Consider the following 52,397-nt stretch of genomic DNA (forward strand, 5'->3'; position numbering starts at 1 on the left):
TGATCATGCCCCAATTTCATGAGCATGTCCCACAAGCCAACTCAAGGCATTGAGCAAGAATGCCAAATGTTTTCTCATTACTCAACTAATGCTTCTGTACCTCCTTGGGGAAAACAGAAATGTTACAAAGGTGTGCAGTACCACACCTCTCCCGTCAAACCCAAAACTCTGTGTCAAGTAAGAGACATCCCTCTGTACCTCACCAGTGGTGCCTAATACAGACTGCAAAGCAGGTTGGAATAACTCCCAGCTTCACTTTCCAAGGGGCTGAAAGGTGCAAGGCACTCTCTAATGAGGAGAAATGTGGGTCCCACATAGCTCACTGTGCAATACTAGAAACACAAGTTGAGGGGTTATCATTATTAAAGCAAAAAGCAACACCTCTATCTTTAAATGGACTGCTTTACAGATGGAATGCTTACCAGGCTAGCTCTGGTGATGGACAACTCAATGGGAGTGGATGCAGGGATGGGGGCAAGACACAGGCAGCAGCAGGAGAGACCCTACAGATGAGCAGAGCTTCCCTCAAGGAAAGGGGAAGAAAGCACAGAGTTTGCAGAAGGATCTTTTTCTAACACTTTGGGAATTTTTACCACAGAGCCATGTGAAGCTCACTTCCATATTTCCTGACTAAAGCGTCCTCCATTTGTGCTGTTAGATAGGGAGAAACTCAACATGTTGTACAAGCTGGTAATACCTGTGCTTAGCCTCTAGCATCCTCCTTGCACATGGACAAGTCTCTGGGCATTTCCTCACCTCCTCTAGTCTTTTATAACACTTCTCTCTCAATCTTCATTTCTGCTACAGGAATTTCCATGCCCATGGAAGGGGCATCCTTGCCCTGTTATCATTACTCTTATTAACCTGTTTATTTTGCAAAAGGACATCAAAAGTTGACATGAAGATGGCATTATTTTGAACAACCGATAGTTGGATGAGATCAGCAAAACCTATCCAAAATGTTGATATTTACCTCTTTGCAAAAGCCACTCAGGTAGCAGTGGAGACCACCCTGCCATAACACTGCCAGAATCATGGGTTTCCTCTTATTTCTGTGAAAACCTTTCACAGAAACCCAAGTAGTTCAAGCAGCAGGGGAGGTCACTGGAAGTGACTTTCTGTCACTCATGTATTAATGGAGTGATAAGACAAATGTAACATCTTGACACACCAACCATTTTTTTCTGCTGGTGCTGAAGTGGCTGCTCTTCAATGGGGCTCAGCTTGCACAGGGATGCCTTCTGTGCTGTGTTTCTGCCCCCATGCCTCGCCCCCTCCCTAGGTAGTTATCCAGCCCCCCTAGCAGGTTCATTAGTACCCGGCATTTAGTAAGACCCTCGGTCACACCTCAAGCATATTTATACTGACAAAAAAAATAATTGCAAATAGATGTGGCGGATTGGGAAAAAGCTGGGAAGAACTTCAGATGGACTCCAAAACACCAGTATGGAGCTGCACAGCAGGGAAGCTGCTTTCCCCAAGATGCTTGAGAGCAGACCAGGACTGATGCACTGCCCAGAGAGCACCAATTTCTGCCCTGGATGTACCCCGTGATGGATGGGACATAATTCTGGTCAACCCTGACATCATTTGCAGTGCACACAAGAGACTCCTCTCTATACTCAGTGTCCTTCCATGAGGAGTAGGCCCTATGCTGTGATTTTTCCTTTTTTTTTTTTTTTATCAGGCTAAAGAGAATATATTTTATCATAATGGTTTCAAATCCAATGTGTACAGGCCAACACAAATAGGGTATTACAAGTTGAAGAACTGTACCTCAGGCACCATTTTATTAGAACTAGTGTTTACATCAAACAATACATCCTAAGTACTTCATATTAAGCTTGGACAAATCATTTGCCTGAGGATTAGGGTGTTGTGCCATTGAAATGTAATCCTTCTGTTGATTTCCTTTTTTTTTTTAACTGCCAAACCAAACATGGTAAAATCAGTAACTGCTTAAAAAGAAAAAAAAAAACAACAACAGAAGGGTGAAAACCTGAGCTTCAATTTGATGTGTTAAATAAAACAAAAGAAAAAAATACCTAGGTGGGTTTGCAGGCAAGTATCTGAACAGCACATTGGATTTTCCCCTGCAAAGATCAGCAAAACTCTGCGGGGTAACAAAAGAACATAACAGTGGGTTTCATTGTCCCACCAAGGAGGGTAAGGAGGGAGGAAAGGGTCGCTTTGGTTGCTCCTTGTAACTTAGGTGACCCTAGCAAATGGGAATTTCTGCTGAGCAGATTTGGGGAGCAGAGCCAGGGGCAGAAGAAGTGGTCAGAGCAGGCTGTCCCCCAGAAGGTGATGCCCCATGCCCCATCACAGCCCAGGCAGCACCCTCCCCCCCAGGAGAAGGGTGAGATGGCATGAGGAGAGGCCTTGCTCTTCAGGGGAAAGGATGTGCCCCACATACACACCTCTTCCCTTTCCACTGTACAGGACAGCGTGTTTTTCCCTGTGTCTTACACACCCATGGTATTTGCTTTTACATGCATGCACTGCTTGGGCCCCCTTTTAAAAAAAGGCAAGCCCAAACAATGAGATCTCAGGCACACAGGATACCCCAGATGGGAGCTGCTGTTGTGTACTGGAAGGCAAAGCTCGACAACAAGGTAATCACAAAATACCTTCCTTCTCCTCATACGGATTTAAGCTCAAGTCAGAGGCAATGGGAGTATTACAGAGATAAAGTTTCTGAACCAAAACCCACAGTAATGACATAGAGACTGTTCTCAATAGAAGCCCCATAGTTTCTTTACAGAATCAAATAGATGGAATGGATGTAATCTCAGAAATCAACATCTTGGTTTGGGTATAAATGTGCCAATAATGACTTTAGGTAATATTTCCAGGAGAATCTGTATTTGGGGAAATTTTGCAGTCAGAATTCTCCAACAAATTACATTTGTATGCTTTGGTTTTATATGTGTGTCTATGCCTATTCATTTATCTATTTGTGTATAATACTGCATTTTTGGAATGATACACTGAATAGATCTAAATCTTGATAGAGATACAGATAAGAGACATCTATGAAGAGGTGACTGACAAGTGATGGCATGTGTGCACATCCAGAATCCATGGGGCTGATCCCACAGTCAAAGAGATAACTCCCAAGTTTAAAGCTAAGGGCAAATTTGTTTCTGCCTACAGAATTCACCCATCATTGAGGCAATCATCTCCATCTCTTTGGAAATAGAGTCACTGCAGATGATAAGAAAAGCAATCAAGCAAACAAAGACTTGCACTCTTGCATCATTGGGAAGAAAACTAAGGCTTATATCTAAGAAACTAACCAGCAATTTGCTAACATGCTCCCATACATGTTTGCACACTCCAAACTCATTGCTTGCTTTACCATAGTTAAAAAAATAATGTTCTTTTACCAGCCACAAGGTACAGGCTTTGTTAACTAAACTCAGCAGCAGCTCTTTGCCTCCTGAACTCTGTGGCTGCTGAGTCATGTCACAGACTTGTGAGGGCTCAGCAGCTCAAGGCAGGTGTGAGAGCCACAGAGGTGTATCACACCCTGCAGCCCACTACCACGGATCACATTCCTATGCTTCTGTCTAGGACTTTTGAATTCACCAGATTTTGCACAGGGACAAAAAGCTGACAGTTTCACTGAAAATCAAAAAAGTTCTCCTCAGATGACGCTCCCATGGGACATCTAGATGCTCAGGTATTTGAAAGTCTTGTGGCTGGGATCATGTTTGCAGGGTGTCCGTCAATACATCTGGTTTGAGGAGGATCCACAAGACATAGCATAGATGTTGCCCAGCTCCTGCCTATAAACAAAAATTCATTGGTGAGCATCAGGACATAAAAGAATTGAAGCAGTGGCAAGTATTAAGCTTTCTTGCAAGCAGCACAGTTAATACTTTCAAAACCAAATCTCAGGATCAAAATTATGCTCTCAGACTCAGAACCTTTCTTCTGTCGAGTTGGAGCTGCTGTGCACAGCTCAGCATTTTGTTAATCCAAGTCACATACTGAGAAGTGCCTTGATATCTCCTCTCCTTATGGGACCATTCTAGAAAGCCATGATTCCCAAAACAGCAGAGAAGGGAACCGTTGACTCGTTGAAGCAAGGATCGTAATAATTGCACCCACCAGTAGGTCCCACCCTGTCTGCAGTGTCAGTGTAGTACCTCTGAACAAGGCACTGCTTTAGGAGCCCTGCTCTGCTGAGGTGCTAAGTAGCACTGGAGCTAACTTTCCTTTAAACAGAAATTTTTCAGAGATCACATGTGGATGAACAGGTTCAAAAAAACCCAACAAACCAAACCAAAAAAAACCCAAACATCCAAAACCAGAAGGTAGAACATGAAAAATTAGGAAATTATAAGCAAATAGGGAAAACAGGCACAAGCATTGCACACAAAAGGCAACAAACATATGGAATAAATTAGGGGAGTAGGCAATGGAAGCAAAGCATGTAAATGAGTTCCACAGACACCTAGGTTTGTCGATGGAGAAGGAGAGGATGGGGGAGGAGGGTGGAAAAGCAGGAAGGTGGAATTAAAAGGACCTTTTCCTGTTCCCATGGCCTTTTCTTATGGTTTTTATACTCTGTATGCTTAGGTATTGTTGAGACCCCAGATCAATAAGCCTGTGGTTATCTGTAAGTACCATATGTACAAGCATACCCAGGCACACAGTTTCTCTTGGTTTACATCAAACACCCAGTCTGCCCTCAAAGAATAGTAGTATGGTCTTTATTGTGAATTAAAATAGAAGTGTTTTAATTTCCCTGAAACCTCAAACTCTCGATTTTACTGTCCTCCTGAGAAGACAAGGAAGAGTATCGAGCTAAGAAAGCAGAAGAGAAAGAAACTCACAACAGCATGTTCTGACTTGAAAGAGCAAAATACAGTATGCTTATTCATGGGAGGGGAGAAACAGATTTTGTTATATTAAAAATAGCTTGGTCACAAGCTGGAGCTGCCAGAGGTAATCTTATAGCACTGATTTTACTGGCATTTTGATGTCTTACCCAGAATTTAACACTACATTATTCACTAAGAGGTTTGTTCCCACCGCGGGACATACAAACATCACTGCTATTAGCACGAACAGGAGAGCCACATAAACACAGTGGAGAGAATAGCCCCTTGTGCAAGTACACTTTTTATAATAATGCTGTGGAGTTAAGTCTTGGACTCTTTTTTTTCCCCTTGAGCCCTACCAGGTTCACTTGTAGTGATGGGGTCGTAGCTTTGGCCAGGTTTGGCTCCAAGCCCTGGGCTCCTGCACTGGGACAGAGGGGATGTCACCCCATTAGCAGGGCAGAGAAGAGGAGAGGCTAAATATATGTAGGCTTTCTGCTGGGTTCTGACTGCATTTTAATTTATCCCGAAGCTAATAAAGCATTTACTGTAGGCCAGGCAACAGACAGGGCTGGGGACAGCTGTAGACAGAAAGAGCTGGCCCAGGCTGTGTAAATTGAAGGTTTCATGTGCTCTGCAAAGAGTTTAATTTGAGCGACATAGAGATGTAGGAGGCCATCACAGACAACCTAATCCGTGGCTTGCAGAAGGAGGCTGAGGCTGCCCAACACCATGCCATCCCTTTGCAAAGGGAGCAGCACTTTGGCATGCAGGGGTGCAGGGCTGGACCTGTGGCCTTCTGCAACATGGGTGACCAGCACTTCATACTCTTCAGGTAATGCAAGCCTCGCAGGTGATACCTGTTTCCATGCACATTCTTACTTTCTTTTGCTGCTAAGTGAATTTGTGATAAAACATGGGAGATTTTATGATACCATTTCAATTGCAACTTTGAAAAGCAAACAGTGCTAAAGAAACACCCACCACCACCATTTAGGCACTACAAATTGACACATCAAGCAGGAATTAAAGTTGAATGGGAAACCTCTAGTCTTACATTTCGCATTTGCAATACCCCTATATTTAACTTCTGCATGTCATGAGCAGTGAGTGTACAACTATAGTGTACCTCCTGATACCAGTATTACAAGCACAAAAGACTGGCATGTTAGTGGGATTTAAATAAAGCCAATTTTATTCATGATTCCACCCAAATCCTTCTTCTCACCCAATAATATTAAATAAATAAATAAATTACAAGGCTCTTGTAGTTTGCTTCCTGAAAATTCATACCATGCTTATTTCCCCCAGTGCATTGGAGATCCAACGCCACTCTACTGGGGGATGTGCAGAGAAAAGAGGTTTATACTAGAGTTTGAAAGGCAAGAGGCTGGCATTTCTTTTCAGCTCTGTGTGGGACGGGATGTTTGGCCTTGAATACCACCTTCAACAACTCAGTGCTCCTATTCCCCTCTCGCTAAAGGACTACCACCAGCACTATCTATAAGCCTGAAACAGAAGTGTCATGCACTGTAAATGCATAGTGCTCATATGCAAGACTTTTGTTTCTCCTGGAACTGCTCCACTGATGAACGAAACAGCAAAAGCTCCTGCTTCCTCCGTTCAAGGCTGTTCCTCAACCCTGATCCCAGGCGGCCTGATCCTAAGGCCTTTTCCTGCTAACAACTGCCCAAATAAGGGGTAATATAGGTGCAAGCTGTCTGAGTGGGGTCTGCAGGCCATACATTTCCCAAGGAAATTGCTTCTGTCTTTGTAAGCCCCAGCACTGGTAAAGTTTATCAGCTCTTCTGTCTGAGATGTATTATTATAATGGGAGAAGGAGGAAGAGAAGTAGCATACTCAGCTGTGGTTGAAGTTAATCAAGTATCTTGGTGGAAACTTGACCACTTAGAACGTCTGGCCAATCACTCTACACAAAATGCCTAGCTAAAGGATCTTTTTTTTTTTTTTTTTTTTTAGGAGAAGATATGTGTGCTTTCTGCTGTCTTAAAAGTAAAGAATAATGAAAAGAAAAACATCCTTTTGTCCCTGTCTTCATTTCTTGCACTATCCTGTCCAGTGCTTAACAGTGGATAAGTAAAGCCCAATCTTAGCAAGATTCCTGTTGAAAAATGAATGGATTGACTGAAACACCAAGTAACAACGGAAGAGAAAATACTTTTTTATTTTTAGAATAAAAATTCCTTCCTACCTTGGAGGCCACTTCATGATAATTGCCAGAGGAGCCACTTCTGGATTTTATCATATGGCTGCATGTCCAGATATCAACACTGTTGCAGAAGGTACATATAGATGCAAGGACAGCTCTATTTTTATAGTCAAGGGACCCAGGAAAATCACTAATTCAAAGCCTGCCAATCTTCTAGCCCCAAGATGTCAAAAGTCCTAGGGCCAGGAACACCAGAATATAACCCTACACAAAGAGATATAGATAGATACATTTAGAAGAGGACAGATACTTGTATCACCCACTCTACAACTAGTTTTAGGTAAAACCAAACAATAGCAAAGTCTACTGGTAGCAAGACTGCCCTGACATTAGTGGGGGCCTTCCAGCTGATTTCCTTCCTGGTAGACATACTAGAAAGGAAACACGTGCAATTATGGAGCTTGGTCACCATATGCTCCACAAGTTATGGCCTCTGGTGCCAGGGTGTTGGCAATACCCTCCTGCACTCCAGCAGCACAGAGACTCCTGGGCGCATGGCTCCAGAAGCAATTTTCTCTCTCCAAGCAGGGCTGTGGGAGGCACATAAACACTGCAAGCCACTGCTGTCCCCTGACTTGCACAGCCTCTCCTTGCTTAGCTGACTTCTCTGACTCACTCAGAACAAAATTTGGAGAAGAAGGACTGATCATGCCCTCACTTGCCTGGGAGGCATTGCTGAACCATCATCAGAAATGGCCTGATTGCTATGAACAAGGGGAAGCACATTTTGAAGAGGCCTAGGCAGGGATGCCAAGACACATCACGCTTCTCAGCTCTGTTTAGAGTCCTTTTGTGGAAGTTCACAGGAGGCACTTAGGGACAGGATGAAGGGCAATGGTGGAGGAGCCACAGGTCTGTCCATCACGCAGAGGACCCTACAGAAAAGGCCACCAGGATATGCTCTGCCATCAAGATTCATGTTGAATATCAGAGACTGGGTATGGGGGAGGCCATTGAGTTTAGGGACAGACAACCCCTTTGAGAAGCAGCCAGGGAAATGTGACACAGCCACGGAAGTAACACAGCAGCAGATGTGTGTAACCATTTCTACCGTGGACACTGCCAGGGCAACAGCAAGGAGGGAATATGAAGTGACAGTACTACTTTCTTGCTCAATCAGGTCAGTCCAGGACATAAGCACAGCTTAAAATGTGACTTCCTCATCACTGTGTGTTCAGACCTTGGCACTATTTATAAACATGGATTTGGGGTTTTCTTCCTTCCCTTGAGAATTTTTCCTTCTCATGAATTCTGTCAATAAAACCAGAAGAGAAGGATCTGTAGGTAAGGGTATGAGGGATGACACAATGCCTCAGCAGCTCAACCTCTTTGTCCAGATCTCCAAATGCCAAGGCCTGAGAGCAGCTTTCCTAAAGTAAGGAGTCCCCCCCAAACTCAGCAAGTGCAGACTGTCCCATCTATCATCACCTGTAGGATCCGGCTCTCCATCTGGCATTATTAGATGCTTCCTTGACAAATACAAGCTTGAATAACAACAACTCAAAGTACCCTTTTTTAATTTTCCATCTTAGAAACAGGGCACACAGTGTTTTTGGTGAAAGTTTCCCCTGCCTGTAAGTCAGCCAGGCTGAACTTCAGATCTTAGACACACAGGAATCAGATTTTTAAAGCACTGAAGTACCTGAGAGTGCAGAGAGACACCTAGCTGTTTCCCATGGCTCTCAGTGTGAAGAAACTGGGCACAGACTAGTGATTTTAATCCCAGTACCTGTATATTGGAAAAATGTGGAGAACAAACTGCAGATTACAGGAAGGACATGGTGCCTTTCATTTCTCTGAAGTGTCAACATCTTGTAAGTCATGTTTTGCAATGTAATCTACATCAGCCAGTCATGTGTGTTTGGGGCAATCTTAGTACAGCAGCCTATGTTAATTGGTTATAAAAAATCATATTCTTTAAACAGACAACAAAAGCGTGGCACTTCTGTACCGTGTTATGATCCCATCACATCTGACCTATTCTTTATGATGGAAGTAACAGACGACAGCGCAGGTCTCCCAGGTCCTGGTCTGGTTCCCAGTCTCGCCACAGCCATCACCTCCATCCCCATCCCAGAACAAAATAAGCCAGCAAGCTGGACAAGAGGTGAAAGAGCATTCTTACTAAAACTGTACCCATGTAGAAGATGGTGTGAGTGTTCATACTAATAAAAGTGAAATGTTGACAAGTTTGGTCCCTAAACATGTCAGCATTTATTCTTATTGCTTAACTAATACTGAGTACAAAGTTGGTTGAGAAAATTTCCACTTCCAAGACTCACATGAGGGCATTTAAAAAAAAAAAACAAAACAACAAAAACAACCAACCACAACAGTAAAATTCTTCAAAATTATACTGGCAATGGAAGTGCAACCAGAATGGCAATTAGACACAATGTTAATCAGATATAAGGAAAATGAACCAGAAGATTATTTTATTAGCCTGGAAAATATAGTCAAGCTCTTTCCATTGTCATTTACTGTTTCCTTTAAGGAAATGACTTTAATTTTGTTACTAGAATCAAATTCCTCCCATTGTTTTTATCTCAAGAGTCCAGCTGGCTTTACAATAGGGTAGTTACTTAAGTCACTCTCTCAAAGAATTAATTGTGCTGCACTGATGCTGCTGATGCTGCACTGGATCACTTTTATTTTCAAATCCACCTCTCCATTGACATTTTTGTTGTACTCATCCTGATGAGAACTGCACACACATCACAATACCATGTCTCATGCAAAAGGAAACACAACTCAGCTTCTCCAAAATCAGTGTTCTAGGCTGTGAGCTTCACTTAAAGCCTGTTCTTCAGGAGACAGGCAGGGCATTGTTGGCACCCTCATACTTTCCCACTCAGCTCCTAAATTTCTTGGGCACCCTACCACAAAGCACATGGGATGTTTGAAGCCCTGTCTGAAGTAGGGCTTCTCCCCTTGTGAGCCCTGATAGCAGAACTTCAGTCAGCCCAGTGTGTGAGCCCGCATGACCTGGAGAGATGCAGAGCAGCATTCATTCCAGGGAGTGTGTGTTGAGCATCCTTGTAATACGAAATACTGGGGTTCGGCTCCCCTGGGTGCACTAGCCAAAGACTACTGTTGGATTGAGTAGTGTAAACCTACACCTGCAAGCAGGAAAATTACCAACAGCATCCCTCCCTCCCCAGTCCTGCCAGCACTCCCTGCAAAGGGCACTGGGATCACTCTGCAGGTGTTCGCTGAAAACAGCACATAAATGTTTCAAACGCTGCTGCATAGGTGTCACTCCAAAGCCATAAAGAAAATGGAAGGTGGACAGCCCCAGCTCAAGCCCTCAAATATCAGATATTCTTCTCCCCCCATATGATTTTACAGGCTGAGGAGTGATGCTAGCTGAAACCTCTGTTTGACAACCTTTCCTCAGAAACTCAGCATGAAACCAGCCTCAGAAGCGTTAGTGATGTTGCCTGGAGAAGACCTCTTGGATTTATGGGCAGTAATTAATTCCTAACTTTTAGCACCAGTGAGGCAGCTGTGCTGCAGTGTTAGTAGGAGTCACCATGTTAGTAAATGATAATTGTACTGTACTCACAGCCCTGAGCTCAGCACCCTACAATTATGGGGGAAGGTTTCCTGGACCTCTTGCAAAAGGCCCTCCAGTCAGGAAGGTCTCACCAGACAAGCTGGAAAGACCCTTCTCCCTGCAAGACAAACTCTAAGGTCAGGGTGGCCTGAACAGCTGAAGCCTCTGAGGACAAGGCTCAGACAGGACTTAAGAAAGAAGCATCCGCCAAGCCATCCTGCTGGTAGCAAGAGTGGGGGGTACTCTCTACTATGTCTTTATACACTGAAGCATATATTCAACACCTTGAGGTACTCTGTGTTGGTCCCTCAGACCAGTTGAGGGGGGATAAGTGGAACACTGAGTTCAGGTGTACTTTGCTCCCTCTGATTGCCGTGGTATGAGAGAATCACAGCTCGCTTTTCTCTCTGATTTGACTTCCACCATAAGTATGACCCTTCTCTGGAGTGGGAGTACCATCCATAGGTCTTCTCAACTGCTTTGACTAAGGAGCTCCTTCCCATTTCTTGCCATGCTGGTGGATGGGAATACCTTGGGTACAGTCCAAGATGCCTTAGAAAGTCTCCTGCAGAGATAGAAAAGGGTCTACGGAGAGCAGCAATGCTGGTGACTCTTTACAGAAGACCCATCTTCTTGGCCAAGTCTTGCTCGTCTAGAAATAAAATAAACAAGCATCAAAAGATTCTGTCTTCCATATGAGCCAAAGAAAAGGCAGTTCGCCTACAGTTAAACATAAGTTACACCAGCCAAACACCAACACCAGCAAAACACCACTGTGCATATATAAGGACATAAATCACAGTCTTGAAGTCCTTCTTTAGTCATGGCTGCAAGGGCTTCATCTGAACACTCTCATACCACAATCTGTCGTGTTTTATCACATTAACTATATTAAGCCTAGTCATTTGGATTAGACACATCTTCTGTGTGGAAATCCATACCTCTGCCAAAATACAGCAAGGAAGGGGACCACTACTGCCCTCAGCAGCTTATTTAAGTGATTAATGGCTTGCATGTACCTTATCTTGTGTTTGAATTTGTCTGGGTCCAGGTTCAGGCCTCCAGTTTTGGAGAAGGTCCCTTCTGTGTGAAATAATTTTTCCCTGGGGAGATATTGTCATGTAGGGCACCTGTTGCTCACCACAGGTTTTGTCCCAGCCAGCAGCAGCATCAGCCCCAAAGGCAGAAGCCCAGTAGCAAGCCGACACTAAGTAAACATCCCAGCCTCCATCTGAACAGGAAGGTTGTTCAAATGGCCTCCAAAGGAAAGAAAAAGGGGCGAAAAAAAAGGAAAAGGAGACTTGCAGGGCTCTGCTGTATTTGTTTTGGTCTCCCTTTGCAGTCTTGAGGAAGAGAACAGGAGTGGACAAGGCCTTTCAGCCCCCTTCTCCCAACCTGGGCCAGGAGCATATGCATCCCACCCTCACTCCTGCACCAGCTTTTGGCTCCCCTGGAGCTGAAGAGTGAAGAAGACCTCTCAAATCTGGCTGCTAAGCTGATAATTGCAGCCCCTTCACTGGCACAAGGAGGCTCTCATGCCATTTTGACCCAAACTATGTCTTTTTTCTGTATATTTTTAATTAGACTCAAGAATGCAGAAAAACCAGCGTGAGATCCTTTCATTCCCCTTTGTTTAATATCTGTTATTATGACATTAAGTGTAGGGTTTTGTTGTGGTAGGGAGTTCAAAATCCCCCTCAGTTCTGCTGCTGTAGCCATGGGTTTGAGTACATTAAAGTGGTCATTTTCGGATTAGCTCTTGCTTTCCCTTTGATGCATATGAAATGCTGAGCCAGTTAGTTGGAGAAGGCATTTTACCTCTTTTGTTGCCCTTCCTCACAACCAACGGCAGGGAGAGAACGAAAGCCCCCTGGCTCTCTTAAATCAGAAAGGAATTTCCAAAGGCTTTAAAGCTTTAGTTGCCACTTCTGTCTGGGGTTGCCTGAAAAAATTGATCAGGTTTGTTTTCAAAGGAGTCTCTTATTTGTTGCTGTTGTTGTAGTGGTGGTCCCTCCTGTGCCTGTTCCCTGGCAATTCAGGAGTCCCGACAGCAGAACAAATACTGAGCGGTGGCACAGCCCAAAACTTTTCTCTGAGATACGCATGGTTTAATGGTGGGAATCAGGATTTTGGGGCAATCAAAGCCTTTTTTTTTAAAAAAAAAAAATTCTTTCTGGTCTTGCCCTTTTTTGTCTCTCTCCCCCCCCCCCCTTTTCTTTTTGATTTGGCAGTTAATGGGAAGCAAAACAGAGGTTTGATTGAAGAAATCATATATTTCTCATATGCCTCATGTGACACCAACAGCCCTGTGATTTCTTTCCATTTACATAAGAACCACGCTCTGCATGGTTGTTACTTAGGGATGTCTGATAGTCTTTTATTTTCTCTGTTGGAAGAGAGAATTTTCCAGCCTTGAGCCCTTCCTACCTTAACTGTTCATATCATTACAGTGAATCCTAAGGGCTCTTGATTAAAATAAAACTGAGTCAATTGGAAAAAAAATGGGGGGAAAATAGTTAATTAGGGAAAAGAAAATATATACATATATGTAAGCACAACTTTTTTGCCACCATAGAGATCATCCCAAATATTCGTGTGAACGTCGGGCAAACCGGGAGGGGAGATAGGAGGTCGGGGGTAGGGGGTGGTGTGTTTATGTCAACACGGCTCAGTGATGGAATAGCGCTCCCAAACGTGCAGCCCCAGCCGCGGGGCATGTGAAGTCCCGGCTCCTCCAGGTGACAGGTGCTGCGGCAATTCGGATGCGGGGGGGCCGCTCCTGCCCCTCTCCCATCCCGCCGGAGGCAGCCGAACCGGGGAGCGGGGCTGCCCGTCCAGGAAATATTCCTGGTCCACCGGGATTATCTTTACCTTGGGAAACCCGCTTCCTTCTTTTTCTTTTCTTTTTTTTTTTAATTTATTTATTTTTTTAGGCGCTAATACGCGCCTAATCAGCGAAATATGTTTTAATTTAAAAGCCAACAGACTGCAGCGGAACTATGCTGCAGAAATCCGATGTAAGGATAATTTGGAATCTTCAAAAGCGCTGAGTCAGCGGCGGAGCCCATCTCCATGACTAGAATATTGTTTCTAACTCCCGCTGCTGTGTTTCGCTTACTGTTATACCGATTGTATCGTGTAATTATTGTTCGTTTTCCAAAAATGTAATTACTTTTTTTTTTCCCTCTTTGTTTCCTTTGCAACGTTAAATCTGCCAAATGCCTGACTAAAGCAGCTCCAGAAAATAAAAAGAGGGGGAAAAAAAACCCTAAAGCTAATAAAAGGGGAGGAGGACTCTTTCTGCTTCAGCCAACGATTTTCTCTCCCAGGCACCTTCTTGCATCGAGGATTTAATAAAAATACCGTCAAGTGTAGAACAAAACCATCAGTAGTGCCCGGCCCGGGCTGGGGAGGACACCGGCTCCCGAGCGGCCCCACTCGTGTCCTGGGGTGGGTTTTTCACCTCGCCGCTGGTTCGGCGGCTCCGCACTGAGCAACCTGCAAGGGGTTAACGGGAATAACACCCATAATACTGATAATAACAATAAAGCTCTTGAGCTGAAGCAGGGCTGAACGGCGGGACCGGGTGACCCGGGGCGGGGTGTCCCCTGCGCACCCGCCTTCCCTCGCCATTGCTACATGGAGGGTGCCATGGTCCCAAGAAGGAGGTGGTGGGGATGGGCGGGAGATGCCTCCCAGCAGGCAGGAAATCGGGTTCCAGCCCCGGGCATCGGCCGCTCGGCGGCGAGTTTGGCTCCCGGGCCGAGGAGAAGGGAGGATGGAGGATGCTGACCCTCCGCCGAAACGTCGCGTTGCTCTTCTCGGAGCAACTTGAAAGGGTTGGCCCAACGTTGGGGGGGGAGGTGGGGGGAGGTGTGTGTGTGTGCATGAAGAGCGGCCTTCTGCTCTCGCAGCGCCCAAAATGTCCCAGTGAGAGTCGGAGGAGTAGAAAACCCAGCAGAGGCACTTGTACTCGCCTTTCCCTCTTTTTTAATGTAGGACCCGGGAAGTGTGAAACCTTGTGAAACCAGCTCTCTCCATAAATTATACCTGCTTTAAGTCAAATCGGTGCAGAAAGGTCAAGTCCCTCGCACACTAGCAAACCTCCCCTCGGAGCCAAGAGGGACCCGGGGCAGCCGGCGGGGCTTCCCCACCGCCCCACTGCCAGATACTGCTGCCAGGCTGACTTCGGAAAAGGGGTGGGAAGAGTTTTCGCCCTCGCCTTGCCTGGCTGCGAGAAGGATCAACCGCGGTAACTCCTGTCCTCAGGAGCGTGGGTCTGGGGTTCCTCAGCGCGAGCAGTCACATACTCCCTGAAACCGCGGATTTTGTTTCTGGCAAACAATGCTCCCCCGGCCAGCGCTTGTGTGGGAGACAAGTAATTGTGCTCCCTTGCTTAAATAAATCATTGATGGGTGAAATTACACATGCTCACTTAAAATGTAATGTGATTAAGAGATTATGGGATCGCAGTTAATATGTTGCCTCACAGCTTCTGGACCCAATTCCTGACACGAGAAATCTGTCAGCCACAACTGTCCCTCCGCGAGGGAAGGAAAGCTCCCTCTGACACCAGCAGCCGTAAGGGGTGGCCAGAGGCTAAGAGGTGAGGGGCTCCCGCCTCTGCTCCCTGCGGGGGCCAGACGAGGAAATAGTCAAATAAATAAATAGATAAATAAATAGATAAATAGGTTTTGTCTGGGGGGAGGACGGGGGTGGAAGCAAATGGAAAGGCAGAAGCCGGGGGGGGGGGCATAAACCGAGGGTCTGGGGCTGCGGCTGCAAGCTGATTACCTCTCATCTGAAAGCTGCTCCATTTCCTCACACGTCGGGTAAGTCCTTTATCATGAGGTGGCACAAGCCCTGCCGGGGGCTATTGGTTGCCCCGAGGAAGAAGCCGGGATGGTAAGCGGGATCCTATCATCAGGCTGCATAATAACCCCGGGCTCGCCACAGCTGCGCTGTGACCCTTTGTGATGGAGCCGATAGCGCTCCCGTGAAATAATGTCCTGCTTTTGGGTGTGAAATCACCATGTTTATTAATTGAGCTAGACACGAAGGTTACCTTTTTCTTTCCAAGCCATGAAAATTTGTGATTCAGGGCAAATGGTTCCCCCTTCCCTCTCCCCGCTCCCACCCCCAAGTTGTGTTGCCAAGGGGTTGACAGAGCAGGACCAGCTGGGGAGAAGAGGTATTTTAGAGATTAGAGGGGCACTGGCTTTCGTGGCAAGTTCACAGCAGCTTCACGCACAGACACCTCACACCTTGCTCAGTCCCAAAAGCAGCCCCCCCACTCCGGGCAAGCACCACAGGGAAATACAAATCGCACCCCTAAAGGACGGAGGCCGGGGAGGAGGGGGTGAGATGAGCACTGTGCAGCTTGCCCGGGCATAGGGGTGAGCGCAACCCAGAACACGCACTGGGGGAGGTGGGTCGTGCTGAAAGAGTGCTGCTCTTCTCGCTCCCAACGCACTTTCCCCCCTTTTTTTTTTCCCTTTGCAATTGGGCTTGTAACGAGCTTATTGCAGTCTGTATTTCTGGGCCGATAGTACTCGTATTTAACCTAATTAAAGCCGACCTTTTAGTTTTTAAAAGATCTGAAACACAAACACGCCTTTTTGCTTCCTTTCTTTTTCTTTCTTTTTTTTTTTTTTTAATTCTCTCCCTCCTTTCGTATTCCGCTTTAGCAATTTAACGTTTGAATCTCTGGGCTGGAACATGCAACCTTTCACCAGAGCACAGAGGGAGGGAGAGACGGAGAGAGGGGGGGAAGTAGCAAAACACCTGCGCATGAGGCGGAGGGACTGGCTTTGCCCGAGCATCCGAGACAGGCTCCCAGGTAGGCAGCTACCCCCGCCCTACCCCGCCTCCTGGAGCGAGATTCCTCCTCTCCCCTTCCTCATCCTCCACCGGTGGGCAGGGGGTAACAGGCAGGGAGCAAGCCGAGTGCCCCCCAGGACTCAGGGTGGGTGGGTACCGCCGCCGTGCTGGGGGCCGGGACCCACGCGGGGACAAGCAGGTCCCGTGGGGGGAGTGGGGATAAGGAAGCTCTTCTCCTTGCGCTCCGAGGAGCCGTGCGATTTTCGGCCGAGCGCTACCTGCCGGGGGGCGGGAGCAGTTGCGGGGGGCCCGACCAGAGCCTCCCTCTGCAGGCATCGGCACTCCTGCCCTCCTGCCGCTCCCCAGCTCAGGTGCGGCCGGGGCAAAGGCCCTGCAGTAAGTCGGTAACGAGTGTGTGCATTAATGCCTTTGAAGCCCATCAGACAGGAACTGAAAGAGCCCGTTTCCCGTGAAAGCTCACCCTCACAAGACTTCAGCGAGTTTTTTCGATCAATGGGAAATTAAACTCTTTTTACTATTATTGCTGCTCAGGGCAAACCCCATTATGCTGATTTTTAATTATTTTATTTTACTTTTTTCTTTTTAACTTGGTAATCAAAATTATCCTTTTTTTTTTTGTTGTTGTTGTTTTTTTCCCCGCTGAATGACATTACAAAGAATTTTGTTAAAGAAAGCCAGACTAATTGCTGCCAGAAGACTCTTTTCATACAAAAGTCTGGTTTTCATAAGGCAGTTTCTGTGGATGTTGTGGTTAAATCCAAACCTAGTGGAAAGGAAGGGGAATTTTTTTTTTAATAGTAATTTTTCTCAGCAGCAGGGATGACCCACGCTTCAGTAAAACAACTATTCACGGACTCACGGGGCAAACGTTGAGAGGAGAAAACGCCGGGCGGCTCTCCCCGGTGTGTCCCTGCAAAGGGAGGGTGGAGGGGCTGTGGTGGGTGAAAAGGGGGCACCTCGACACTGCCCGGCACCCCGCTCGCTTAAGAAAACCTCGGTCCCCACCTGCGGGGATCCCGAAGGGCTGATGGGGGAAGCAGGATCCCCATACCCGGTAGCCCCAGCATAGCAAGGCGGGAGGGTTGGGTGGCAGCTCTCGCCCCAGGAAGGGCAACAGAACCCCCCGGAAACGGTGGCGGAGCCAGCCTGAGGTGGTGGCTGCCCCCATCAGCCGTCCCAGGCAGCTGCGCCAGACCAAGAGGTGAGAAAGGGCTGAACAGTCCCGCAAGGATATAAAGATCCGCACATCTTTTTCTCTCTACCCCTCCGCTAATTTTAAATTTCCCTCGGTTAACCATCCTACTTTCCTCTCCCTTCACTCCCCCAGCTCGGGGCTCCAAGGAGCAATTTTTACCCCCTTCACAACGTTCACGATCCTCTAGCCTGAAGGCGAAGGGGGAAAAACTAAACAAACGAACGAACGAACGAATAAGAGACGGAGCCCCTTTCTGCTGCCGGGCAGGGCACCAGCCCCACGCCGCTCCTCCGGGGGCCTCGGAGCCGGCCGGAACGGGCGCCAGGAGTATCCCTGCCCGTTTCCTTCACCCAGCAGCTCTGTCCCGTCGTTGGAGGGGGGGAGCCGGGGAGAGGGCAGATTCCTTCAGAACCCCTTTCCCCAGGCCACGGAGAGTGGCGGGAGCTTTCCAGCAGCTAATGTCCAGCCCTTGCCCTGTCATCAGCAGCACAGCAACCGAGAGGTGGAGGTTTCACGCACACAGCCCCCAGCCTTTCTTCCTGCCCCGACGGCACGGCTGGGATGGCCGAGCTGGCTACAGGAGCTGTCCCTCTTCCTCGCACCAGCGCAGAGCTCAACCACCCGGCAGATGGCTTTTATTTTTGTTTTTTCCCCTTTTTCCATCATCCTCAACAACAACATACTCAAACACCTTTGCAGCCAGAGCAAACTCAGCCCGGTGCTGCTGCTCGGTGGCCCCTTTTGTTCCCGGCGGGGGGACAAGGGGCTCAGCCCCACCGGGGCTGCGGGGAGCCCGGTCCTCTCCTCCCTCCTCTCGCCGGAGCGGGGACGTGATAAAAGGAGACAGGGGTCTGAAAGGATTTGATTGAAATGGCGTGTGCCAAGCTGATGGGAGCCAGCGAGGGACAAAGCGCCGAGAAGCCATGGACACTCGAGCAATTATTCCTCCACGCTGAAGGTGGATTAGTGCAATGGAAAGAAGCATATGTTCGGCCTGGGGCGACACTCCCCCTGGCTGGGTTTAGAGAATGAGAGCGGAGAAAGAGGCTGAACCTGGAATATCAACTATCCAGGAGACAGCCCACCCCACCCCCTCTTCTCCCAGCCTCTCCAAAAGTCTCAGGGATGAAGAGATAAATACACACACCCATAAAGATAAACAGATAGTACGCACATGCACACAAACACACATAGAGGCATGCACACGTCTGTGTACAGCCACAATCACGCACAGCTCTACACACCAGCACACAGATAGGCAGGGAGAAAGAGGCGCCCTAGGTGGAAAACCTCCCTGGGTATGACAATGAGAACAAATAAACAGCCAGCCTCCCAAGAGGGTCGTAGCAGCAGCCAGTTCTGCTGGAGGCTTCAGCTTCCCCAAACCTTTCCCAGGAAACTTTCCAAAAGCAGCTGCAGTGAGGGCCAGGGTGATCTCTATCCCTGCTACCAGGGGCCTGTCCAGGCTCTCCTGGAGACACAAAGCAAAAACCTCAATTGCCCCCTTTCCACCTGATTTTTTTCTAAGCCACATCCACCATCCTGCTTTTGCTCCCTTTCTCCAGCTCCCTGCAAAACCCCACCTTTTCCGGCAGGATAGACACAAGCTCTCACAAGGGTGCAGGGATGGGAAGAAGCCCATCCCCACCCCAAACACCTACACCCCAAGGAGCAGCCTGCATCCAGGCCCTGTGGCAAAGTGACACCCATTAGCTTCTGGCCTGGGTCATCTACACCCATACTAAGAGCCAAAGGCTCCAAAACATGGGCAGGGATGGCAGGAGCACCTTTTTAAGCACTATTATAGCGCAGCTCATTAGGCCTAATGAGGAAAGGAGTTCTGAGGCAAGGTACAGACCCTAGTCACCACACCCCAGTACAGCCCTTCCCTGCTAGGGTGCACCAACATGTGCTGTAGCATGGGGCATCTCCCTAGCTATCGTCCAAGCTGCCCTGCTTGCAGGGCAGAGGGATAACCTCTATCACAGGAGAGAAATGGCCACAGCACAAGATGAGAGACAGGACAAGCACAGGGAGCAGCACCCATTAGCAAGGCAGAGGGCACTGAGGATGTGCTGGAGGGAGGAAAACCTGCCAACATGCTTAAAAGGGAGGGAGGGAGGGAGGGAGGGAGGGAGGGAGGGAGGGAGGGAGGGAGGGAGGGAGAGAAAGAAAGAAAGAAAGAGAAGGAAAGAGAACACAGCTCCCTTTCTCCTGGGAGCTCAAAAAAATGCTCTGCTCTACAACCAGAAACGTGCCCCAAATATTTCACACCTCCGCTTCCTTATCCTCGGCTTTGGGGATCAGGGTGGATCGTACGCAGAGAGGAGGAGGCTGTGCCTGAAGCAGCACTGAGGCAGGAAGTTTTGCAGGATGAATAACCAAAAACATCGTGTAGAAGCAACACACATCCCTCAGCCTGTTAGTGCAACAGCACAGCACACACTCCTGCTAGAAAACAACTCTATTCAGAGCCCCTGCATCTGCTTTCAATAGAGTATTACAAAGGGAATTAACTATACCACAAGCAACAGCAGCAGTGGGGCTTAAGAGCATCTCTGGACATGGACGGTCTTCCTGTAGACACTGCAGATCTCCTATAGAAACTAGGATGTGTGTGTAAGCAGCACACTCATGGAGTGACACAGTGAAATGGCTCATACTTCACAACTAGCAGTCCTCCACCTTCCTGCCCCAAACGGAAAAGTATTTCTTCCTCACTTAGGCTGTGCTTTTCCTCCTTACCCTGGAAGATGTCTGCACAAATGAGCTCTGTGACTATGAACAGGACAACCACGGAGCTTGGAGTAACCTCCGGGCCCTGGTTTGGAGAGGGAGGGACTCATATTTACATGGGAAAACCACAGGCTTTGGATGCTGGCACTTGCCTTGCAAAATCAGGGCCTAGAAGACAAGTGCCGTCAGGAATCAACAGCTGCCTCCTACCCTACTAGAAAGCTCTCGTTAGCCTTGGTTTGATTTCCACACTGCCTTCACTCAGTGACGGTGCTCTAACCACTCTGTTGGTTAGATAAGAACTTTTGGCCCTTTCGGCTACCAAAGCTGAACTCAACATTAGAGAGACGTGACTACAGTGGTTGTAAGAGCGAATAAAAGACCACAGATCTGTCACCGTTGTATCTACATCACCAAGCGCCAGTAACAGTTCAAGAACAAAAACCTTCATCACCACCGTAAGCTGTATTTCTATTTACCCTGCCTGAAATATCAGCTATTTCAGCCACCCAAGAAAGCCTTGAAACTTCAACTACAAGAAGAGAAACAAGGATATTTTGCTATTCTGAAGCCGGTAAGGCTGCACTAGTAATGGGTCATGGAAGACTTTTCCTTTTTCTCTGTTTCCGATTGCTTATTTTAAACTACTTATTTTGGCAGGTTAGGGTTACTTAACTAAATATTGCAAACAGGCTGCAACCTATGCAGAATAAATTACTTAAGAACTGGGCTTGGATGACTTTTGTTTTCCTCCATGCTGGAGATAAAAAGAAGGAACACGTTCTAGTAATCCCTGCTCATTTTCACGGCTGTTCTTGCACCTGTAACTCAAATAATGAAGCCATTTGTTATTTATATTGCACTTTCCCCTCCATTCTAGATTTCTAATGATCTGACCCTGCTTTATGGCCCTGACAAAGCCTGAAACCGGTGTGGAGTCCCAATAATTGAACGATATAAGGAAAAATCTTTAGCTGGAATGAAGCAGATGTTAGCTTCATGCAGTCCCCTAACTTGATTATTCTTTGGACACGTTAGACAAGCATTAGTGATTGATAATGACGCTAATTAACCCCTTTCCTTTCCAAAACAGCAAACCAATGCCAGCAGGACTCAGCAAACAACACACTCAAAGTACAGCATATATCAATATCCATTCAAAGTGGATAAGTGACACAACTTCACTGCCCAGCACACAACAAAAATCCTCTCTTGCCAGCACCGAACTGTCTCCAAATCCATTTTAAGAGCTAACAGCTCCCACCACAGGCAGGGCAGGGAGCAGAAACATTCAGGAAAGGTACATGGGACAGAATCAGAGGCATCATTTATTTTTTACACTCATGACCCTGTGCGTTGCATTATTGAGCTGGTTTAAATCACTCTGCCCCCACTAGCTGGGATGGGCTTTGCATTGCTTCCCATTGGAAGGGCGCTTGTTATTTTAGCTACACTTTGCAAACGCCAGAGCTCATGCTCTGAGAATCTGCTCTGGGCTGAGACAGGCACATACCAAGGAGGGAAAGGGAAGTGCACATTCTGGAATTTAAATGCGAGGCAGAAGACGGGTAAACAAACAAGGAGCTGATCTGATTACGCAGTTGAATTTATCATGGACAATAAAGAAATCGCCTTTAAATGTAAGAGTTTGGATAAATGAATACTCCTAGCAAGTGAATAAAATGTATTCAATTAACTAAAAACCTTGTGCACTTCTGAACTGAAGTGGAATCGACTGTAATTGATTTATTTGAAACCAGAGGTTAAGGACTGAATTAGCTAAGTACAACTGGGTATTTCAAGCCACTGACTTCTCAAATGTCAAATCCCTTCTATTTTAAATATTATTTCAGCTGCGGGGCATTGCCGTCCTGATGACTGTTCCACCAGTTAAATCTCAAATTATATTAATATTTGATTTTTGGAGGGTGGGGTAAATTACGGTACAAAGGGGAGGGCTGTCCTTGTTCATGGTGAAAGAGCACCGAGCTGTATTTTGGTTCACATGTAGGAATTAGCTTAGTGTGGCGGTGATGGTCTAACATTCAGCCACTGCTCACCCTCCTTGCAGCCGGTTTTGGGAGGGGGGGGGTGGTGGTGGAAAAATAACAGCAGATTTTTGTTTGGTGTATAAAAGCATGACCTAGAATTTCACCGCTGTGCCTTGATCACAACGTTAAAAATGCATCCAAAGAACGCTAAAGTAATTAGCACGTTTTAGTAACTGCATATTGGTCACAGCAGAAGAGGCTGAACCGAAGCTAGTCTGATTTCCATTATTGCCTGTAAAATCCTTCCTTAGAAATAACAGTAATAAAGAAATCCATGCAAGGTCATTTCATTTCTGTTTTCTGGTAGCTTGCTAATGCAGCAGCAGGATACCCAAAATGCGCTCTCCTAGCATAAAGTAGCTAATTATATCTTTAAAACATTATTTATTCTGACCTTACAATGTTCAAGCATAAGACTGCTTTATACAGTGCCCAGTGTAAAACGATTATATTGGGTACAGGTTTCAAAAAGTAACAAGCATCTGTAAATCCAGATATGAATGAATGGTATTTAATAAGATTGTTTTCATTTAAAAATGAGTATTTATGTGTTGCTGTAGAAAGAGCAGCAATGTATTGCTGTTTATGAATGCTATTGTGCCTGAGGTTAGGATCCCACACACAATCTGAGATGCAGCCAAGAAAAACAGCCCTGATAGACAATGCTTCACTTCACCTGCTACAGTACTGTGCATTTCATTTATGTCAAGAATATGTACAGTTAGGGTTCATTCACCTCATTATTTTGTTACATCTACTTTACGGTTAACCAGTCTCTCTTGGAAATAATAAATAACTGTTTTTAAAACAATTGCAGCTTTGCATTCAAAAGATCCACTTTCAATTTATAGGAAAAAAATATTCACCATTTTTATAAACTGGCTGGCTCTCGAAAATAGAATTTAGACTCCACCAACTCTCTTTCTGCTTGGCAAGATTGATTTTACACTGCCTTCCATAAGTAGATTACCAAAGCAAAATGAAACATCTTGGTCTTTATCTAATGCTTTGCTTCACCAGCCCTAGCAAACGTCAAAATATATGAGCAAATGTTAATTCTCTTTGCGGCTTTACTGTAAACACCTCCCTCTTAACCGCCTCAATTCCTGCCTGAGCAAAAGAGAAAAAAAAAAGGGGGGGGGAGAGTGAGGGAGGGAAGGAAAGAGAAAGAGAGGAAAATCAGCCACCACCACCAAAACATCATCACCACTTAAAGGAGACCATCTCTTTAAAATGCCTTTACATTCTGAACCACATAAACCACCCTTCCTATGATATAATCCAGCCCTATCCTGACTTCACTTACTCCCTGGGCCAAGGAAAACAGATTTGAAGTCTGCATTCTCACATTTTTACAGCCCATCTCCAAGATGCACACTCAATTTTATTTTTTTTTTCAAAGCAAGCTTTCCTATTTTACAACCGGTTTCCACAATAAGAAACTCCGGTTAAAAATTTCAGGCCCTTATAAACTGACACAACCACCTCCAAATGTCAACCTATGCATTCCACTAAAACATTAACTATCAATCAGAAATAATCTGTCTCCTGCAAGATTTCACTAAAGTTCACAACCGTGAGATGATTTTGTTGGCATCAGCTACAGAGATTTTCTTTTTTGTTGAGGGGGAGGGAGCACCCAGATCTGATTCACCAGTATATAATTTTTTTCATAGCACCTAATTTTTGGTATTTGCTTGGTAACGAGTCTTGTTAAAACACCTTTCTCAAAATGTTTTTTTAAATCTCTGCTCTGCATTTGGACAACTATATGTACAAAATATTATAGGTTTGTAATTCTGCATGCTACATATGAATATAAATAAAAACCTAGAGGTCAACATAAATAAAATAAAACTTTATTTTTTTCTTTAAATAAAATTATGTTTTGGTTAAAGAAAAGATAGTGTGTCATTTTGTTAGTAGTACAGACAATTTTTTATCCAAAAGAATACATTGTGCTTTATTGTGTCATTTGTCTGAATACAGACTCAGTGGAATATCTAAATGATACCCTGCTCTGAACTCCAAGTTGAAAGTAAGTTTTTATTATACTTGAGGGAAACAATGGGTTCAGCTGCTTATTGCAAGGAGCAATTGTCAAGGGAGAGTTAAACTCAATTACTGTAACCATACTGAATAAAAAATACTGCCAAGAACAAAAATACGCCTGGGTAAAGACAGCCACTGAATAAAAAAAAATCGACATAAAGCGTATCAAATATTTATTTATCTGGGCAACAAAGGACTATGATACATTGATAGGCATGGAGACTACTGCCGGCACAACTCAATACAATACAACTATAACTGCTTCCAATATGGCCAGTGGAAATACAGGATACCAGGTGGTCCCAAATGTTTGAAGTTCTTTGGGAAGAAAAAGGGAAAAAAAAAAAAAAAAAAAAAAAGAGAGAAAAACAAAAGAAAAGGAAAAAGAAAAGAAAAATGAGGGGAGAAAGGAAAGAAAAGCTAAATCTTGTTTTAAAAGACAATATTAATTTATTGCTCTGATGGTGCTTTCGGGAAAAGGACAGTGGATGAAAATAACTTCTTTCATTTTCCACAACACATAAGGGTTGTAAAACCGCTAACATGTTTAAAAACCTTGCCAGGGTCCAACATCACTTTATTTTATCTTCAATGAGAAACTAAATGTCATACTAATTATATATAAAAATTCATGGTTTTTTATTTGTTCAGCTGCTTCATTGTCGCCTTTAACATGCTACAACAGGGCTAAAAATGATGAATCCCAGAGAAAAACCCCCAAAAAACCTCTGATATCTAAATAAGTACCATGAACCACATGATGAACTAAGAGGGGAAGATTTAAAACCCACTAAACAAGAGGTAAACGAGATCACCAGATAAATAAAAAAAGGCTTAAAACAGACTCACCATATTTACAATTCCCATTAAATTACACATAAATAAATATATACATACATGAACACTGATTCCCTTATATAATAACCGTGAATCGTGTTGCAGTAGAAAGTTCAAGTTGGTCACTTTACCTTGGACAGGAAAAAGTTCTACAACTGAAGATATGACATGGAACTGCTTGTGTTTTGTGTTCAAGTTTATTCACAATACTGATAAAATGTCATCAGTCCTTTTTGCCTTTCGTTTGCTGCTGCTGTTGTACTTTTTTTCACCTTTTTTTTATGGTTTTCATTTTTTAATATGGCTACAATCTTAACTGAAGTTTATGTAAGGGAAGGTGGTGATTCAGTCCGGTGAAGCTCATAGAATTTTTAAAGTACTGTTTATTTCTTTTTGTTAATTTTTTTTTTAATTTTTAATATATTTTTAGAAAAAAAAAAAAAGTCCTTTTCTTTTTTGTTTTGCTTTTGTGATTTTTTTTTTTCCTCCTTTTGTTTTATTTAAAAAAAAAAGTTCACAAACTCAAGACAGAACTTTTTTTCCTTTGCTGGCTCCGTCCCCCTGTTCTGTTAGGCTCCAAACTGGGGTTAAAACGATGATGGCAGCAGAGAGAGGAGGGGGAAGTTAAAAGGGAGCAAATGGAAATGTGGATGCTGGGAAGGGGTGTGGGGAGAGGGCAGAGCAGTCCTGCAGAGTCAGAGAACAGGATTGGCAGAAGGACGCTCATTCTGTTGCTGTAGCCTGGGGTGCTGGGTGCAGGGGAGAGGGAGGAGGGAAATGAATGGATCGATGGGCTATGAGGGGGAAGGGAGAGGAGTGGGGGGGATCCTCACTTTCGGTGCTTCTCCTCTTTGTCGCCGCTTTTGGTGCTGTTGTCTGTGTGGCTGTTGGGATTGTTGCTGAGGTACATTTTGTCCATGGCCTTGAGCGCCTCGGTGAGATAGTTCTGCAGGGCAGTGACGGCAGCACACACTGCCGGGCTCCCGAAGCCATGCGAGATGAGGTTGAAGTGGGTCAGGCAGCTCTGGATGCCCGGCTCCAAAATGGGGTTGGGCCGTGAGTTCCCCAGGGGAGATCGGTCCTGAGCCAGCAGGTCGGTGAACTCTTTACAGATCTGTCTGCAGCACAAATGGAGCAGAGACAGAGGGAGGGAGGGCAAGAGAGAGGGAGAGAAATGAACCATCACTGGCGGCAGCAAAGCCTGTGCATTCTCCCTGCTAGATTACACAAGCCCCTGGATCAAGGGCGCTACTGGCCCCGAGCGCACACTCGCTCTCTTGCCTCTCCCTTTCCTCTCTACGCATCCTTCCCCCCAATTCTCACACCTCCCTCGCACACACAAGCCTCTTCCCTTCGCCTCGCATGCACTCACAAGCTTGCACACACATCGTGCCCTGGGCCTGGCCAGCACGCAGGCAAGTAAAAGGGACACAGTTACATGCACCTCCGGCATCGCAGCCCCCTGTATCCTCCCCACAAATGCATGTCCCTGCCCAGCTGGGTTTTGGAGCAGGCACAAGGTTTAAAGTTCCCCAGCATGGCAGAAGGGAGTAGATGAGGTGCAATATCCAAAGAGATTTATCTGCATCTTGGAAGACACTATTTTGGGAGAGAACTGGAGAGAGGTGAGGGCCTCTTCCTTCACAAGGCTAAAATATGCCTGTGTGTCAGGAAGTAAGAGCGAGGGCAAAGAGGGGAATTGAGGCTTTAAATTAGGGTATTCTGAGACATCTATGTATGTACATCTGCATCTCCAAATCCAAAGGGACCTTCCCACACAGGGGAAGGCTGACGCTAACTGGGGTCTGGAAATTTCCTTCCAGGGAGGTGGGAAGAGAGGATACAAGGGCACAGTATGGAAGTTAGGTTAAACCATCCCCTCATTGCACAAACGGTTGGGGAAATAACACACCTCATAGGCAAAAGAGCTCAGAGGCTTGTTGAAACAGCTTGTATTCTAAAAACCCATGTTAATGTCTTCCAGTCATAAAGCAGCTCCCATCTTCTGTCTGCATCCTATGGCACCGTGCCCTTTGGTGACACCTCCATTGGTAATTAAGGGCTACTAAACAACCCTTTTCATTTCCAGCAAACACATCAAAACTATCATTTTCTGTCTACATGTCACCTGGAAAACTAGGCAGCCCCACCAATGGCAAAGTCCGCTAGCACTTTAACTGTGTGCAGATTGGAGATGAAAATATATCTTTAATATCCCCGTATACAGTGAGTAAGAGAGACTCTTGGGCAGAAAGAGCCATTGCCGATTTTAATGAACTCAGATCAGTTTAATGCGCCGGTTCTATTTTACTGTCAATGGAAAAGAAGCCTTGTCCTTCTACCTAAATTGAGAAGCTAAGTGAAAAGGCCTGGAAATTTTTTTTTTCTGAAGAATTACTGCTTTTTCTTTAACTAAACATCCACCCACAATTTTCATGGCTTGCTTTCAAGGTAATCTGCACAAACTCACTTGATGGAAACCAAGCTGGGTGACAGAGCTTTCCTATAGCAGGAGGGCAAACACACCCCCTTCACCATTTGCAAAACCATCAGCCACTGGCTATGTGTCAAATGCTCACAAATAAAAGCCCCAAACCCTGGGTTGTTGCCCACCCCTCACTCCTGAGCAACACACCAAAAAGGTAAATGTCTTACTTTGTAGCTAGAAGCATGTTTTTTCTTGTGACTTGCTCGTTTGGATCGGAATGTTGTCGGTTGAGAAATTCAGCTACTGCTTTGGCAGGAAACTCTGTCTCACAAACGTACCCAAAGTCTCTAGCTAGATGTACTGCTTCTCCTGAAAAGGGAGGCATGAGCGGAGATGGGAAGGAAACACACAGCTCATCAGTACACATGGCACAGAGGCAAACATCCATTAGAAAGAAAAGTGGGCTACATTCTACTTGGGCTTTTCTTCTAAAAGGCTTGGTCCTTTTTTCCTTTGAAAAAGGTAGGGTAAGAAATGCTAATCACATCTTATCTTGGAGGAGTTTTCTTTGCTTCAGTCAGGGCAATGCAAATGCGTATTTTCATTACAATCCTTACAAGTAAAAAAATTCTTGAGAGATTTCAAAGTTTACATTGAATAACAGATACTTTTAGACAGGCAGGCTCCATCCATCTCGAATGCGTGCTTAGATTTACATCTCCATACCTTTACACAGTCATTTACCTACATTCATTCACAGCTATTTACTCTGGAAATGTTTGTGTGCCTCAACCACCTCTCTATACTCTTTTGCAATGCATCAATGATTAATATTGATCATAATTACTCCTAGAGCTCTTCTAAATAAAATGCATTAAACAGCTAAGTGTTTAAAATTTAACTTGATCGCATATAATTATATGTTCACCCCCAAACGATTAACCATGAGAATTTTAGGGTCATTCCACTGAGTCTGTCTGTTTTGTTGATTTTCAAATCTTTGGTTTTAATTTCCTGAACCAGTTGGTTTTTACTGCAGGGCTTCCTGCCATTAGCTCTAGCTCCGGAAGAACGCATGCGCCAATTAGAGCTTCAAAGCCTCAGTCCAGTGAGCTTGTTTCCATAAAATGGAGCGGATCATAAACAATAACAGTACTCCAGAAACTGCCTCACAGCTACAGGACTCAAAGCCCCAGCAATGTTTATACTGTCATCCCCCCAAAAATTAGCCACCATTGCTGTTATCCAGAGATGGGCCTCCAGTTTTGTTTTGGTTTACAAAAAAAAAAAAAAAATCATTCTTTTAAAGCCAAACAGAACAATAGATTACCATAAAACCTGCTCCATATTCACTAACATCACAAATAATGTCAACCATCTACCAAAGCTATACTTTTTACAAAAGTTTTCCCCACATGATTTCCACTATAGCACATGGATGCGATGGCAAAGCCTTTCCAGAAACACGAAAACGGTAATTTTCACGCAGCATAAATATATTTGGGCCACTAATCCTGGTGTTTAAATAAATTGAAGCCTGGCACCACACAGCACTTCTTTCCCCATCCCTTTGAACATGAAACATCTCACAGAATGCAAAGCGAGGACAAAACAAAGCAACAAATTCCCTCCTACACAAACAAACTCAGCAAACCCATGCAGCCCGGGCTGCTTAAAAGCACTTTGCAGACTGAGCTGGTCCAAAACACAGCTGAACCCATAAATGAGGGGAAAGGAGGAGGATCTATTCGCTGGCCTTCTTACTTTGTGCCAGGCTGCTTCAGCAGCAACTGCAACAGCAACTACTTCAGAACTAAATGACTGCAAACTCTTGAGCTTCCCACCTCCCGGTTATGACAGCATAGGATGATATCCCAAGGCACGAGACATTAAGTTGCACCTTTTCTTGCCAGAGCAAAGCAGAAAAGAATGATATAGCCAAGGGAACACGTGCTCTGAAAATGAGAACCAAAAGGGAGTGGGGGCTGGTGGTGGTGCAACTCTGAGGCTTTCAGGACACCATTAATTCATGGCTGAGGTCAAGGATTCCCAAATTAATTCAGGAAGTAATGGTCACGCATTTCTCAAATGCAGATGTCAGAAAACTCAAATGATTTACTTTTATGTGGCTGCAGGCAGGGAGGGAGAATAAACTTAAAGTAGCTGCAGTTTCTGACATTTAAAATTGCTTGGTTGTCCACCTGTGGCAGAATGAGTGCAGTGAAGCATTAAAGGCTCTGCTACGTGTAACTTCCAACTCAACACTCAGGGGTCTCTTACAAGGTTGAGGCCACAACCCCCAGGAGGAGGGATCCTTCCCATGCTGCTCCCAGTGAGTTCTGCTTACTCTGGGGAGGGATGACTCACTTGAACAAGGGAGCAAAATAGGACCCTGAAAACATCTAGCTCAGAGACTTAAAAGCAAGTAAATGGTAGAGTGCAACACTAAGTTTGTAGGACTCACACAAGCCCACTTCAGGTTAAGACAAAAAGAAAGGCACACAATGAACATTTTTGTCTGGGGCACAGAAAATAACACCCTTCCAATTGCCAACAAATGGCACCGACTCTGCGCGGAAGACCCAACAAAAAACAACAAAACACACCCCAACACCCAGTCTTCTCCCATTAAACAAAAGCAACAGGCATACTTTCCAAAGGAGCCCTCACAGTCACTTACCCTCCACAAGTGACGTGAGCAATGTAACGTTAGCAGCTTTACGTCTCCCGGCTGGCAGGTTTAATCCTATTTTGTCCAGTTTCTCCCGCAGAGATCTCCCTCCGTTTTTAGACTTCGCCCTGTTCCACGCAGAAAGGCATTAAGAAATGGGGCTGAAGCGGGGCACCCACTCCCACTTTGAGTCCTGGCCACAGATTGCCCCAACATCACTTTCCCATGGAGAGAAGTGAGAGGGTGGAGGAGAATAGTCATGGGGAGCTGAAGAGCGAATGCTGCTGAAAGCAGTCTCGAACATAGGGATGGGGCTTTGGGTGGCTCCATGTCTAGGGAACAGGGGCCCTCACTGAGGTCTGGATCAGCCCCCAGGTGGTGGGGGAGCCCTGACCCAAGGCAGCTATCAGAGCTTCAAGGTAACATAGACCCGGGGTAGCTTCTCCCCAGAGCCCCAGGCAGTGGCCCAAGCTTTTACGGAACGTGTCTGATTTATACGCCAGCAGCCCCCACTACTGCCATGGAGCATCACTGCATTCACATGTCCCATGTGTGGCTTTTCGGCCGAGCCAAACCAACCCAGGCTGTGGAGGTGAGAGCTGGCTTAGTTAATCCTGGATGCTACTCCCCGCCCAGGAGCTGTGTAATTGCCTGGGTGAGGCCACAGGCCCAGGACAGCAGGGTGGGGGCCCACTGGCAACCTCCTCCTCTTTCAAGGGAAAAGGGGTGATGCTGGGGTTCATCACTGTGATGGGACAGCGTGCCCGGGACACACACACACACACGGGGGGGGGGGCCACAGAAGGCTGTGCGTTGCCATGGTTACAGCCCCCTCTTCTCCACCCCCCCCCCACCTCAGCTGGCAGCGCTGCCCTAGAGGCCGCGCACACCCCGACCCCTAGCGGTGGGACCCGCACCCCCCCCCCCCCCAAACAACAGCTGCCGCCCCGTGTGGACCCTCATGATCATCATCGTCATCACCATCATCAATCAACCCCCTCCTTCCTCCATCCCTTCCTCCCGCCCGGCACGGCACGGCACGGCCCGGCGGCAGCGGGCGTTATCCACCGTCAGCCCGCCTCCCGCCGTTCCCCCGCCCCTCACCTCCGTAGCACTCCGCCCAGCAGGGAAGCGTTGAGGCACTCGGGCGGCGAGAGGCGTCTCTGCACTTCCGCCACCGTGACCTTGTACTTGGAGGTGGAGCTGAGCAGCGAGAGGCGGCCCGGCACCGAGCAGAAGACCTCGTTGGGGTTCACCACCCCGCCGAAGAGCGTGTCCTTGTTGATGGGGATGGAGGAGACGGCGTTGTTGTTAGACTTGGAGAGGGACACGGGGCCTGCAGGGAGGGAGGAGGAGGGAGGTGAGGGTCAGGAGATGGGGAAAAGGGAAGGGACGGGTCACCGCCGCCGGGAACCGGGGCCGCTCTGTGCGGCCAGCCCCGGCCCCGCACCGCCTGCGCGCACGGGGGGAGCGAGGGCAGGGCTGCGGCGGGGGCACCCTCGGCTCCCCGGGGGAGGGGAGCGGGGCAGCCTTCATCCCTCAGCACAGAAATCGGGAAGGAACGCGGCGGCCCCGCGCTACCCCGTTTCCCCCCATCCCGGAGCGGGGCACGCCGTCGAGGGGGGGGGCGAGTGCTGGTTGTTAAAGCACGTCAGTACCTGCCGCGTTAGACGTCACGGGCAGGGCCGGCCCGCAGCGGGGAGCCGCCGACTGCCTTGCCCTCGACCCGTGCCGGGAGATGGGCACCGAACAGGCTCCCCCGGGAGCCGTCCCGCCCGCCCCGCCGCTTTCCCGGCGCGCAACTTCTGACGTGGGAAAACACGTAACGCAGCGGGGATCCGGCACGCTCGTGCCCCGGCTCGCGTTCTCCCCCAGATATAAAAGCCTGGTCCCTCCCCAGGGCGGGCTGTGCCGAGCCGTGCTGCCATTCGGGTTTGCGGTGCCCGCCAGCTCCGGGCGTCCGGCCGCCTTCCCGCTTCACACACGCACCCACACACAAACCCCCCCACGCCGCCCGACGCCGGTACTCTTTCGCGGGCGCAGGCAAACCAAGTGGGGGGCTCTCTCCGTTTTGGATAGATCGCTTGTGACATTAATAGCTCTGGGAAGGCTAATAGATACAACAGGAGTTAAACGAACTCTTGAGATTACTAATAAAAGAGCCAATTATCATGTCGACTTGAAAAGAGCATCTCTTAAGATTTACCCCGTGCACATCTAATTTGATGTGACAAAGGCTTTGCAGCGGGGGGGGGGAATATTAAACTTTGGGCTCGCAGTCTGCGCAGCGGTTAGGGAAGAGGGCGGCTCTGCTCGGCACCTCGCTCCGGTGGCAGCCGGGGCACCCGAATCCCAGGCGGGTGCACGGCCGTGGCACCCCTCGAAGTAGGCAGTGCCTACGCCACCAGCCCAGCGAATTTCACTCCACCAGCAGCTCCCTGCACAGGATCCAAACGTGAACCACTCGCTTTCCACTGAGACTCTCCTTTGCAAAACACCCTGTGCCACCTTCCCCAATCCTTATATCACCCGAAGAAGACTGGAAAAGAGAACCGAGTGGAAACACACCAGAAATATTTTGCGCGATTCTGGGACCGGCTTCCAAGCAATTCCATTCCAAGTGAAGCAAGCACACAAAGGCAACGAAAAGCAAACGGCCCGCCTGACAGACAAACACCAGTTTCCAGAAACTAGCCCCTTGCTCTCCCACAGCCCACCTCATCACAGCCGCGATTTAAATAAGAAAACCCGAAGAAGGAGGAGCAATGTTTTGTTTTCTTATTCACAGCCCGGTTTACCAAAAACGATTAAACCCCTCCGGCTGCTCAGCCAGATGAGTGGGGCAAACCAAGGAACCGAATTGTTCCCTAATGTCCTAAAATACCATCTCCGATTTTCTAGATCATCTGCTATCTCTTTTCCTCGTTAACGACAACAATAATTAAAAGACCCGGCAAACGTGGCCGCGTAAAAGGAGGGATTTTAAGCCGCATCGCCCGTTTTCTTTCTTTGCCTCCAATCCTTTGGCCAACAGTACGTGCCAGAGGAAGGAGCCCGGGGCCGGGGGGTGGTGGGAGGCCAGGTAAGTCTTCCCTGCCAGCAGTCCCCAGCTTGTGATGACATGTTTGGTATGCACAAGGAAACGGCTTACCTTTCTTAATTACAGTTTGATCTGGGATGTTAATACCGGGGTCTTCTACGTGCTGTAACAAAAGGAACAGGCAGGGATATAAATGTACAACCACAACAAAAGGTGGAGGAGGGCTGGGGTGGGATGGGGTGCAGGAGAAGTTGTGTCCCCCCACCCAGGGGACGGTGCAGGGAGGGAAAAAACAGGTCTTGTGGCAAGGGCAGATGGGATTTAGGAGGGATTTCCTTTATCAGGAGGAATCCTGCATCCCTCCCTGCTCTTCCCCAGTTCCCCAAGAAATAGAAATAAATGATAAATCGCCCACATGCCCCCGGGGCTTGAGCAGCCGAGGCCGACACCCGAGTGGCCTCCACAGCTTCTGCCGGCTCCCTTCTCTCCCCTCTTTTCCCTTCCCTCCTTCTCCTGTCTTTCCTAGGAAGCAATCCCGGCCCTTCCCGCCGCTGCTGCACCCATGGGAGGGAAAGCACAAAGGAGCTGTGAGCGGTGGGTTGCCAGGGGGGTCCCACGCACCCCTGGGCTCCCCCACTATTGTCCCCTCGCAGGTTCCGCCGTGGCGGCTACAGCTGGGGTTCCCGCGGCAGAGCCACGACGTGATTAGAAAGTCAAATGAAATCATGTTTTCTAATTCCAAAAAATGACAGGCAATATAATGTCTGGCTGTGTTTACAAATTAACACCACTGCTGCTGAGATAGAAGATTTCACAATCGTTACAAAACCCAGGCATTACCATTTAAAAAACTATTACTTCCTTCTCTAGTCTTTGTCCAACAATAATACTGATTCTAACATTTTCCATTCTGTCTTGGATTTATGCTCCTGTTAATTGTGCCTGATCTCAATGATTCCGGGTGGATGGTACTAAGTTGCTTTATTACAGGTTTTATTATACTCAATGCTCTCATTTGTAACTTGCCTAAAGTGCTTCTGGATTTAAGTATAATTAAATTGAGAAATGTTCAGAAATGACTACTGCTGCAGTTCTTGTGTTTTAACTATATGGGGAAATATGATCCCTTTATGCATGCACCCTAAACCCATAAAGTAAATGTAGTGTGGCATAATACTTTTATTTGTGTTATTTCTACACATATTCCATACAGGGAGGACTGTTAAGTTTAAAATCCCACAGAGATATTTATGATTAAATAATTTTCAACGTCTACTTGATTTTTTTAAATATTTAGTGGTCGTTTTTATTAAAGGTTAACTGTTGCAGCAATGGAAAAATTCAAAAACGACCCTTTCCTGACCCAGATTTCAGAAAAGGGTTTTTTTCCTTTTTTTTTAAATAACTAGACAAAATACTATTTAAAGATACATCCTCTTATTTTTATGTCTTCCCTCATTGCAGCCTGCTGATTCAGTTTTACAGAAAAAAAAAAAATAAAAATGTCTGGGCTGCTTTAAGGATTTAAACCAGATGGCATTTGGTTTTCCCGAAGTATAGCAATGCTATTAATTCATAGAACTGCAGAGAGAGGAGGCTTCCCAAGTCAGCCCACTGCCACGGAGCACCACGGAGGAGAGGGAGAATCCAAGAGAACATTTTAGATGATGTTCCTCCTTACAGCAATTAGGAGTTTGCAGTCAACAAATTAGTTTATTCTTACTATTACCTCCACGTTATTTTATATCAGGTTTAGAGAATTGACCCGCTTTTAACGGATTCAGATTGCTGACTAAATCCTCCACTTTGGGAAACGTATGCGTTTATTGCAAAACTGCTAAACATAACCAGCAATTTTCTGTGGCTAATTTAGCCAGATGAGGGCTGTAATAAATTCACTATTTTGCCCAAGTATAATTTACAAAAGATTTCAAAATGACCCCCCAAAATAGGTAAGCTCATCTGAACATTATCCTTGCAACACGAAGCTGTACTCATTAAACTGTCAGCAAATATATTATTGTAATATTTGATCCTGTAATTTGGGATGGCATTTCAGCAAAAATCACATCCAGATACCACACTTCCCTCCCTCCCTCTTTCCTCCTGCAAGTCGAGCAGCTTCAGCCCCTCAGCAAGAGCTCTGTGGGATTTGATATATTTATTGCCATATTCTAATTCCATTTTCAGGGAGAAACCCAGAAAGATGAACTTTGATCGGGACCCATCATATTGCATCAGGCCATTTGCCTAACTGAACAATAGCCCTGGCTTGCTTTGTAAATAGCCTGTGTGATAATGTCATGCTTAATTAGAAATCATTTTTTAAATCTGTATTTATCGATAACAGAATTAGGTCCCCCAAATAATGCATCCTCCAATGGACTCCCGACGTTTAATTTAATATAGGGTGTAGCAGGTCTGGCTCGAATTTGATAACCTATAGCTAATGATTTATGAGGTCATCCCATCACACCGCTGCTAAAAGAAGGCGGCAGCATTTTAGTATACCTCATCCCTGATTTGTCAATTAATTCCTTTAGAGAAGAGGACTGCCCGTACTCTGTCACAATTTAGGATGGGGTTATCCCGTATGCCAATTCTGTAATCACAGGACACCGATTTTCCCTTCTTAGTCCACTTTCACCCACATTTTTTTTTTCCTTTTTTCTTTCCTTCCCCCTTTCCGTTTGCCTGGGAGGACATTTAATGAGATCTCGTGTTTCAGATCCGTGTTTTTCCCAAGGCAGTGAGAAATCCCCAAATGCACGGCCCTGTGGTGATATTATATATTCTTCCAATCGTAACAGCTTATTGTCATTGAGAAGGAAAGATATTGTTAACGATGACAGTAATTTGATTTATTTATATTTTAGCGGGCGCTTTAGCAAGGAGGCATCGCACAGGGACAGGCTGGGAGAGCCTATTGTTCTAGGTGGGGGCTTCGCCTTTCCCTGGAGGGCGGGGGGGTGTGGGGGTGTCTCTTCTTCCCTCCCTCTTCTCTTCTTGGGGGGGGGCCCTCCCTCCCCCCGAAGTTGTGTTCCTGCGGGGTCGGGGGACAGGGGAGAGGCGCAGCGGGCACTGGGGCTGTATCATTTGCTTACCGGCACATCCTCGATGGCGTGGGGAATGGAGTGGAGGGGCAGGTCGGCCAGCCCGGAGCCCAGCCCGTGCGGGGCGTGCAGCAGGTCGTCATGCCGCCGGTAGTCCCTGCGTGGGTCCAGCCCCGAGAGCTGGTGGGGCAATCCCCGGTGCGTGTGGAGCAGCCCCGTCTCCTGGCTCTGCCTCTGTCCCGGCCATCCCGGGTGCTGGGGCTGCGGCTGGGCATGGAGGGGGTTGAGGCTGTAGGGGTCGTTCACGTGGGAGTAGGGGTCCTGAGACTGGGGGTAGATGGGCTGGTAAGGCGGAGGGAAGTAGGGGGGCTGGAAGTCGGCGTTGGGGGTGTGGGAGAGCGGAGGGGCGCTGGTGTAGGGAGACTGACCCACGGTCCCCAACTGGGGTAGCCGGGCTGTCCCGTTGCTGGTACTGTCGTGGCGCTCCTGGGGGGAAGGGGGGGTGACGAAGGGGGGTGGGGGTGGGGGTGTGGGGGTGGAGGAAGAGGGGGAGGGGGAGAAAAGAAAAACAAAGATCATATCAAACTGTTTCTTCCCAAAATCGCCTTGCAAATTTTTACCTATCAGGCAAAGATGGGCAATTCATCCGCTCCGAGGCGGAGAACAGCAGATCTGGGGTTTCTGTGCCTCTGATTTCCCTTTGCACGCAATTAAGAAGCAGTCTCGCTTTTAAATAATAATAATAATACCGGCAACAATGATAGCAGTAGTAATAGCAATAATTATAACAGAACTGCTCATAATATTGCGGCGATACAGCGTGAACTCCCGATCGGGCCCCGGCTTTTCAGGAGCAGGTATTTCCCGCAAATAAAAAGAATAATTCATAAGCCGGCATTATTAAAATAATAATTCTCCCACGACCCGAAACCCTCCCACTGGTTCACGGCAGAACCGAGACAAAATACCCTGGCTGGGATTACCGGTAACGCATCCCAGGGAAACCCTGGAAAATCCGAGCCCACTGCCATTTTGTTACTAGAAGACGCCAAAATAGGCTCTAAACAAACTCGTCGTTCCCCCCGCGAGTTTTACCCATGTTTCAGGGCGAAGGTACGGCCCCGGGCCCCCACCGACGGGTAGAGCCGCCACAGTGCCCAGCCGAGCTCCCCGCTCGCCAGAGGGCAATTTAGGAGCAGAGAGAACTGCGGCGGCGGCGGCCGGGGCAGCGGAGGAATGCGCCGGGCAGCTGGGGTGGGAGCTGCCCTCCAGCCCCACCGCCCCGGGCCGCAACCGGCAAGCGGCACAGAAATGCGCCCGGGCGCTTCGGCACGGCTCTGCCGGCTCCCGCAGCCGGGCAGAACAGCCCCCAGGTATGTCCGGGGAAAAAGGCATGTCCTCCTCCTCTGAGGAGAAGGGTAAAGGGGAAAAAAACCCATGATTCTGAAAAAGGGCAACGAGAAAGCTGAAAATATCCCGTTTGCAGGTGGCAAGGTGAGGAAATGGAAACGGTAGGGTACAAGGAAAGCCTTTTGCCGTTCACTCGAAGCAGGCAAAAAAAAAAAAAAAAAAAAAGAAAAAGACAAAATTAAATAAGGAGAAAAAAAGAGAGAATAAGAAAAAAAAAAGGGGGGGTGAACCAACGAATTTATAAAAAATAAGGAAATGAAAGGAAGAAAAATGAATGAAGGAAAAAAAGCCCTCTGCGGAAAGCTGCGTGCGAAACCCAGACCGCCACCGCCGACAACAATAGCAAGACCCAGCGCACACCGAACCCCCTCCGAGAGAAACGCGAAGCAACTCACCATAGCCGAAAAACTGTGCACTAACATCTGCGAAGAGTCGGGGGTTACAAGTCAAGGTAGAAAAAAAGCCAAAACCAAAACCCCAGAAGAAGCAGAGGAAAGGGACCGGCGAAGCGCGCAGCCCCCGGCGGAGCCCCGCGGGCGCGGAGGGAGCGCGGCCGGAGCCCGGCGCTAGGCGCGGGCGGCAGGACCAGGACGCCGGGGCTGCTCCTGCACCGCGGGCACGCCACTATAATCCATCAGAACTTGCACCGATCTCTGCTGCCCTTCATCGGGTGTTGCCAAGGCGAGCTCTCTATCCTGGCGTGGTGTGAGGAGTCAAAGTTGGTTGTTTTGGTTTTTTTTTTCCTTTTTTTTTGTTTGTTTTGCGTTTGTTTTTTTTTTTTTGCCTTTTTTTTTGTTTGTTTTTAGCGTTTGTGTGTTTGTTTCTTAATCCTTTTTTTTTTCCTTTTTTTTTTTTCCCCCCCCTCTGTCTCTTTTTCTCCTTTGACTTAGGCTGCTGCTTCACTTGAGCTCCTAATAACAGATCTGCTGCCTTCCTGGAGACTCTTAATAGCAGATATTCATGACTATTAATATTACACGAACACTTAATAAGGGAAGAATGGCTGGAAATCGAGCGTGAAGCGAGAAGGCAACTCAAGGCAGAGCCTGTTCTAAATGACGTCCATTGAATGAAGAATCAGTGTATCTAATCAGAGATGGGGGAGAGGGAGAGAGAGAGAGAGACAAAAAGGGAGAGAGAGGGAGCGGGAGAGAGAGAGGGGGCACATGCTGCTGCGTCTGACGAATCACAGGGAAGGGGCAACATTTTAAAAGGTTGCAGGGCATGCAAAAGTGAAAGAGAAAGAGATCCGGAGAGAGAGGGTGGGAGCCAGGAGGGGGGTGCAGGGGGGTGGGGTGCGAGCAGAAGGAGAGAGGGGAGGGGGCTTGGGATCACCCCTTCCTCCCCTTCGCTTCTCTTCCCCTCCCCTCAATTCCTCTCCCCCCACCGCCGTCGCCTCCTCCCCGTGCCCCAAGCCCCGCTGTCCTTTGCAAGCGCACCTCGGGCTGCGGCTGCTGCGCGTAGCCGGCCTCAAAGCCCAGGGAGAAGAGCGGCTGCTGGCTCCCCGCTTGGCTCTTGCCGCTTTCGGCCGCGCCACCGCCTTTGCGCGGAGTGGGCTCCACAGGGCCGCCCCCCGCCGCCGCCGCCCCGTCCATGCCTCGACGGCGCCCCGCCGAGGGGCTCCCCGCGCCGCTGCCCCCGCGGCGGCCGCCCCGCGCCGCTGAGCCGGCTCGCCTCCGTGCCCCGCGTCCCGGAAACCGGCTGGGAAAGTTTTTTTGGGTGTCTCCCCTTCTGGGTGTCAGTCCTCCTCCTCCTCCTCTTCTTCCTCCGATTCGAGCCCAGCGCCGAGGCCGGCGGGCGCCCAGGGCGGGGGGGCTGGGGAGCCCAAGGAGCATCCGCCGGGCTCCCCGCGGCCCCCCTCTCGGAGGATCCGGGAAAAGACGGGGGGAAAAGGCAGGAGGCGGTGAGGCGGGGAGGGAAGGGAATGAGGGCGGGAGGGACGCCAGCGGGAGAGGGAGCCGGGAAAAGAGGCAAGGCGAGCGCTTCTCCCGGCCCAGACAAGCCGGGGCTCCGGCGCAACCCGTCGGACTGGCTGTGCAACTCCCAAACAACTCCCTCAAACAGGCACCGCTCCTCCTCGCCGCCGCTGCTGCCCCACCGCAGCCGCCGCGCCGCCGCCGCCGCCCGGCCCCGCGCTCCGCCCGCCTGCTCCGGCCCCCGGGGCTGAGTGCGGCTGGCCGGGCTTCACTCCACTCCTTCCTCTTTTTTTTTCCCCCTTCTTTCCCTTTTAAAGGCAGGTCCTACCCCCCGCCAGGGCACAGACACCCTCTTTTCCATCCCCTCTGCAAGTCACCTCGCCGCCGCTCCGAGCAGAACGCCGAGCGGTACCGCGCCCTCCCGCACAACAGCCCGCGGGCTCCGGCGGAGCAACCGCTGCTCCCGCCGCGCTGGGGAGCACCTCGGTGCAAAGTCCCGTTAGCGCAAGGCAACAAAAGCCATTGGCGATGATATCCATAAGCTCGCACGTGTGCACACTTCAACACCGAGCCTGGGGGACGAAGGGGGAGAGAGACACTCTTTCCTTCCGAAATCCAGCTGAACAATATATATACATATATATTTCGTCCCTGTTTAAAATAAATAAATAAAACCAGACCCCTGACACTTCGGTCCTGGAAATCAAGCATCTGCCAGCGAGTGCATCTAAGACCTCAGCTTCCTCACCGGGAGACATCTTTATCTCAAACTCCTCTATCCGGGACTAAACCGCATCATTTAGTTGTCGGCGAGCCTGGCCGGACCTCCATCCCTTCCCTAAGCTCCACCGCCCGAAGCAGCGGCAGGGTCGGGTGGGATCACGGCTCCCCATTTTGCCCGTCGGCAGGGCTCCGCCGAGGCTGGGGGCACCTTTCGGCATGGGTCACAACCACATAACTGCGTTCATTTGCAAAGTGGAGTCCTTTATTGGGCGGTGTAAACGCGCTGCACAGGCAACTTTTGCGAAACGGGTGACAATGATATTCGTTGGTTTGAGACTAGGCATGAGTCCTGGACATCGCTCTTCTTTTTCCTCTTCTTTTTGCCAGAGTAAAAGAATCTCCCCTCTTTCTAAATATATGGATGCACACACAAACACACTGAGAGATGCATGCACACAATCGGTGCTGAACGGCTCCAAAACCAAATCAGGTGGATTTAATTTTTTTCCTTTTAATTTTCCACTTTGAAAAATATTATTTCTTAAACTCGTGGGAGTGTGGCCCTGAAAATTGGAGGGTTGGGGAAAACCGTTCCCAACCTTGGGATTTCAGTTCAGCAGCTGACCCCTGAAAAATCTATGCAGCTCGGTATAATCGGCATGCCGCTACATCCAAAAGACTGAATTGAAGCGTCGATGCTGAGCCGATTTATTGGGATGTCTCGGGTACCTGCCGTGTAGGAATAATTCTCTTCCCTTTGTCTCTTTGCCCTTTCATTCATTCATTCATTCATTAGTCCATTCATTCAGCTAGCCAGCCACCTATCCATCCACCTATCCATCCATCCATCCATCTGGATGAGTGTAGCATCCTAGAGCCTTATCTACAGAAGATCTACCTATAGCCCACACTGATGCTGGATCCTGCTTGCCTTTCCTCATACATTTCCGAGAAAGCCGGCTTTCAACAAGCCCCGAAGTTCCTGGGGAAGGACCCCAGCCTCTCTCCAGCTGCAGGACTGCAAGGAAGCCTGGCGAAGGAGCAGAAGTTTTCCTAAACGAAATTGGGAGACGGAGGATGCTGCAAGCTCCCGCTTGCAGCTGCGGTACCGGGGCTGTACCCCGGCCGGAGTGAAGCGCTTACCTCACATTCCTCATACTTGATATTATCCGTCAGTTTCCAAAGCATTTTCATGGATTGGCGTGAGAGAGAGAGGGAGAGGGTTTGGTTCTGCCTTTCCCTGCGGTGGCGGCGTGGGGAGCGCGGCTGGCGCAGGCTGCGCAGCGCTCCCGTCCGCGCTCGGAGATCTCCCTCTAATGGTGGAAACTTTTCCCTTTTCCAGCTCTTTACCCACAACCTAATCGCCTCATTAGCATATCAACAACAGTCCAATTGCTCGCCAGCACAACAACCTGCAGCGATGGACACAGGTAGCAAGGACCCACGAGCAAAAGGGGGGGGGGAGGAACAAAACAAAAAACCCACCTAAAAACAACAATAAAAAGAAAAAAAGAAAGGAAACATAATAATAAAAAAGAGACAAAATAATAATAAAAAAATGCTTTCTCCAAACCGCCGAGCCCCTGCACAGGGGGTAGCGGGCCCTGTCTGTATCCCTGCCTGCGGGCAAGCAGGGCTCTCCGGCCTCGGCTCTCCCTGCTCCCCTGGCTCCCAGGGAGGATGGGAGGAAAGCGGCCGAAGAGGTGACCGTCCCTTCATCTGTAGAGTTTGGGGCTAGCCATGAGCCATCCCCTGACTTACTTCCCCCCTCACCCTCCTTTTCTTTTCCCCAGGGATTTTAAAGAAACCAAAGGGAGGAGAAACGAGACTCGGGTCTTGCTCTAACGAGGTTATTGTCTGCGAAGGCTCCTGTTGCCTTCTGGATGTGATCTTTTAGGTGGCTATTTGAAAAGCTTCTTTCATTTGCAAAGTATTTGGTTCCTCTCGGATCTGTTGGCTATTGGTCTTAAAGAAAAAAAAGGTAACCGAACAAACCCAGCATAACCTCCCAGATAGAAGTGGGCGAGCGGTAATGTGAATGCAGCAGGAGTCAGAAAGTCTATTGCAAGCACTTGAGCAAAGGGACAAAACAATTACCATAAAAAAAAACTTCGGTACTTTCTTAGGTGGAGCACTTCGTTTGCTTAACAATGTACCCCTAAATGGGCGCTCAGCCCGCTCTCCCGGGGGGCTGCTCTTCCACCCTTCTCCTTTACGTTCTCGGGTGCCCAGCCTGTATCCATCCACCGAAAGGCTTCGTTTTCCCCTCTCTCCGATCCATCGCAGCTTCTAACGGGGACCGAGGCATCCACCTCTCCCTGAGCCTGGCTCCCCGGGCACTCCACGGAGGGGAACATCCCCACGGAAAGGGGAGGCAAAGCACCTGGCTGCCCTGCTGCTCCTCCAAACTTCCCTCTGCCAACCGCAGGACCTGGCAGCCTGAGGGCCAGCGGGATCCTGCCGGCCCCTCCGCCCCGACCCTGGGGAATAACGCACTGCTTCCAGCAGCCAACAGCCCCTCCGCTCCGTGGGGAGCCACGGCGGGGCCGGGGGGGGGGGGGGGGCGGGACACGCGTCCCAGCGCCGGGAAGGTCGGGAAAGCCTGCAGGCTCCGGGCCTGCTCCTCCAAACGCACACATCCACATCCCCCAAACGGATTTTTTTTTTTTTCTTTTATTCTTTTTCCCCTTGCCCCCCTCCTCCTCCCCCAACGTTCTTTTTCACTAGAGCTTTTGTCTGCAAGTGGCAGGAGAGTAAATTGTTGTTTTTACTCCCATTGAGCTTCAAATGGAACAGGCAGATTAAGCCTAGTTAATGCCCCGGGGGGGGGAAGATGAGAATAAGAGGAGGGGCGGCAGATAACGAAGGGGCCCATCGCCCCTTAGTGCCGTCAAGTCGGAGCCGGAGAAACCTCCCACCCGCGGCCGTTCTGGACTCCCGTGGGCCAAAGGCCTGCCCCTTCTTTCTGCCAGCCCCGGTGTGCAGGGGTATAGGGCGGCTTCCCCAGGAGAACCGCACTGGGACACGGCTCCTGCTGTCCTCTCACCGTGTCTGCCCGGAGGGGACCCTCCGCCAGGCACGGGGGGTGCAGTGGGTCAGAGGAGGCCGCAGTACAGGGGAGCTGGAGCACGAACAGCCGGGGCTGTAAGGAAAAGTCGGAATAAATTTCAAGGCAGATAGACTGTAAGTGCGAGTTGTCCTCAGTAAGAAAAAAAAAAAAAAAAAGATAAAAAATTAAAACGCTCTTTTGATCACTTTTCCACACCAACCTGATGAAAAGCGGTCAGCTCTAAGTGTAAAAAATGATAAATTAAAAATAAGTCTTTCTTGACTGCATTCTCCCTCTCCTTTTTTTCTTTTTTTTTTTTTTGCTCTGCAGACTTCCCGCTACTCTAAACAAAAATTAAATAAGACAAAGCGAAGAAAGACTTAGCCGAGAGATCTGAACGGCTGGGAGCAGAAAAAACACCTAGGATCACATCTTTAGCTGGCATGTCCAGAAAAAAAAAAAAAACAAACAAAACGGTCGTTTTCGATAATACGAGCGCGGGTGTTTGAACAGGACGGTTCTTCTTCCCCTGTATTAGCCGGCAAACAGCTGCGGTTCGGCCCGAGGGGACAGACACCAAGCCGCTGCAGGGATTTCCCACTGTCTCCCTGTTTGGGAGCTGCCGCAGCTCCACGCGTGTCTACTCGCCCGCGGGACCAGCACGGCAGGGCCGGGCCCCTGTTTCTCCCCCTGGGTGCTGCTTTTCCCTCCAGCTCACCCCGCGGGACTGCTTTCCAGGGGCGCACCCGCCGCGTCTGCACGCGGGTGGGACCCGGCAGCGCCCTTCATCCGCGGGAAGGGCTCGGGTGGGAGCTCACGGCGATGTTTCAACCTCCGCAGCTCGGTCTCCGGGCTCTGCCCCGCGATGAAGTCCACCGCGCTCCGGGGGCAGCCCCAGGCCCCGCGGCAGGACGGCGGCCGCCGCCGGCCCCGGCCGGATGGACGGGCGGGCACACGCCGCCCTTCCCCGGCCCACGCTGCCGGACAGCTCAGGCCCGGGCCGCGCCGGCCCCAGCAGCGACGGTGGAGCAACCCTCGTCCCTCCCGGCCACGGTCTCTGTCCCGGCCCGCCGCTCTCTACCTGTTGCGACCGGGTCCCGCCGGTGGCCTGGGGCAGCTCCCAGCACAAGCAGCCGCATAATCGCCAACTCCGGTGTCAGGTTTGTCCCGGTCCCTGCTAGCCCGTCACCTTTCCCGCTCCAGCACTGCCTCCCGTCCCAAAATAACAATAAGCACCCCCAGGGCAGGAGGGTCGCCTTACCTGCCAGTCCCCCATTTTGGCAAGGATAGACATCCTGGGTGCGGGCTCCGGATCCCCAGGCCCCTGCTGGTCATGGACTGCGAGGTCAAGCCACCCGCCCGGGACGCCTGTGGGTAAACCCTTCCCTTACCTGCTCTAGGACTCTCTCACCTGGCCATAAAGAGCTGGGTGCTCCCTACCCGCGCCTGCGCGCTGCTCCCGCGCTGCTTGCGCGCTGCCCCCCGCCGTCGCACTCCCACGGCGCCCTCCCGGCCCCGCGGCCCCCTGGGGTGCATCTCCACCAGCCCCCCGGGACCCACCGGGCATGTCCCTGCCGCGCTGCAGCCGCCCGCTCCTCTGTCCTCTGCGCTGTTCCCCCAAAACAGAGCCGGGGGAGGGGGGTGTCTGCTCGCCCCGGTGCCTGCGGCCGGGGTGGGGACGGGCGAGCCCCCCGCGTTCCCCAGGGGGGTGCTGGGTTTCCTTGGGGTAGGTTGCCAGCGAGTGAGTGCTTGTAGTAGTAATAGTAATAATAGTCGTAAGAATAATGATAGCAGTAACAACCCCAAAAGGCAAAGCAGCGGGGGAGCTGAACTTGCCCAAGTGGGTAACGGGGGAGCTGCAAGTGGCTGGGGCAGCCCAGGGGGAAGCAAAGGGACCCCCAAAATGCAGACGGTGCTCTGCTGGGGGCAGGCAGCAGCGGCCGGGGGGATGCGGGTGAGGGATGCTGTGGTCCCCCCCGGGAAGAGTGGCCTGCGACAGCCTGTGGCCCTTGTTGGACCTCCCCTTGTCCCCAGCTGTGTTTCCCCCCCCCCCCCCGCTTTGGGGTTTCAGGTGCCGAAGTGCCTTGGAAAGTTGTCAGGGTGCAGGCAAGCTCTGATTTCACACCCCAAAAGAGACAGAGCGCGGCCCCTGCCTCAGCTCCAGGGGTTGTGAGAGGTGGCAAGCAGCACTCCAGCTGCAGGATTTTGGGGAGGGATGTAATAAATTGCCCCTTTGCATTTCAGGGAGAGGGGAATGTGGCATCGTGTCCCGGGTGTGGGTCACTTTGAGGCTTCCCAAAAGCCGGAGCCCATTGCCTCCCACCTATTAGCCTGTGCTGGGTTGGGTCTGGGGTCCTGGCCTGGTCTCAGCCCCATTGGAAGGAAGGGGAGTACACGCCTCACCCCACGCTAAGAGTCTGCGGACAGGAACCTTAGAGGTCAGGCCGTGTCCCCAGGCAGGTGGCAAGAGGCGGCGAGAGCTGGCACCCTCAGCCATTCTGCCCCGGGGGAGCGCCGGGGGCGCGGGCAGCTGAACCCTCGATTGCTACGCGGTTCCGCTTCCCACCCCTCGCCCCAGCGACCCGGGCTCGTCGGGACCAGGCCCCTTCCGCAAGGACCGGCGGGGCGGAGCGCGGTCAACGGGCCGCGCGAGGCGCGCTGCCACCACCGCTCCCAGCGCCTGCCCGCCGTGTACAGTTAGCGTCAAATTACAGCAATTAGCCGGGCACCGGAATTTAATTACCCAGCCCTGCCTCTTCCACACGCACCCCCTCTCTATCGTCCCGGGGAGGCTGCTCCGGGAAGACGCGGAGCAAAGACAAAATGGGAGAGAGATGGGGGTGATGCGCGAAGAGTTCATAGCTTTAGGACTCCGCCGCTTCTCCTATTCCAGCTTTCCGAGCGCCTTGCCCCCTCCGAGCCCGCTCCAGGAGACGGCAATTTTGGCACGATAATTTAAAATGATACTTTAAATTCTTATTATTTTGAGAGGACGGGTGGGGAATTAATCCGATTTCAGGTTGGCTTTGGCGAAAAGTTCCTGGTAAACTTAGGTGCCTCTTTTCTGTTATACTCACGGTGGGATGTGTCCTTTCTCCCTGCCTCCACGGCTCCCCACGCAGGGTTAAATCTCCCTGGCCGGGACCTGGCTCTGTGGGGAGGGAGTCGGGTTTTTAGGGCTACGAGGCAGCCCTGGGTCCCATCGGGCTCATCCCTCCGCTTTTTCTACCCCGGGGAGGAGGGCATGGGCTGGGCATGCTGCAGAGCCCGGGGCTGTCGGGCGCTACTTTTCCCCTCCCCAGTGAGTTTGGTGACCTCACTTCGGGGGTTAATTCAGCTTCCTTGTCCCGGGTGTTTAGAGGACTCTTTCCCTCACAGCCTTGAAAGCAAATCGGTCACCGAAAGGTGCAGGAAACTGAAGCCACCGATTCCTGGGCTGCTGTCATCCCTGAGGTGCCAGGTCTGGGTAGGTGTCTTCCTTGTCCTGCCTGCCCTGCCGCTGCCTTTCACTGCGCGAAAGGAAGATGAGTCGGAGGAAACATCTCTTCCCAGACGAAACAGTCTCTTTTAAAGCAAAGACAGATGCAACCTCTTTCTTTTAACTATTCTTCTTCGTCCCGTCCCCCCCCCCCCCCTCCTCCTCCTCCCTCCACTCTCTGTGTCACACCGGCTGGCTCACAGCTCGGCGGTGATTTTTGGCAGGTGGATGGGAGACAGTCACAGCGGTGTTCCATCCCCTCTGACTTATTCCTGACGGACGCGCCGGGTCTCTCCCTGTGTGTCACGGCGCGGGCAGCAGACGGGGTGCAGCCCTGCCCGCTCCATCCCCTCCACCACCCTTTTTCCTAAACCGGCCCACGTACGTATTCCCAACCAGGGGAAAGGGGAAGAGGAGATGCTCTCTCGGGGCTTTCCCCTGCCTGGATTAGAGTATCCCCAGCCAGTGAGAGTTACCGACGGGTCCTGGCACCCCGGAGCCGGGTGCATCCCCACCTACCCCAGCCAGCTCTTGCCTTCTCCCTCCCGCCTGCGCTGCCTGCTCCCGATGCGAGCTCGCAGGAGCGGTGGGATATAGCCGGCTCCCGAAGCTTTGCGCGGAGTTTAGGGTTGGTTACTCCTCGCACTGCTGCTTTTCACTGCCCCAGTGCTGCCCGCTGGGGAGGGGCTCAGCGCTGCTGATTGTCACCGGCTTGCTGCCACATAAATCACTTTTTTTCTCATTTTTAAATTATTTTTTGAATGAATGGGGCTGAGGAGGGGTGGTCTGGGCTGGCTCCAGTGGGGTCCTGGGCTCGCCTGTACGGGCAGCTGCTGTCCCGGAATATAAGGGTAGAGTCCACCCTGAGTACGTGGCGTCCTGCACCTTTGAGCTGAAGAGGCAAAACCCGGCAGGACACGAAAGATTCCAACAGCCCAAGCTTTACATAACAAAGACTAAAAGAAAGGGGGGCGGGGAAGGAAAGACACTCCCCGCCCTTCCTTGCTTCTTACTTTGCGGTCCAACAAGGTTCAATGAGGTTCTGGCGGCCGGTGCCAGGGAAGGCGATGTGCTGCCTCTCGGGCGTTGATTTGAGGGTTTGTGTCCCGTTTTTGTGCCCTGCTGAGGGGGAGCTGGCTCCAGGCTGGAGCGGCAACATTCCTCCCGGCGGCAGGTCCGGGGAAGACCTTCTCACGAGAGAAGTGGGATGGTGTGGAGGAAAGAAAGGATAAGAGAAGAAATCCGCCCGTGTCCGCCTGCCAGAGGTGCTGTCCTCGGCCGTTCATTTTAGCAGAGTTTGTTTTCCTTCACGCCCCTTTCTCGCGGGAGTGAAGCCCACTGGGAGCAACAGGTTGCTTCAGCCACTCCCGGGACCTCATGAAACCATTGTCCCTTTCCCCTTCGCACCCCCCGCCCCGGGACACGCTTTGGATGGGGATGCGGGCGTCTCGCCTGCGGAGTGTCACGCATAGATCCCCTGGGCAGCGTCCGCGGAGGAGCAGGAGAATGATGATGCTGAGGATGCTGTGCCCTGAGTACAGCCCTGCGGTACTTCTGCTTCCCCCATCTTCCCATCCCTGGGGCCCCGGCCAGGCGTTTGAAGCCCCAGAGTGTTGCCAGGGGCTGATCAGTATGGAAATCAGCTCTGTGTATAAATAGCTTTTTTTCCCCCCGATGTCGAATGAAGGGACAGGAGGGTGCCCCAGCGCAACTTTTTTGGAAGTGAGCAGAAAACCTGGGTTTTAGAGAGGCAAGCGAAGTTTTTTCAAGGAGCACACGGGACTCACCTGCTCCTTTAACATTATATTGCTGAACTAACTTAAATATTTATCCGCTAAAGCAACTAAACGAGCAAAACCGGGAAGTAATTGAGAGTTAAAACTGAGTGTAAACTGCTGTACCAACACAATCCAGCCACTGAGGGTTTTGCATGAGCAACCACATGGCACAAGTTCCCATGCTGTAGATGACCTAGGAAAATGGAACAGGTACATTCTGCTTCAACCTAGGGCCTTTAGGGCTAGGTACTGTCATTGCTGGAGCTCCTCAGATCATCCCTATGAATAAAGCATTGGTGTGGTAAAACTGTGCTTCAGCTTTTTTGGATTACTCAGGGAGCAGTTGAATGGTCTCAAATACAAATGTCTGTGAGGATTTTGTTTTTAAAGCACAATAAACCTATGCTGAAAACACACAGCACCATTGCATTTAGAAAAAGATATCTATCCTCTATAAGCATGTCAAGATCTGAGTGTTTACTATAACTTGCCCACTTTTTCTATCGTACATTTCATTTCCTGAACAGAAAAAACCCACCGAATTTTAAGGAAATAGTTGCATTTGCAACTCAGTCATATAATTGGAGAATTTTCTGGGCAATTCTGACTGCTCACATGTCGTAGGAAAAAGCTTTCGCATCTGAAACATTGGTAAGTATTTTGCCAACAATCCCATAGCTGCAGTAGGTTGCAGTTTTACAGTGCTACCAAAAATAAATACAAATAAGTTTAATTTGACATTTATTATTAATTTTTCATCAATAACATTGTCAAATGAAATCCAAAAAATAGTATGCTGCCTAAGGTCCTTCACCATGACCTGCCTGATCAAACATTAGAGCTAATATATTTGTTCTAGGAAGGGTTACTTTTCTTTAGACAAAGATTCACTGCCTTCACTCCATCCCCTGCCCTCAAATACACTGATGCAACAGCACATACTCTGAATACAAAACACAAACTTATGCTCTGGCATTAAGTCTCTACACGGGGAGTTTTGTTTGAATTAAAATTTCGAAACTGAGCCCATAATAAGATATGCCATGAAACCTCAAACAACCTTCCTCCCCCAGGGATATTTATCTTACACATTTAATTGCCCAGTAAAATAAATTCTGTATGTGTACACTTTGGAAAGGATTTTGATCTGGTAATTTGGTGTATCTTCTGATCTGTGGCAGCTTAGAATAAGCCTGTACTAACATCCTTAGAAACTGTAGAGAAGCAGAAACTGTGCCCTGTTAAATAATGCCTATTCAGCTGCTAAATATTTACACATAGGCAGGAATGAGCTTTCCTTGTAATGCTATCTCTTAACTATATATTAACATTCAAGAAGAAAAACAAATGCAAGTCATTTAAGCATAGGCCAAATCCTTCATTCTGCTAAAGCAAATAACAGCTCTACTGACTTGCATGGAGCAGAATGGGGCTCCTTCATGTTACCTTCATGTCATATTAACGTTGTCTTTTTTATAATGACTTCCCTCTTAAAACACTCGCTACTGTATAATAAGCTTCAACAAACCCTCGAGAGGTACAGTGTTATTAGTTTATCTGCTTTACAGATAAGTAAACTGATGCAAGGTGAAGATAAAGAATTTCCCCAAGGTCTTGCAGCTGGCTTGCTGGAGATCAAGGGAAGGAAAGGAAACTTCCCTTTTGTGATTGAATTTACCACCAGACCAGTATCTGCTCCTCCTACTGCTACTGCTGAAGACAACATGTCCTATAGCCAGGAAAGCTATATTAAGAGGAGCAGCAGGTGTTCAGGATCTCTATAAAACAGGTCATTTCCAACCAGGTGCCTAACTGTGCTCTTTGGTACCTAAACTTTGGCACCCACATTTGAAACTCTCTGTTTCACTAATGATACTTTGGTGTTGCATCCATCCTAATAATTCCAAGACATGTTTAAAAAACAAAGCCTGGTATTACCCACAGCAGGGTTTAAATAACATCTACTTTGATATGTCTAGGCTAACATTGGAACTGCTGTCTGCAAGGCATATATTTTAAAGTGTTGACTAATTGCAAAAAGCCGTATTACTGGAAAATGACTGGTGGAGGCTCTGATGTCCAAAACAAAATTAATCTGCACAAAACCCCCCTTTAAGTGACTTTTTTTTTTTTAACAAGAAACTTCCAAAGCTCTGTAGTCTTTAATCTAGCCCAGCTTGCATGCAGCTGCAATACATTTAGCCTTTAACATCAGCTCTAACTATTGTCCTAGCACATGCCTACACCCCACAGCACTTCATGGTATTAACAGCAATGCATTATGGCTAGAGCAACTTGTGAATAAGACAAATCACTCAGTGGAGAGCAAACCAAAACAAAATAGTGAACAGCATGGGGCTTTTTCCATGACAGCCTATACTATGGTTTGTTTGGCTCAGTTGTGTTTATTTGGTGTCTTGCCTGCCTCCCTGACTGCTATGGAGTAAAACCTCTGGAGGTGAGTGAAAGAGTAGGCCATGCACTGGATAATCCGACATAATCATTCCATGTAGCCACCGCAGGAGTACCAACCCGCTATATGCATAATCTGATGGCAGTCAAGAGTTGATGCAATTGCTCTTATGCTAGCCTCCTCCCTATGTCAAAGGGAAATGAGGGTGTGGTTAGAGGATGGAGGTTGTGGGTGATGTGCATCCACATTTCAGCCATACTAGGGATCTTCAGTCAGGTGCCTATTACAGCAGCTGCAGACACCTCCACATCAAAGTCAGCTCACAAGGACAAGCCAACTGGATGGGCATCCAGACTGTTGCATCGCACCCAGGAAACCTAACAATTACTCAGACAACAGACAGCAAACTTGCTATTTTCCAAAGGGTGGTATTACCGTACTGATGCAATGGCACTTTTCCAGCTTCAGCTGGGAAATTTGTGCAGAGGAAGCTTGAGGTCATACTTGCAAATGTGGCATAAGAAGAACAAAGCAAAGCACCTATAGCGGTTAGGTCCCCACCCCTAGGCACACACCATCCCTCCCTCCCTCCCTCCCACCACCTTCCTCCACGGCCGCTCTTGTGATGTCCACTTGGGAGAGGCGCAGGGTCACCAGCAGCCGTCTACCCCGCTTACACCACGCAAGTGTAAGCGACTGCAAAGTCCCAGCGCTTTTGCAAATGAAATTAGGCCTGGGCTGGTAAGCTGTCCCTTAACACCACCCACCCTGGAGCAGAGCACTCTGACTACACGGAGTGGGAGCCAGAAGGGACAGGAGCTCTGCAGCGAAAGGCCTTACATGTCTGTTCCTCAGTCTTTGGCGCCCCTGTGTGTCTCCTTTGGGGGAAACTCAGCGGCAGAACAACCTCAGACTTTATTCCTCCAGCACCAGAAAGGCTGTGCTTGAACGTGGTGGAGCTCTGCTCCGGACAGCACTGCCCAACAGCCTGACCCTGATTTGACCTCTGCGATTTCCACTCCTTACCTGTACTCCTTTTATATGCTGGAATCACCCTCTTAGGCAACTTTATCCGAAGTGATTAATGTTTTTAAAGCACCACTTCCTG

At 49.0% G+C, this 52,397-nt stretch overlaps 1 protein-coding gene across 7 annotated transcripts; it reads right to left on the reverse strand.

Annotated features, from left to right (window-relative positions):
• Window positions 1–24,649: 24,649 nt before the first annotated feature.
• Window positions 24,650–45,132, reverse strand: TFAP2A (transcription factor AP-2 alpha). Of its 7 annotated transcripts, none has more exons than XM_062617894.1 (8): window positions 44,882–45,132; window positions 36,951–37,008; window positions 36,574–36,849; window positions 33,581–33,632; window positions 31,534–31,765; window positions 30,439–30,557; window positions 27,986–28,127; window positions 24,650–26,448 (listed from the first exon to the last, which is right to left on the reverse strand). In XM_062617894.1, exons 1-8 carry the CDS (start codon window positions 44,953–44,955, stop codon window positions 26,160–26,162), a joined length of 1,242 nt encoding a protein of 413 aa, XP_062473878.1. In that variant the 5' UTR covers window positions 44,956–45,132; the 3' UTR covers window positions 24,650–26,159. The 7 variants fall into 7 exon arrangements, with proteins under 7 accessions (XP_062473878.1, XP_062473879.1, XP_062473877.1 ...); XM_062617895.1 differs by lacking the exon at window positions 44,882–45,132 and adding an exon at window positions 41,715–42,002; XM_062617893.1 differs by lacking the exon at window positions 44,882–45,132 and adding exons at window positions 38,328–38,627; window positions 39,372–39,499 and having other exon boundaries at window positions 36,574–37,008.
• Window positions 45,133–52,397: the final 7,265 nt, after the last annotated feature.

Source organism: Pezoporus occidentalis, unplaced genomic scaffold (genome assembly GCF_034315485.1).
Source record: "Pezoporus occidentalis ecotype Australia unplaced genomic scaffold, CSIRO_AGI_Poc_V1 ctg2, whole genome shotgun sequence".
In the NCBI taxonomy this organism is placed as follows: domain Eukaryota; kingdom Metazoa; phylum Chordata; class Aves; order Psittaciformes; family Psittacidae; genus Pezoporus; species Pezoporus occidentalis.

Bases quoted from the DNA above. Each gene is read 5' to 3' on its own strand.
- TFAP2A (XM_062617889.1), bottom strand. From the start codon at position 39,767: ATGCTCCTTGGGCTCCCCAGCCCCCCCGCCCTGGGCGCCCGCCGGCCT. The intron at 31,766-33,580 runs GTAAGCCGTTTC...CCCTCCCTGCAG, and splicing joins TCAAACTGTAATTAAGAAAG to GCCCCGTGTCCCTCTCCAAG. The intron at 26,449-27,985 runs GTAAGACATTTA...TTTGTGCTGCAG, and splicing joins AACATGCTTCTAGCTACAAA to ACAGATCTGTAAAGAGTTCA.